Source organism: Rutidosis leptorrhynchoides, chromosome 6 (assembly GCF_046630445.1).
Source record: "Rutidosis leptorrhynchoides isolate AG116_Rl617_1_P2 chromosome 6, CSIRO_AGI_Rlap_v1, whole genome shotgun sequence".
Taxonomy (NCBI): Eukaryota; Viridiplantae; Streptophyta; class Magnoliopsida; order Asterales; family Asteraceae; genus Rutidosis; species Rutidosis leptorrhynchoides.
In genome coordinates, this window is record NC_092338.1 from 402,679,942 (window position 1) to 402,752,030 (window position 72,089).

At 33.2% G+C, this 72,089-nt stretch overlaps 1 protein-coding gene and 1 long non-coding RNA gene across 3 annotated transcripts; one reads left to right on the top strand and one right to left on the bottom strand.

Moving 5' to 3' along the window:
* The first annotated feature begins 38,578 nt into the window (after positions 1–38,578).
* On the top strand, positions 38,579–40,585 carry LOC139855670 (uncharacterized). The gene is made up of 3 exons (XR_011761509.1): positions 38,579–38,628; positions 38,983–39,985; positions 40,067–40,585. It is a non-coding gene; the product is annotated as an uncharacterized lncRNA (long non-coding RNA).
* A 3,491-nt stretch (positions 40,586–44,076) lies between these two features.
* Positions 44,077–50,278, bottom strand: LOC139855554 (peroxisomal acyl-coenzyme A oxidase 1-like). 2 transcript variants are annotated; one of them, XM_071844789.1, is made up of 14 exons: positions 50,168–50,278; positions 49,883–50,053; positions 49,251–49,359; positions 49,074–49,135; positions 48,685–48,894; positions 48,479–48,566; positions 48,205–48,367; positions 47,906–48,104; positions 47,610–47,807; positions 47,318–47,449; positions 46,841–46,958; positions 45,315–45,495; positions 44,856–45,039; positions 44,077–44,621 (listed from the first exon to the last, which is right to left on the bottom strand). In XM_071844789.1, exons 2-14 carry the CDS (start codon positions 50,024–50,026, stop codon positions 44,412–44,414), a joined length of 1,998 nt encoding a protein of 665 aa, XP_071700890.1. In that variant the 5' UTR covers positions 50,027–50,053; positions 50,168–50,278; the 3' UTR covers positions 44,077–44,411. The 2 variants fall into 2 exon arrangements, with proteins under 2 accessions (XP_071700890.1, XP_071700889.1); XM_071844788.1 differs by having other exon boundaries at positions 49,883–50,068; positions 50,168–50,250.
* Positions 50,279–72,089: the final 21,811 nt, after the last annotated feature.

Here is a 72,089-nt window from a genome sequence, read left to right on the forward strand (position 1 = left end):
ATTAATAAATCACTGTTTCTGCTATTTGTTTATATAATAATCGATTAAGGGAATAAGACAAGGCAAAGAGAAAATGATTATCATATAATAATGTTGTTGTTTCCTTTACGCTCGTGATTTAAACCAAACCCCACACCCACTTACTAAAGTGGTAGGGTTATATCACACGGATATGTATTTTTTTTTTCATCGATATATACAGCAACAATTTCGTCCAAATAGACATATATTTTGGGCTTTGATCTAAAACTGAAAGTTATCAAATGGGCTTTAAGATCTAACCGGTAATAAATTGGTTAGTGGGCTTAAGGACTGATTATCTTGTTGGGCTTCTAGTGTGCTGAAAAGGATGGCCGATACATATTTGTTTTAGGGTATAGATAGTGATTCACTATTGATAAGAAGATGATTATATCATGATGTTATATATGACAATGAGAAGCTTCTGTGAATTCTTAATGATGATGATATGATTAGGTGAGGAGGATGATAACTTTATGATTATGATAGATTGATGATTATGATGATATTGATAATGAAAATAATATGAGTGGCAATGATGATGATATATGTGATAACAATTAGGATATGATGTTGATAATAATCGATGATGTGATGATTAAGATACAGAAGAGTGAGGAAGAAAAGATTAGTGATGATGATGACCTGCGTTGTTAATGATAGAAGAAGGAAAAAGATGTTAAATGAAACAGAAACGGGTTAAGAATAATTAGAACAAGGATTAAAACAAGAATGTAATGACAGTCGAGTGGTTTGTGTGGATGTTGGGTAAGCGAGAGATGTCGGGTTCGATTCCGGGCATTGGCATATTCTTTTTAAATCTTGATTTTAAAGGTAGTCTTATTTTTTCTTATTATTAATATTACTATTATTATTATTATTATTATTATTATTATTATTATTATTATTATAATTATTATTATTATTATTGTTATTATTATTATTATTATTATTATTATTATTATTATTAATACAAGTATTATTATAAAGTTATCATTTATTATTATTATTATGATTATTATTATTATTATTATTATTATTATTATTATTATTATTATTATTACAATAAAAATTGTTATTAAAATACTTATATAAAGGTATACATATTGATATAAAAATATAAACAATTAAAATAATATATATTAAAATCTAATTTGTTCGATTACAATTATATGTATTAATATACATACCTTATATAGGTTCGTGAATCCGAGGCCAACCTTGCATTGTTCAGTATCGCCGTATGCATATTTTTACTACAAAATATCATATCGTGAGTTCATTTGCTCCCTTTTACTCTTTACATTTTTGGGACTGAGAATACATGCGCTGTTTTTACAACTCTTTTATTAAATGCTTTTGAAATATATTTTGAACTGTGAATACATGAAATACTTTTATAAATGTTTGACGAGATAGACACAAGCAAAACATTCCTTGAATGAATTATTATGCAGACAGAAGTTCGGTGGATTATTATTAAATTAGTTGGACGTTATAATTGCCACTAATTGTTGTAAATATTTCCCCTGATTATTATTGTTTGGTAACCTAAGAATTAGAATCGGGTATGACCCTAATTCACGCGAATCCTAAAGGTAGCTACCGGGTTTAACACCCCCACCCAGAATGTTCACTAGACGGAAGAGCTAGTAGGCGTGGTGTTTAGTACTTCGAGATTTATATATTATACAGACGAGATGTTCTGTTTTTGGGGATATTATTTATGCGCATTATATGTTAAGGTCGGTTACCAAGCCATGCAATGAATGAAAAGTGAATGTTATGTATCGAGAGAATGATTTTATACACAGGTTATGTGTATGACGTTTTTGTGCACGAGATATGTGTACGATTACTAAGATTTATGAAAAATGGTTTCGTACACGAGAAAGGTGTACTGTATTTAAAAGATATCGCATGTACATTACAGGTGGGTATAGGATTCGGGCCCATTTGTACCATGCAGGATTTAAATCTTGTGGTCTATCAAAATGATGAATTTTATTGTTTTATGATAAACCTATGAACTCACCAACCTTTTGGTTGACACTTGAAAGCATGTTTATTCTCAGGTATGAAAGAAATCATCCGCTGTGCATTTGCTCATTTTAAAAGACATCATTTGGAGTCGATCATCGCAATGGGACCAGATGTTGGTGACTTCATCCAGATGGATTAGGACGAGGTATGATAGTAACAGGTTACCTTTTGTTTACATCAATACACTTTTTGAAAGTATGTGACATACATTAGTATTTTTTTGAGTATATAGCTACATTGAAACAGAATATATATATATATATATATATATATATATATATATATATATATTGTAATCCGGTGAGAACGTTCTCACAAATATATAACAATGAGAACAGGGGTATATATGTAACTTTACCCTCCTAACTTTGAGGCTTTGATTTCTAATATATCAAAAAGTTCAAATTTTCTAAATTGATCCGTCTGATCCTTATTTAAAGTTAAAATCAAATAATTGAATCCAACATATTATTCTTTTAGTTTGATACTCTTATCAATCATGTTTGTATATCGTTTTTATGTTTTCATCGATTTGAATGATCCAGTTTAACGGGATGCAGTTAATTAATAATCCACAACTTAGTCTTAAACAATTAGGATACATGCCATTAATATTTATGCATATGTTTCGTTATAAACTAAAATTAATTAAGATCAAGCATCAAACATGAAAAAAGGATGAATCTTGCATCCACATTCTAGATTTCTTGCGATGGGCATGTATGCACCACTCGAGATTTCTTGTGATGAACATGATGCTCTGTATCAATCTTTTTTATATATATCATTTTTTCATTAATTTGAGTGAATTCAATTTAAGTGGATTAGACTTAAATAATGAAGATACATGACATTAATTTTAACATATAAGTTTGGTTATATACACAAATATTACAATCAAACATTAAAACATGAAATCAATGATGAACCTTGCATCTACATTCAACTCAAACTTGACGACTAACTTAATCACATATACTCATTCTTCACTAAATCAAATTAACCGATGAGCATGGATGCACTGTATATTTCATGCGATGAATGTAGATGTAGCCAGAGACTTCGAGCGATGAACGTGGATGAACCGGAAACTTCGAGCGATGAATGTGGATGCACCCGAAAGTTCAAGCGAAGAACGTGAATGCACCAGATACTTAAACGACGAACGCGGACACACATGAGAGTTTCGAATTCGATTATTCAAGAGATGATCCTGTATGCACTATAGCAATCACTTGTTTATGTAAAAATCACGAACCACTATATTTTACTGGGTGTATAAAAAATTAAATAATAACAAATTAATTGAAAATATTAAACAAAGAGGATGAGGACGTGATCAAGGTTGGATCGGAAATGACGGTTTAGATGAATAGGCGGTTATAACCACTCATCTGTAACAACTGCGTTTTGGGCCTAGTTGAAATAGACTATTTTGCCCTTAAGTGTTATTAAAAGTAATTTTAATAATTGTATGTTTTGATTATCTGATTGTTTGGTAAAGACCAGTTTGTGACAAGGATCACAGAACAGGTTTGTTTGTTTAATTTGGACTCCGTTAGGACCTTCTAACGAATTACGAAAGATATCAGATAACTGATAAATACCCGTGTGTTGTGGAGTATGGGTTTTAATAACCCATTTAGAGTGTAATCTGCTTCACTCTTTCCATTTTCTTGAAGCTTCTAAACCAAAACCGTAACTAATCTCCTTCACTCTTGAAACCCTAACTTGATCCAAGCTTGAAATTGGTTTGTGGAGCTTTAGGAACTGATTTATATCATCCTTGTGATCAATAATCCAGGTTAGCTTGCTTGAATTGTTGCTTGAATTCTTGATTAAATGGGTTTTTGTGTTCTTGAGCAAAAGTGAATTTTGATGCTTGAATCTTGATGAATTGTGTTTGTTAGTGTTAATTGTTGTTAGATATATGTTCTATAGTTGTTATATGATGTTTTTGAAGTGGTTTCATGATCAGATTGAGCAAAAATCATGTTTTGGGGTCAAAAAACGCGAAAACAGCGAGCTGTAGGTGTTCATCAGCACCCACACTTTTGACAGGTCACTCATATGAGTGACCACACTTTTAAGGGTCAACCACACATGTGAGGACTCACTCGCACGAGTGAGACCTCAGTCACACGTGTGAGCACAGGGTCAGATTTGTGGAAACTTGTTTTGGTCATAACTTTCAAACCGTAACTCCGTTTTTGATGAATCAAGTATCGTTGGAATCATAATGAAAAATCCTTTTTAATGGTAAACTCTTTAGAAGCTATATCAAAATGTATTTGGGTCAGAAATAGAGGTATTAGCGTGTGTGTCTAGTGTGCATGCGTTAATATGTTATTATGGGTTGAATTCTTAATATAGGCTTATGAATGAATGAATATATGATGAATATAGGTTGGAAAATATCTTTACATGTTACTATTGATGTTCCTTATGACTCGCATAAATGAGCCTTCACTCGCACGAGTGAGCTTTCACTCGTACGATTGAGGCGGTCAACCGCATGGTGAACCGCACAAGTGAGTGGTTACTTGAACTGTTATATTTGCTAGTTAGATCGTACAGTTGATATGTGACTCGTACGAGTCATATGTCACTCGTGTGGTCAACCGTATGGATCTACTATTGTGTAATTAGATATTTGGCCAAGGACCAAACGTACGAGTGAGGTGTCAACCGCACGGTTGAGGTCTCTCAGATGTGCGGATGAGTGTCACTCGTATGATTGACAGGTCAGATTGATTAAGTATTGGTATCGGTGTTGTTGTTTTGTTGTTGGGTTGTTATTAAGACATGATTACTGACTGTGTTATATCTATTCTCAGGTGATAAAGACGAAGAGAAGGCTCAGTAAGATTAGAATTCTGAGTTCCTTCTGTTGCTGGTAATCGGCGAGTGGTATTATCTCCGGGTGGAGTATAGAGTAGCAAGTTGTGCTACTATGTTATACTGTTATAGTTGCCATGCTTAGTAGATATGTTGTAATAATGATCACTGTAGATTTGCCATGCTAGTCATAGTGACAGTTGTCCGTAGTGGTAGTTGCTTAACAGTTGTGTGCACAAGTTGTAGTTGCCAGTTGGAACTTATAGTTGTTAGGTTCAGCTCAGAGAGGTCAACCTAGTTGTGGTCGGGTCTAGTTGGCTACTGTTTGTTGAGTATAGTGCTGAACGACGCATCACCTGCGTGTGGATGACTATACTAGGGATTCAGTAGTAAAGACTATCGGTAGACGCTAGACTGATCAGGTAGTGGTCGTGTGCCCGTATAAGCCGCCGATCCTCTAGTTGGAGCATAGTTTATAGTTGCTAGTTGTTAGTTGCCAGTTGATAGTTGCTAGTGGTTAGTTGTCAAATGATTAGTTGTTAGTTGCCGGTTGCCTGTTATTGATTTTTGTAGCTGATGTAGTTGTACAAGTTGGTACTGTATGCTAGATCTGTTAGATGATTCCATTCACTTAGCCTTGTGCTAACCCCCCTCACCTCCTCCCTTGCAGGTTTTGGATGTTAGCGGGTTTCGGGATAGAAGTGGTTGTTTGAAGATATGTTTGACAAGACGAACTCTGATGTCTTAACTTTTATAAATATGTAACTAGTCGTTTAATGTAACACCGGTGGTTTATAATGGAGTAATTAACTAAGGGTATTTATGTAAATTAAGTCTTCCGCTGTGATTTAAAAAAAAATCTAGGGTGTTACAACTTGGTATCAGAGCATAGGTTTGGCCGCATGTACATTATGTTGATGTCATGTTCCCAAACCTTGTGTTGTGTCAAACATATCTGAGGGGACGGGTTAAGTGAATGTAGGGATTACATGCGTTAGTTGAGAGGTACTAACCTGTTTTCCACTAAGCGTTTGTGTGAGATGTTGTAGTAGTGCAGATATGACAGATAATACAGGAAACGCAACTGGTCCGTCAGCCCCCAGAACATTCAGAGCCCCAGATGAAGATGGGTATGTGTCAGAAGAAAATCCGGAAGAACAAATTCTAGATTTGGAAAGTCAGTTAAAGGAAGCAAATGATCGAATAAGAGAATTAGAACAAAGTCAGGTAACAGTGAATCCAAGTGGTAGTGTACCGAATCAGATGTTTAATGGGTATCCGGTGCAGTCAAATATGTATCAGCAAACTGGAAGTGCTTTCCAGCAATAGCAATGGTTACCACCTCAGTATCAGTTTCCTCAACAGTATCAAATGCCACCTCAGTTTAATCAACAGTTCCCAAATCAGATGTGGGGTCCTTATCAGACGCCGATATTTCAACAACCGAAGAAATGTACCTTCAAACAGTTTCTGAATTGTAATCCACCAGAGTACTCAGGAAGTTCTAACCCAACGGTAACCCTTAACTGGTTAAGAGAGATAGAAAAGGTTTTTGAGGCCTGTCAGTGCGAACCAGAATTACAGGTTATTTATGCTAGTCGTATGTTGAAAAATAGGGCAATGGTTTGGTGGGATACGGTTATTTCTAGTCTACCGAAAGAGCAAGTGAACTTGATTACTTGGGAACAATTTTATAGTAAAGTTTGTGAACAGTATTGTTCGTCCTATGATCTCAATCGAATTAAGGCAGAATTTTTGGCAATGAAAATGACTCATCAGATGACGATAGATGAGGTGATTGAGCAGTATATAGATAAATTAAGGTTCTTGCAACAGTGGGTTCCAGACGAACAGGCCAGAATTCAACATTTTGTTAATATAATTTTACCAGAGTACAGAACGATGGTTAGGATGGCGACGACACTATCGTAAGCGTTTGTTATGGCCAAGATGGTAGAAGATGACGTTAAAGCAGCAAGAAATAGAAGGGTAGGTTATGTGGTAACGCAACAAGATCAGGTGATGAGTCATTCGGACTCTAGGTCAAAGAAGTCTATTAAGTTGAAATAGAAAAGTGGGTCAGAACAGAGTGGGACAACATCAAGTCAGAATTTTTGGTGTTATAGTTGTAGATCATCTCATAGTGGTCCTTGTTCATATTCAACCAAAAGATGTTTGAGATGTGGTATTGTGGGGCACGAGATTCGGATGTGTTCGTTCTAAGAGGATGTATGTTGGAAATGTCATCAAGTGAGGCATAGGTCAGCTCAGTGTCCGTATGTAAGAGGATCAAGTTCTGGGGCGGGGCCAGGAGCGCAGTCGGGATCAGTAGGTGGATCTTCTGGTTCTCCAGTAGGGCAGAAAAGAAAGAATCCACCTACGACAACAGCAAGAGCTTATCAGATGGTTGCAGATGCAGATCTTGAATATGATGTGAATACAGGTATGCTTTAAAATCCTCGTACTGTTTAGTTATATATATATATATATATATATATATATATATATATATATATATATATATATATATATATATATATATATATATATATATATATATATGATTGTGTGTGTATATATATGTGTGTGTTAGATTGGTAGATCTTGATAGTAGTGCGAGATTTATTTATTGCATTATGTTGCATATGTTTTGGTTGCGACCCTTGTGTGTTATGTGGGGTAAAGGGTGATCCTTAGGTTGAATTTTTGAGATTGAGAATCGCGACATGGAAAGAGATGCGTTGAGTATGTTTGTATAGTGGACTTTTGGATGACAGGAAGTTGTTGGATAGTGGCATGAGTATGATTGTTATGACGGTAGTGAACTATATTGACCATATATTTCCTAAGCTTGTTGGATGTATGATCTGGTTGATATATTATATTTGGGTGATTGATAGACAAGGTTTGAGTAACTATGATTGGACAGATGTTGTGATTGATTAGTTATAAGGTAGTTAAATTAATTACTGATGCTTATTGAGGAGATTGATTGGACATAAGTTAGTGAATGAGACAAGTAGAATTTTTTCATTTCGAGCAACTCAGAATAAAGGTATGATTTAGGATAATATGCTTGTGTCCGGCCAACAGAAGTATATTATGATAAATCATACGGAATTTCTGGGAAGCTGAAGGAATATTAGGTGGCCTGTGCTATATTGGATTGTGATGTAACTGGACATGAGATGAATAACCTGTGAAGTTTTGTTGACTTAATAGGTAATTTCGTGGACATATGTATAGATTTTAGCATGATAACTAATTCAATTGTCTAAGCTTTGGATAATTGGGAAAAGTGGAGAATTGGATGACAGATCGTGAAATTTATGATACAGAATAGCGTAGAAACATGAATTTGACTCTGATTATTTGACTTGATCTTGTAATTTGTGGGCTTAAGTGGATTAACGGACGTTGATCGATGGATATTGTGACAACTTATTTTGTATCGGGAGTGTATTGACGTCAAGAATCTCATTTCCCTATGCAATTGTGGTGGATATTGTCGGTATCGGGGATAAGATCGATAAAGTTGACCGTGTGTTTTGGCGGTTTGAGTAACAATTTTGGGGTTTTGTTGACCATAGTTGGCCCGATTCCGAGGACGGAATCTCTTTTAAGGAGGGTAGATTTGTAACACCCGCGTTTTGGGCCTAGTTGAAATAGACTATTTTGCCCTTAAGTGTTATTAAAAGTAATTTTAATAGTTGTATGTTTTGATTATCTGATTATTTGGTTAAGACCAGTTTGTGACAAGGATCACAGAACAGGTTCGTTTATTTAATTTGGACTCCGTTAGGACTTTCTAACGAAGTACGAAAGATATCAGATAACTGATAAATACCCGTGTGTTGTGGAGTATGGGTTTTAATAACCCATTTAGAGTGTAATCTGCTTCACTCTTTCCATTTTCTTGAAGCTTCTAAACCAAAACCGAACCTAATCTCCTTCACTCTTGAAACCCTAACTTGATCCAAGCTTGAAATTGGTTTGTGGAGCTTTAGGAACTGATTTATATCATCCTTGTGATCAATAATCCAGGTTAGCTTGCTTGAATTGTTGCTTGAATTCTTGATTAAATGAGTTTGTGTGTTCTTGAGCAAAAGTGAGTTTTGATGCTTGAATCTTAATGAATTGTGTTTGTTAGTGTTAATTGTTGTTAGATATATGTTCTATAGTTGTTATATGATGTTTTTGAAGTGGTTTCATGATCAGATTGAGCAAAAATCATGTTTTGGGGTCAAAAAACGCGAAAACAGCGAGCTGTAGGTGTTCATCAGCACCCACACTTTTGACAGGTCACTCATACGAGTGACCACACTTTTGAGAGTCAACCACACGTGTGAGGACTCACTCGCACGAGTGAGACCTCAGTCACACGTGTGAGCACAGGGCCAAATTTGTGGAAACTTGTTTTGGTCATAACTTTCAAACCGTAACTCCGTTTTTGATGAATCAAGTATCGTTGGAATCGTAATGAAAAATCATTTCCAATGGTAAACTCTTTAGAAGCTATATCAAAATGTATTTGGGTCAGAAATAGAGGTATTAGTGTGTGTGTCTAGTGTGCATGCGTTAATCTGTTATTATGGGTTGAATTCTTAATATAGGTTATGAATGAATGAATATCTGATGAATATAGGTTGGAAAATATCTTTGCATGTTGCTATTGATGTTACTTATCACTCGCACAAGTGAGCCTTCACTCGCACGAGTGAGCTTTCACTCGTACGATTGAGGCGGTCAACCGCATGGTGAACCGCACGAGTGAGTGGTTACTTGAACTGTTATATTTGCTAGTTGGATCGTACAATTGAGATGTGACTCGTACGAGTCATATGTCACTCATGTGGTCAACCGTATGGATCTACTGTTATGTAATTAGATATTTGGCCAAGGACCAAACGTACGAGTGAGGTGTCAACCGCACGGTTGAGGTTTCTCAGATGTGCAGATGAGTGTCACTCGTACGATTGACAGGTCAGATTGATTAAGTGTTGGTATCAGTGTTGTTATTTTGTTGTCGGGTTGTTATCAAGACATGATTACTGACTGTGTTATGTCTATTCTCAGGTGATAAAGACGAAGAGAAGGCTCAGTAAGATTAGAATTCTGAGTTCCTTCTGTTGCTGAGGTTTCTCAGATGTGCAGATGAGTGTCACTCGTACAATTGACAGGTCAGATTGATTAAGTGTTGGTATCGGTGTTGTTATTTTGTTGTCGGGTTGTTATCAAGACATGATTACTGACTGTGTTATGTCTATTCTCAGGTGATAAAGACAAAGAGAAGGCTCAGTAAGATTAGAATTCTGAGTTCCTTCTGTTGCTGGTAATCGGTGAGTGGGATTATCTCCGGGTATAGTATAGTGAAATGTCCCGTTCATAATAATTATAAACGTTTCATATTAATTGATTTCGTTGCGAGGTTTTGACCTCTATATGAGACGTTTTTCAAAGACTGCATTCGATTTTTGAAACAAACCATAACATTTATATTTGCGATAAAGGTTTAAAATATTACGAAGATTATCAAATAATGATAATATAAAATGTAGCGTTTTCACACGACCATTACATAATAGTTTACAATAATATTACACAACAACTTAAGTCTTCGAATGCAATTTTTAAACAATATTATACAAGCATGCAGACTCCAATCCTGTCTTTATTTAGCATGCAACAGCGGAAGCTCTTAATAATCACCTGAGAATAAACATGCTTTAAACGTCAACAAAAATGTTGGTGAGTTATAGGTTTAACCTATATATTTATCAAATTATAATAATAGATCACAAGATTTCATCTTTCAATAACATGCAATCTGCATAAAAATCATTCATATGGTGAACACCTGGTAACCGACATTAACAAGATGCATATAGAATATCCCCATCATTCTGGGACACCCATCGGACATGATAAACTCGATATACTAAAGCATTCTAAATTCCAGAATGGGGGTTGTTAGTTCCCGTAGATCTACCTTTAGGATTCGCGTCAATTAGGGGCCAGTTCCCTAATTCTTAGGCTACCAAGCTAAAAGGGGCATTGATAGTGCTCCAAATGAACATATATTTTGTAGCAATATCCTCCCAATATGTAAATTATTTAGTTGTAATTGTCTTATTTTAAGTTTTAATCGTTTATATTAAATAAGTGCGAAGACAAAAGGCAAAAACGAAGATTTGAAGATGCAAACGTCCAAAATGCTCAAATGTACAAGATATAATCCAAGTGGTTCAATTTATTGATGAGAAACGTCTAAAAATGACAAAAGTACAAGTTGCGGAACACAAAGTACAAGATATTAAATTATTCGAAAGGACGTTCGAAAATCCGGAACCGGGACCTGAGCCAACTATCAACGCCCGACGCAACGGACTAAAAATTATGAGTCAACTATGCACAAGAATATAATATAATATTTAAATAATTATATAAATTATTTATATATTATATATATTTAAATATAATGTCGACAAGCAAATGGCCAAAAAAATGTGAGCTGGATTCCTGACCTCCGCACTCGCGGAGCTTTAAAGCATAGAACCTCCGCACTCGCGGAGCAGCCAAAATCATAAATGTCCTATAAATGCAACGAGCTTCTGCCGAGTTCAATATATATAATAATAATAATACTCCTCTGTAATAATAATAAATATATATATATTATATATATAGTATAGTGTAGTTTTATATTATATTAGTTTTGGGTTATGCAAAGGTTATTTTACGGGTTTTAAAGTCGGAGCTCTGTCCGTGTAACACTACGCGATAAATAATCAATGTAAGCTATGTTCTCCTTTTTAAATTAATGTTTCGTACTTAAGTTATTATTATGCTTATTTAAGACGAAGTAATCATGATGTTGGGCTAAAATACTAAAATTGAGTAATTGGGCTTTGTACCATAATTGGGGTTTAGAAAAAAGAACGACACTTGTGGAAATTAGACTATGGGCTATTAATGGGCTTTATATTTGTTTAACTAAATGATAGTTTGTTAATTTAATATGAAGATTTACAATTAGACGTACCTATAAATAACCACATACACTCGATCGGACACGATGGGCGGGATATTTATATGTACGAATAATCGTTCATTTAACCGGACACGGGAATGAATTAATAGTCACTAGAATTTTTAAAACAGGGGTGAAATTATATACAAGGACACTTGGTGTAATTGTTAACAAAGTATTAAAACCTTGGGTTACACGCAGTCGATATCCTGGTGTAATTATTAAACAAAGTATTAAGACCTTGTTACAGTTTAAGTCCCCAATTAGTTGGAATATTTGACTTCGGGTATAAGGATAATTTGACGAGGACACTCGCATTTTATATTTATGACTGATGGACTGTTATGGACAAAAACCAGACGGACATATTAAATAATCCAGGACAAAGGACAATTAACCCATGGGAATAAACTAAAATCAACATGTCGAACATCATGATTACGGAAGTTTAAATAAGCATAATTATTTTATTTTCATATTTAATTGTACTTTTAATTATCGCACTTTTATTTATTGTCATTGTATTTAATTGCACTTCTAATTATCGTACTATTTAATTTTCTTGCACTTTTATTTATCGCAATTTCATTATCGTTATTTACTTTACGTTTTAAATTAAGTTGTATTTATTTTTAATATTTTACATTAGATTTTAACTGCGACTAAAGTTTTAAAATCGACAAACCGGTCATTAAACGGTAAACCCCCTTTTTATATATTATTATATATTATTATTATATATTATTATATATATTTTGTACAAATATAGTTATTTAAAATATAGTGTGAAATAAGCCATCTCCCTGTGGAACGAACCGGACTTACTAAAAACTATATACTACTCTACGATTAGGTACACTGCCTATAGTGTTGTAGCAAGGTTTAGGTATATCCCATCTGTAAATAAATAATTAAAACTTGCGTAATTTGTAACGTATTTCGTATAAAAAAATAATAGCATTTCGTACCCTACCTCGCAAACATCAAGTTTTTGGCGCCGCTGCCGGGGATCGAACCCGGGTCACCCGCGTGACAGGCGGGAATACTTACCACTATTATTATATATATTTGTATAAATATATTTTTAGAAAAACAATATAAAATTTAAAAACAAAACGGAACCATTTTGAGTCTGCAAACATCCGCACTCGCGAAGCCATTTTGCCATGTGGAACCGCAGTCGCGGAGCTGTCTTACACAGCAAACCTGGTACGCAGCATTTAATACGGATTAGGGTTTTATTATTTATTATTATTAATATTTAACCTAATTAGGGTTCTTATTAATTAATATATTTGTATTTAGTTTTAATAATAACTTTTAATATTTAGTTTAATTATTATTATAAATTATATATATTAATATTTTTATATACTAATAATCTAAAAATAATATTTTTATAAAAATTGTACTTTTTACAACTTTTAGTATATTTTTTATATTTTGTATCTTTTTATTCATTTTAGCGTAATTTTTTTATTTTTCGTTCATATTTAGTTTTAAATATAGTTTTTGCCATAGTTATTTTTACTTCTAGATTTTTAGGCTTTGCCGTAAAATCCCTTAAGTGCTTTTTCTTTAGACTAAGATTTAGGTGCTTTAGAATTTTGCGACACCGTTTTTAGTTTTTAGTTCCTTTTTAAGTTATTGTCATTTGGGATATAGTTTTTCTTTTATGCTTTAATATTTTTAGACGCAACTTTTAATTCTTAAATTTTAGTGCCTTTTAAGTTACGACGCACTACTTTCTTATTTTTATTTTGTGACGCCTAATTATTTTTCGCCTTTTTATTTTTCGACGTTTTTCGACGCGCACTCTTTTTCTTTCTTATATCTCGACACTATAGTTTTTAGGACATAGAATTTTTCTATTTCTTCTCTAAAATTTCTTTAAATTTCAACGAAAAATTATTTTAAGTGGTTAAATTGATAGACATCCAAATTTTCTGCTTCGTAGTAATAGTTGGATTTGTTAGTGGCTGAGTTGTGAGCTTTCGATTTAAAGGGTTCTGGCTCCCTGCTGCATCTATTGGCTATTCGAAACGTGGGCAAAAGTAGAAAAGTCTATTAATTTGATAACTTATATAATTTTTATTTTTATAACTAATAGGATAATTAAGTAAATGCACCACATTGTAGCTAAAATTTGGTAATAAGCGCATTATGGAAAATCTTGAAAATATTTTGGAAAATCTTTATGACATACGAAATCAATACTCTCAAACGGGTGTTGATGACAATTTGTTTGGTCAATCTTGGATCACGAATGATGAAACAATAACTGGTTGTGATATCTGTGGAGATTATCACTCAACATGGGAATGTTATTATTACGTTCCTATGGAAAATTATGCACCCATGGAACCTGAATGGAATGATTATGAGGAATACAATTCTAATTGGGATTATTTCCAAGAATATATCCAAACTCAACAACTAGAAGACGAGAAAAATTATGTGCCTGAAAATTCTTTAGATTATATGAAAATCAAACTCGAAGAACTTGATGCTCAAAATGAACAAATGAGAGAGTTTGTAAATAGGCAAGCTGAAACTCTATCAGATTACACACCTGTTGATCTGAGGAGTCATGTACAAGAAAATCTCGTATCATCGAATTTTGATGAATTCGAGAGCTCCGAAATCACCAACTATCCCGATGATACTTTTTATTCAGCTTTACCAATTTCATAACATATCGACACATTAGCCTCTACCGACGAAATCATCGATCCATCAATCGATGAAGAAGAAGTAATGGTGACAAATTGGTACTCTTGGGAAAATGATAACGTTGAAAATTTTACCCCCGAGACCAAAGTGGTGGGAACGATAAGTACCATTAATGAAGAAGAATCTACTTCAATCCTGAAATTCACCATTCCACAACCTTCCAACCCAATATTCTCATTAGACGAGTCATCTACCGAAGATGAACTACAAGCTGTAATAGATATTGACACCTCGAATTTCACCCAATTGGGTAATAGAGGTGAAAACTTTGATCCAGAGAATAAACGGAAGGAAATGTTAGGAATTGTCCACCCTATAGAAATATGTATATCGGTGTATATCGATCCATTTGACCAAGAACCAGAAAAGAGACATATCCATTTACTAAAAGCTACACTTAAAAAAGAATTAAGTAGTGACGATCGGGTGGTTCTAAACTTTAAACCCATTGATATATTATACACCACCCGAGATGTAAATAACTGGCTCACTATTCTAATTCATGGAACTTATTCTACCAACTTCACATGTCGTCAGCTAAGTGTGGGGAAGTCTAACCCCACTTAACGTTAAATTAGGGGTTCGGGTTAGTGCATAACTCGTTAATAAAAATGCACGATTAGGGTAAAAGACGCATTTTCAAAAATTAGCAAACAGTTCAGAAAAGCAACCGTTTTTGAAGAAAAACATGTGTGATAAAACAAGAAGGAATGAACGATGAGGCGCGCCATCTATCATTCGACGAGCTATGAAATTACAAACTGGGTATTTTTAATCACTTTTCTACACTTATCACCCTCGTGAATTTATAAATATAGTCTGATTTCATGCAAATGAGGGCATTGCATGATCTCAAGTGTGGGGAAGGGTTATAAATTCTCTCGGGTTTGCACTTGGTTTATTTGCCAAATTTTGTGAAAATTTTAAAAATTTTCAAATAAATGAATTCAAAATCATGTTTATACATATTTATGAACGATAAAACTAGGTGTTAATGCCGAAATTATTGTTACCTCGGAAAGGACATAAATTGAGAAACAACTAAAACGCTTGAATTTATTTATTAAATATAAAAAGACGCATGATAAAAGCCAAGTGTGGGGAGAATGTACCAAGTTATTCAATTAAAAACTATCTATCATATGTTTCTGTAAAGTTATTGCAGGTGCTTCTGTTTTGGACTAAATTAACTGTTTTACCCGATTAATTGTAATACTTTTGAAAGAATAGATGGATCTACACCATGAATCAATTCCATCATTATAAGGAAGTAAAGTCTTCCGAAAAAGACACGCGCTTCTTGATTTAGGTCAAGAAGTTGTCGTCCAGACCAGCTGTAGGTTGACGAAAAATCTAGAAAAGTCATCTCTAAAATCGACTGGAAATCCACGAACCTCAGCATCAAACAGGGTCGCCATGTGGTCAGACTTATCCTAACCATGAGAGGATCTATCTTGTAAAATGGGGAGGGCGCCGTGCAAATTAGCTTGATAAGACTAATGAATCAGACCTCCAGAAAGGATAATCTCCTTAAAAGATCAAAAATCAGCTTTTAAGACTGATATTACTCAATCCTTGAGATTGACCTTAAAGATTGAGAATTAGAAACTCATGGAATTCAATGATATCTAAACTCGAGCTTGAACGAGAAAATATTTTGATCAAATTACAAACCGATTTGTTTTCTGAAAACCCATTTTCAATGCGTTCATTACCATTGAACGTAAAATCCTAGGAATTCACCTGGAATTCATTAGGTCATCTGAACCAAATCGGGTGTCAACCGTAAGAACGGTGGTTGCATAGCATGGTCGAAGACAGGACCTTGTGCCAGACCGAAAAATTATAGGATGATCTTTACTATTGCTCCTACAAAGGATAGTACTAGCATCCGACACATTTTTAGACCATAATCAAAAGCATGTCACGGGACATTGCCTTAACAGTTTCTTGTTCATCGCTTTCCTTTACAACCGGACGGTAGTTTACCGAAAGGTAATATACAGGACAAGTAAACTGGACGTGTTGCTTTCCTAATACAAGGTTAGCAAGTGGGTAACACAAAACCGCAAATGTTGAGCTAAAATTTTCAAATCTGAAACCCACAAAACCCACAAAAATATTTTGCAACACCGGTGAAGGGTTATTCCGGAAAACTTATCTAGGGTAAAAACTAGATTGAATTTTTAAATGATCAAATGTTTTCATAAAGATCCAATTTTCTTAATGGATCTAAATTTTTATAGTCATGTGGGACTGTAAACCACATTGTTACTATCATTGTTTATACCACTGTATCAAAATCACTGATGTATAAAGTGTGCGAATAAAAAAAGTGATTCGAGTGAAGTGTGATTTTAATTTCAAGTTATGTATTGCTTGAGGACAAGCAACGTTCAAGTGTGGGGATATTTGATAGTGCTCCAAATGAACATATATTTTGTAGCAATATCCTCCCAATATGTAAATTATTTAGTTGTAATTGTCTTATTTTAAGTTTTAATCGTTTATATTAAATAAGTGCGAAGACAAAAGGCAAAAACGAAGATTTGAAGATGCAAACGTCCAAAATACTCAAATGTACAAGATACAATCCAAGTGGTTCAATTTATTGATGAGAAACGTCTAAAAATGACAAAAGTACAAGTTGCGGAACACAAAGTACAAGATATTAAATTATACGAAAGGACGTTCGAAAATCCGGAACCGGGACCTGAGCCAACTATCAACGCTCGACGCAACGGACTAAAAATTATGAGTCAACTATGCACAAGAATATAATATAATATTTAAATAATTATATAAATTATTTATATATTATATATATTTAAATATAATGTCAACAAGCAAATGGCCAAAAAAATGTGAGCTGGATTCCTGACCTCCGCACTCGCGGAGCTTTAAATCATAGAACCTCCGCACTCGCAGAGCAGCCAAAATCAGAAATGTCCTATAAATGTAACGAGCTTCTGCCGAGTTCAATATATATAATAATAATAATACTCCTGTGTAATAATAATAAATATATATATATATATATATATATATATATATATTATATATAGTATAGTGTAGTTTTATATTAGATTAGTTTTGGGTTATGCAAAGGTTATTTTACGGGTTTTAAAGCCGGAGCTCTGTCCGTGTAACACTACGCGATAAATAATCAATGTAAGCTATGTTCTCCTTTTTAAATTAATGTTTCGTACTTAAGTTATTATTATGCTTATTTAAGACGAAGTAATCATGATGTTGGGCTAAAATACTAAAATTGGGTAATTGGGCTTTGTACCATAATTGGGGTTTAGACAAAAGAACGACACTTGTGAAAATTAGACTATGGGCTATTAATGGGCTTTATATTTGTTTAACTAAATGATAGTTTGTTAATTTAATATGAAGATTTACAATTGGACGTACCTATAAATAACCACATACACTCGATCGGACACGATGGGCAGGATATTTATATGTACGAATAATCGTTCATTTAACCGGACACGGGAATGAATTAATACTCACTAGAATTATTAAAACAGGGGTGAAATTATATACAAGGACACTTGGTGTAATTGTTAACAAAGTATTAAAATCTTGGGTTATACGCAGTCGATATCCTGGTGTAATTATTAAACAAAGTATTAAGACCTTGTTACAGTTTAAGTCCCCAATTAGTTGGAATATTTGAATTCGGGTATAAGGATAATTTGACGAGGACACTCGCATTTTATATTTATGACTGATGGACTGTTATGGACAAAAACCAGACGGACATATTAAATAATCCAGGACAAAGGACAATTAACCCATGTGAATAAACTAAAATCAACACGTCGAACATCATGATTACGGAAGTTTAAATAAGTATAATTCTTTTATTTTCATATTTAATTGCACTTTTAATTATCGCACTTTTATTTATTGTCATTGTATTTAATTGCACTTTTAATTATCGTACTTTTTAATTTTCTCGCACTTTTATTTATCGCAATTTCATTATCGTTATTTACTTTACGTTTTAAATTAAGTTGTATTTATTTTTAATATTTTACATTAGGTTTTAACTGCGACTAAAGTTTTAAAATCGACAAACCGGTCATTAAACGATAAACCCCTTTTTATATATTATTATATATTATTATATATTATTATATATATTTTGTACAAATATAGTTATTTAAAATATAGTGTGAAATAAACCATCTCCCTATGGAACGAACCGGACTTACTAAAGACTATACTACTCTACGATTAGGTACACTGCCTATAGTGTTGTAGCAAGGTTTAGGTATATCCCATCTGTAAATAAATAATTAAAACTTGTGTAATTTGTAACGTATTTCGTATAAAAAAATAATAGCATTTCGTACCCTACCTCGCAAACATCAGGCATATTCGATTTCGATCATTCAACCATAAAATGTAGTTTCACGTACTTGTGTCTATTTTGTAAAACATTTATAAAACTGCATGTATTCTCATCCCAAAAATATTAGATTTTAAAAGTGGGACTATAACTCACTTTCACGGATTTTTACTTCGTCGAAATTTAAGACTTGGCCACGGATCGATTCACGAACCTATAACAAATATATACATATATATCAAAGTATGATCGAAATATATTCACAACATTTTTTATTACGTTTTAATGATTTAAGTTTATTAAATTAGCGGTCCAACGTTAGTAATTGACAACTAGTTGTCCATAGTTAGATGTACAAAAATAAATCAATATATATTATCTCCAATCAATCCACGACCCAGTGTCTACAAATCACAGACTTGATCACAACTTAACATATATATATTATTTTGGAATTAACCTCAACCCTGTATAGCTAACTCAAACATTACTGCATATAGAGTGTCTATGGTTGTTCCAAATAATATATATAGATGGGTCGATATGATATGTCAAAACATTGTATACGTGTCTATGGTCTATCAAAGTTACATAATATGTTAGAGTACATGTATAATACAATATAAGTTAGTTAAGTTATGGTTAGAATAGATTTGTTACAAATTTCACGTAGCTACAACAAGCAAAAATATCCAATTTTGTTTTACCCATAACTTCTTCGTTTTAAATCCGTTTTGAGTGATTCAAGTTGCTATGGTTTCATAATGAATTGAAATTTATGAAACTAAACAGAAAAAGTATAAGTTTTGTGACGACCCAGAAATTTCTGACCAAATTTAAACTTAATCTTTATATGTTTCCGACACGATAAGCAGAGTCTGTAATGTTGAAATCTTAAAAACTTTGAACTGTGTTTAATATATTCATTTGACCTTCGACTGCTCTCGACGATTCACAAACAATTAATTGTAAATATATATGTGTGTATGTATATATAAATAATAATTCGAAATATAATTTGAAGTATTATATGTTGTTGTTATTAAAAATTAATAAAATAAAAATAGGATATTATAATAATTATTATTTAAAATATATATATATATATATATATATATAAAGTATATTAAAAATAAATATTAAATGATTATAACACTCGTTTGATGTTTTGATTGATATTAAGCAAGTTAAATTCAAACTTATGTAATTTTAAAATAAACGGTGATCCGAAAATGAGCTATATAAATTTTAGGTTTATTAAAAATATATTTAGAAGCTAATTAATAAATTTCAACACTTTTTATATTTCACCCATAAATGAAAGGGATAGTTGATGTAATTTTTATTTAATAAATTAATGATCGAATTTTATACCATAATGACCAAAATAAATAAATACATTTAATTTAAAATTTTGAGATTTTTCGGAAGACGTTTAGATATTAACTGTTTAGCAATGAATAACGATATAACACCGCCCGTGAATTCTGTCGGTAGATAGAACCAAAATGTAAGGCTGCTCTACTGTGTTTATGATTGAAATTAAAATTCGTTTACTGTTTCATAAAGTTTAATATCACATGTTGTTTGTTATTACTATATTATAATATTTGTTAGATTATTCGTTTACTGCATTCTATATTATATCCTTCTCTCTATATATGCATATACTTGACACCTACAATTAAACCTTCATGAGCTTCAACCAAAAATCCATCACCCCTCAAATCTCCATTTAACTCTCTTGTTAAACTTCACCACTCTCATGATAATCAATCATCATATTCACTAAAATTGAAAACCATTTATTGCTCGATTTCAATCACCACCGGAACACTTTCATCATTTTGTAATCAAGAACCCACATAACCACCTTGTTTCTTTTTGTTTTCCTCTGATCAAACACTAGGATTAACCAAATCATCATATCCCCAAAACCCACTTAAACAATTGCTCACTTACACCCTTCAACGATCGACCACCTTCACGAACTCTTTCTTTATATAGATACATACACACGTACACCCACATCAACCCATCCATCGACACCTTCACCATCCGAAGTCACCCCACCACCTTCGTTCCTATTTTTTTTTCCAGTCAAAACCCAACACGAACAGCTGCTATTGTAAATGTATATGCCTGATCAACATAGCCACCATAATTCGTTCATTTCTGCAGCCTAAACAGTCGACGGCCCTTTTGCTCAATAACCTATTAAATGTTGCTATGGAATTCAGGTATCCATTTCCTGCTTTCATTTCAGTCTGTCGCTGCCACTGAACGAACTGCAGCTCCTGCTGCAGCATATATATATATATATATATATATATATATATATATATATATATATATATATATATATTCCTGTTCTGAACAAGTAACAATTATGATAATGATGCTACAACCACGATGAAGACGCCAGTGACACATACCATTAGTGAATCCAATTGGGCAGCTTCATATTACTCGTGTGCTCTTGATCTTTTGTGGCTTGGGCTTCATTTTTTTTTCTTTTCTTATTAAAGCAACATGAAATCGAGTTTAATAAGAGGTGTATGTATACTTTATGGATATATATTTTATATGTTGAAGAAGATGAAAGTAGTAGGGTCAGTTCACATTTCCATCTTTCATTAAAAGTTATCCGGATTGAGACTAGAGTCTTAAAAAAAAGTGGTGAGGTCCACGTTAAAAGGCTAGAATAATTTGGAATAGTTATAAAGAAAATTTATTAAAAATATATTACATATATTTAGAGAGTTCATGTGATCATTAAGATGACTGTGATGATTCGAATGATGTTAATGAAGATGATGATAATGATAGTTAGTTGATGTATGATGATGATAACGAAGGTGATGAAGAAATACGACGATGATGATTACTCTTATGAAATTATGATAGATTGATGTTAAGGGTAGATTAGATGTTGATAAAAAGGATAAGTGGGTTTTGATTTTAAAAGGTGATAAAAGGAATCCAAGATTTACGATGTGGGGAAAAGGATTACACAGCGAGTTATATGTTACATATATTTTAGTACGAATTAAATCGGAAATGTAAGGACAGATGGATGGTTGAGAGTGTTTCGGTTTAACTAGAGGTCATGGGTTCGAATCTAGGAGACTGCAAATATTTTTATCAAAAATTTAACAACCGAATTGGGCTACTGAATAATTGGGCTTCTAATTTACTGTTGGGCCAAGTTTGATTGGTCTGTTCAAGCTTGAAACAGAAAATAGGTTAAAACAATTAGTTTGGGGTATTAAATCAGGAATGTAACAAATGGAGCATTGGTCTAAGTGTTATTAGGTTAGCGGGAGGTCGCGGGTTTAAACCTGGACTTGGGCATTTTTTTTAGACTACTTCGTTGAGGTAGTTTATTTATTACTTATTATTATTATTATTATTATTATTATTATTATTATTATTATTATTATTATTATTATTATTATTATTATTATTATTATTATTATCTTTAACATTAAAATTAATATTTTAATTGAAATTATAACTATCATTATTACTATTATTATTATTATTTTCATTAACATAATTTTTTTTATATAATTTTATTTACATTATTTCATTATCACTATTATTATTATTATTATTACAGTATTATTATTTTTACTACAAACACAATAACATTATTATTAGTATTATCATCATTATTACTTTTAACATTAAAATTATTATTTTTAACATTATTATTATTATTATTATTATTATTATTATTATTATTATTATTATCATTTTTATCAAAATCTATATTGTTATTAGAATTATCATTTAGATTATTATTAGTATCAATATTATTATTATTATTATCATTATTACTTTCATATTAATAATATTATTATAACAAATAAATATTTTCTATATAAGAGTATATTATTTACAACTACCTCAATACATCTAATTATATATATTAAGATTATTTATATAAATATTTACATATAACAAATTGTTGATTTTTGATATAATATTAATCATATGTATATATAAAACTATATAAACATTAACTATATTAAATATATACAAATTAAAAATATAAGATATATAATTTAGGATATAATATATAAATTTATTCGATTACGATTATATGTATTAATATACATATGAATGATATAGGTTCGTGAATCCAAGGCCAACCCTACACTTGTTCAATGTCGTCATATGTATTTTTACTACAAAATACAGAATAGTGAGTTTCATTACTCCCTTTTTAAATGCTTTTGCAATATATATTTTTGGGACTGAGAATACATGCGCTTTTATAAATGTTTGACGAAATAGACATAAGTAATTGAAACTACATTATATGGTTGAATGATCGAAGCCGAATATACCCCTTTTAGCCTGGTAATCTAAGAATTAGGGAACATCACTAATTTTGAGAATTAGTGCACCCCTAATTGACACGAATCCTAAAGATAGATCTATTGGGCCCAACAAACCCCATCCGTTGTAGCGGATGCTTTAGTACTTCGAGTTTTTATATCATGTCCGATGGGTCTCCCGGAATGATGGGGATATTCTTATATGCATCTTGTTAATATCGATTATCAGGTGTTCAATCCATATGAATGATTTTTGTCTCTATGCATGGGACGTATATTTATGAGAAATGAAAATGAAAATCTTGTGGTCTATTAAAATGATGAAAATGATCGTTTATTGATAAACTAATGAACTCACCAACCTTTTGGTTGACACTTTAAAGCATGTTTATTCTCAGGTATTAAAGAAATCTTCCGCTGCGCATTAGCTCATTTTAAGGATATTACTTGGAGTCATTCATGGCATATTTCTAAAGACGTTGCATTCGAGTCGTTGAGTTCAGTAAAGATTATGATTAAGTAAATGACAGATTAGATCATTTATAGATGGATATTATGAAATGGTATGCATGCCTGTCAATTTTCGATGTAATGAAAGTTTGTCTTTTAAAACGAATGCACTGTTTGTAAAATGTATCATATAGAGGTCAAATACCTCGCGATGTAATCAAATGTAATGTATTCGTCCAGGTGGATTAGGACGGGGCACTACAGTTGGTATCAGAGCGGTGGTCTTAGCGAACCAGGTCTGCATTAGTGTGTCTAACTGATAAGTCGTTAGGATGCATTAGTGAGTCTGGACTTCGACCGTGTCTGCATGTTAAAAGTTTTGCTTATCATTTCGTGTAAAAATTCTTGTTTATCATTCTTAGGGAATCACTTGCTTATCATTCTTAATCTAGACATATCTTACTGCCTGGATTGCATGAATAGTGTACAGACAAAATTCATATCTTAGCGTATCTGCTAATTCATATCTTAGCATATCTGTTACTGTAAACTTTGCCTAACATATTCTTTAGATTCCTCCGTACCTTATGGGATTTTAGTATTATATATGCATATGTAAATTATGTATTGCAGGTTACTAATCTACATTCTATAATCTATTTCTTATCGAAAATCCTTCATCTGATCGTATGAGATGAATCCCTCAACCAGTTCGAATTCCTCGGATTCCGACAACTATTCCGATATGGAGTTTCACCTAAGCTCCGAAAGCAGTGTCACCAGAATGAATTAACCAATCATCCATCCCCAATTCATCTGATGAGTTCGTAGTCGACTTAATCAATGGAGACGCGAAAAAGGCGATCCTTTTCACCAACCGAATTTACCTGTTGGCGATGAACCTGAAGCACTTATCAGCGACCCAGTCCGAAACACCATTTTCACCCTCATTTCCCAAATACCTCGCCACGATTATATTCAATCTAAAATTCTAAACCTTATTCATTCACTTATTCTGACCGACAATCATCCCGGAATAATAGAAGAAGTCAACGAACTTCACGCTTGAGTAATCAATTTAGAGAATATGGTGCAAAATTTACCAGCCTCAGCAACATCACTGACACCAACATTACCATCAGTAACAGCACCAGTACCATCAACAATCCATGCCTCAACATCTCATTCTGTACCTCAAGTATAATCATCGTTCTACGTATCGTTCTACGTATCGTTCTACATAGATTATCTTCGTTCTACATGATGATTATGTAAACTCTAATGTTTTAGAGATTATGTATCATAGTTCTAATCGTAAATCTGATGAGTTTAATATCATATTGACCCATTAAATCCATGATTACGTCTGAAGAAAATATATATGTATATATGTTTTCATAAAGATTGTAATTAAAATTCTTTTGTACAAACTGTTAATGGTGAAAATATTTTAACGGGTAGGTAATACTCGAGGGATATTTAGATTTCACATTAATAAGTTACATTGTACATTCTTCGAATCTGATTCAACAGTCACTTACTATCCTACATACATCCACGGATAAATGTATCCGTTCACCGCAGAATAACCATTTTCATTCAATTTCATATTTGGATTTAGACCTATCAGAATCCAACAAGTGGCATAATGAAGAAAACATTTGACAAAAATAAAATTTGTTAGAAACAAACAAATTAACTATGAGGAATTTTGTTAAGAATCCACGCTAACTGTTCCTAGCTAACTGTTCCTAGCTAACTGGTTACATTTTATTTATCGCAATTTATTTATCGCCAATTATATTCTCGCAATTTTATTTATTGTCAATTAATTTCTGTTTTTTATTTTACGCACTTTAAATATCGGGACACGTATACAAGGTTTTGACATATCATATCGACACATCTATATATATTATTTGAAATAACCATAGACACTTTATATGCAGTAATGACTGAGTTAACTATACAGGGTTGAGGTTGATTTTACAATAATATATATACTTTGAGTTGTGATCAAGTCTGAGACATGTACACGGGTCACGATACGTATTAATTAATTCGAATATTATATATTAAACTATATATAAATTATTAGACTGTTAACTATGGACTATCGACTGTGGACTAATAACATTGGACAATTAAAATGAATTAAAATATTGATTATAACATATGAAACTACACATTTCTTCAAGTTTGCCACTTGATTTCATCTTAAACCTCATTTGTATCTTGACGATTACAATCTGCATTCAAACCTTTCATGATTCTTGAAAGCACCTCAATCGAGAGGATGAGTCAACCGCACTTCATCTACGGAAGAAAAGATTGATGCATATAGTTATGCACCTAAAAACCCTTGGAACCTGAGTAAACGTCTAACACGTATCTGTGCTAGCTCCTTTGGCGTTGTTGTTACCGAAAATAATTTTGCAATCCCTTTCCAAAGTAGCTAATTTTGTCACAGCTCCAGCAAGTCAACTTCGACTTTTTATTCAGATTAGTCTTATTATAACCTTGATATATAAGTTTGCCTTTCGTCATCGTTATCAGAGAACGTTTTATATTCCACCATATTACCATCAGCGTTTAATCGTCTAAAAACACAATTCTCTTGAAACCACCTCAGATTGATAACCGATGATTCAGATATTGTAACATTAAATGCAGAGGAAACAACAAAATCGTAGATGGTCTAAACGGCCCAAAAGTTTGATAATAAAGAATGGGATGTTGGGAACACTCGTGAGAAAATGTGGTACTGAAAAACAGATTGAGCTAACCAGGAAGGAGGCTGTGGACAAATCACAAGGACTAAACCTACCTTCAAGGAATCCAAATGATTCAATGTCTGCTGAAATTATTATCTAATACCTTGCTCCTAACTCTAAACCTTTACGGGCAAATCTTATTCATCATTCATCGATATTAGAAATTCTAAGATATCATCGTATCTTTCATTATAAATATCCTCGATATTTCTGGAGATATTTTCATAACTATTCTGAAATCATTAATCTTCTCGCAATGTCAGTAGTACATCAGAAAGGAAACTGTTTTAGTTTCTAAATTCTGAAAGATTCAAATGTAAAATATGAATGTTATTGAAGTAGTGTTGGAAATTGATGCACGAGTTAGTATAATATAATGACACTTGATCAAGTGATTATATTATAGTAAGTCATGCTGAGTTTCTAATGGAACGTGATGATTCACAGATCATGCCGTCATCATTTGCCATGTTACACGACTCTTGTATTCTATTTAACCTCAAAAATATCAAGAAAATATTTTTGATGATTCGGTCTTTTCCGGATATTCTGGTAATTTGACAAATCAAATCGTGCTACTACCTTTCCTTTCTACCTTGTATATTATGATAATTCGAAACTCCATACTTACGAATTCTGGACCATTACTTGCGAAAAGAAAACAAAAGCATGAAGCTCCAAAATAGAAAGGGGATATAAATCGCAGCAAATAGGAGAGAGTATTAACTATAAATGACAATGATTATAGAAGCCGGAAGCAGGGACTCCGAAATATAAGGGAGAATATAAAGCCCGATAACAACACGTAAATTACAAACCGTGTATGTCAATGTTTATCGCAACATAAAGATACGGGAGAATTAAAAACACTATAACCCCAAGGGCGAAGTAGAAGTAAACAGAATCCTCCGATGGAAGTTGGAAAAGGAGAATGATTGTTGCGATAGTTAGGATAAGGACAAGGATCAGAACTAGATTAAGCATTTTTACAAGCTTTAGAAGTATGGATTAAGGAAGAAAGTATAGGGATGGTGAGAATAATAAAATGAAAAAGGTAGATTTATAATGAAAATATCCGACAGAGCAATCGAGGCAGATGATCGCATTTAATTAAAGAGATCTTAATTTTCTTAATCACTGATGAATCAAATCTTATATAGATAACGAAGATTTTCTTTGAAATCCCTTGAATTCCGGAATTCAACCATGGCTAGTCAAAAGTTATGATGAAACATGTCTTTCTCATTTCACTATTTAGTTATAGCTTCATTCGTACTATTCGAGTAATCGAGTTATTTTATCCGTATTACTCAGTGATGATAAAACCCTATTTATCAACTCATATTCGTCATGAAAACAAATATATACTTAGTGATCAAATCCGTATTACTCGATTCACGAACTAATAACAAATATATACATGTATATCAAAGTATGATCAAAATATATTCAAAACATTTTTTATTACGTTTTAATGATTTAAGTTTATTAAATTAGCGGTCCAACGTTAGTAATTTATAACTAGTTGTCCATAGTTGGATGTACAGAAATAAATCGATATATATTATCTCGAATCAATCCACGACCCAATGTCTACAAGTCTCAGACTCGATCACAACTCAAAGTATATATATTATTTTGGAATCAACCTCAACCCTGTATAGCTAACTCAAGCATGACTGCATATAGAGTGTCTATGGTTGTTCCAAATAATATATATAGATGGGTCGATATGATATGTCAAAACATTGTATACGTGTCTATGGTCTATCAAGGTTACATAATATGTTAGAGTACATGTATAATACAATATAAGTTAGTTAATTTATGGTTAGAATAGATTTGTTACAAATTTCACGTAGCTACAACAAGCAAAAATATCCAATTTTGTTTTACCCATAACTTCTTTGTTTTAAATCTGTTTTGAGTGATTCAAGTTGCTATGGTTTCATAATGAACTGAAATTTATGAAACTAAACAGAAAAAGTATAAGTTTTGTGACGACCCAGAAATTTCTGACCAAATTTAAACTTAATCTTTATATGTTTCTGACACGATAAGCAGAGTCTGTAATGTTGAAATCTTAAAAACTTTGAACTGTGTTTAATATATTCATTTGACCTTCGACTGCTCTCGACGATTCACGAACAATTAATTGTAAAAAGATATATGTGTATATATATATATATAAATAATAATTCGAAATATAATTTGAAGTATTATATGTTGTTGTTATTAAAAATTAATAAAATAAAAATAGGATATTATAATAATTATTATTTAAAATATATCTATATATATATATATATATATATATATATAAAGTATATTAAAAATAAATATTAAATGATTATAATACTCGTTTGATGTTTCGATTGATATTAAGCAAGTTAAATTCAAACTTATGTAATTTTAAAATAAACGGTGATCCGAAAATGAGCTATATAAATTTTAGGTTTATTAAAAATATATTTAGAAGCTAATTAATAAATTTCAACACTTTTTATATTTCACCCATAAATGAAAGGGATAGTTGATGTAATTTTTATTTAATAAATTAATGATCGAATTTTATACCATAATGACCAAAATAAATAAATATATTTAATTTAAAAATTTGAGATTTTTTCGGAAGACATTTAGATATTAACTGTTTAGCAATGAATCACGATATAACACCGCCCGTGAATTCTGTCGGTAGATAGAACCAAAATGTAAGGCTGCTCTACTGTGTTTATTATTGAAATTAAAATTCGTTTACTGTTTCATAAAGTTTAATATCACATGTTGTTTGTTATTACTATATTATAATATTTGTTAGATTATTCGTTTACTGCATTCTATATTATATCCTTCTCTCTATATATGCATATACTTGACACCTACAATTAAACCTTCATGAGCTTCAACCAAAAATCCATCACCCCTCAAATCTCCATTTAACTCTCTTGTTAAACTTCACCACTCTCATGATAATCAATCATCATATTCACTAAAATTGAAAACCATTTATTGCTCGATTTCGATCACCGCCGGAACACTTTCATCATTTTGTAATCAAGAACCAACATAACCACCTTGTTTCTTTTTGTTTTCCTCTGATCAAATACTAGGATTAACCAAACCATCATATGCCCAAAACCCACTTAAACAATTGCTCACTTACACCCTTCAACGATCGACCACCTTCACGAACTCTTTCTTTATATAGATACATACACACGTACACCCACATCAACCCATCCATCGACACCTTCACCATCCGAAGTCACCCCACCACCTTCGTTCCTATTTTTTTTTCAGTCAAAACCCAACACGAACATCTGCTATTGTAAATGTATATGCCTGATCAACACAACCACCATAATTCGTTCGTTTCTGCAGCCTAAACAGTCGACGGCCCTTTTGCTCAATAACCTATTAAATGTTGCTATGGAATTCAGGTATCCGTTTCCTGCTTTCATTTCAGTCTGTCACTGCCACTGAACGAACTGCAGCTCCTGCAGCAGCATATATATATATATATGTATATATATATATATATATATATATATATATATATATATATATATATATATATATATATATATATATATATATTTTTTTTTTCCTGTTCCGAACAAGTAACAATTATGATAATGATGCTACAACCACGATGAAGACGCCAGTGACACATACCATTAGTGAATCCAATCGGGCAGCTTCATATTACTCGTGTGCTCTTGATCTTTTGTGGCTTGGGCTTCGTTTTTTTTCTTTCTTATTAAAGCAACATGAAATCGAGTTTAATAAGAGGTGTATGTATACTTTATGGATATGTATTTTATATGTTGAAGAAGATGAAAGTAGTAGGGTCAGTTCACATTTCCATCGTTCATTAAAAGTTATCCGGATTGAGACTAGAGTCTTAAAAAAAAAGGTGGTGAGGTCCACGTTAAAAGGCTAGAATAATTTGGAATTGTTATAAAGAAAATTTATTAAAAATATATTACATATATTTGGAGAGTTCATGTGATCATTAAGATGACTGTGATGATTCGAATGATGTTAATGAAGATGATGATAATGATAGTTAGTTGATGTATGATGATGATAACGAAGGTGATGAAGAAATACGACGATGATGATTACTCTTATGAAATTATGATAGATTGATGTTAAGGGTAGATTAGATGTTGATAAAAAGGATAAGTGGGTTTTGATTTTAAAAGGTGATAAAAGGAATCCAAGATTTACGATGTGGGGAAAAGGATTACACAGTGAGTTATATGTTACATATATTTTAGTACGAATTAAATCAGAAATGTAAGGACAGACAGATGGTTGAGAGTGTTTCGGTTTACTAGAGGTCATGGGTTCGAATCTAGGCGACTGCAAATATTTTTATCAAAAATTTAACAACCGAATTGGGCTACTGAATAATTGGGCTTCTAATTTACTGTTGGGCCAAGTTTGATTTGTCTGTTCAGGCTTGGAACAGAAAACAGGTTAAAACAATTAGTTTGGGGTATTAAATCATGAATGTAACAAATGGAGCATTGGTCTAAGTGTTATTGGGTTAGCGGGAGGTCGGGGTTCAAATCTGGACTTGGGCATTTTTTTTAGACTACTTCGTTGAGGTAGTTTATTTATTACTTATTATTATTATTATTATTATTATTATTATTATTATTATTATTATTATTATTATTATTATTATTATTATTATTATTATTATTATTATTATTATTATTATTATTAACATTAAAATTAATATTTTAATTGAAATTATAACTATCATTATTACTATTATTATTATTATTTTCATTAACATGATTTTTTTTATATAACTTTATTTACATTATTTCATTATCACTATTATTATTATTATTATTATTACAGTATTATTATTTTTACTACAAACATAATAACATTATTATTAGTATTATCATCATTATTACTTTTAACATTAAAATTATTATTTTTAACATTATTATTATTATTATTATTATTATTATTATCATTTTTATCAAAATTTATATTATTATTAGAATTATCATTTAGATTATTATCAGTATCAATATTATTATTATTATTATTATTATTATTATCATTATTACTTTCATATTAACAATATTATTATAACAAATAAATATTTTCTATATAAGAGTATATTATTTACAACTACCTCAATACATCTAATTATATATATTAAGATTATTTATATAAATATTTACATATAACAAATTGTTGATTTTTGATATAATATTAATCATATGTATATATAAAACTATATAAACATTAACTATATTAAATATATATAAATTAAAAATATAAGATATATAATTTAGGATATAATATATAAATTTATTCGATTACGATTATATGTATTAATATACATATGAATGATATAGGTTCGTGAATCCAAGGCCAACCCTACACTTGTTCAATGTCGTCATATGTATTTTTACTACAAAATACAGAATAGTGAGTTTCATTACTCCCTTTTTAAATGCTTTTGCAATATATATTTTTGGGACTGAGAATACATGCGCTTTTATAAATGTTTGACGAAATAGACACAAGTAATTGAAACTACATTATATGGTTGAATGATCGAAGCCGAATATGCCCCTTTTAGCCTGGTTATATAAGAATTAGGGAACATCACTAATTTTGAGAATTAGTGCACCCCTAATTGACGCGAATCCTAAAGATAGATCTATTGGGCCCAACAAACCCCATCCGTTGTAGCGGATGCTTTAGTACTTCGAGTTTTTATATCATGTCCGATGGGTGTCCCGAAATGATGGGGATATTCTTATATGCATCTTGTTAATGTCGATTATCAGGTGTTCAATCCATATGAATGATTTTTGTCTCTATGCATGTGACGTATATTTATGAGAAATGGAAATGAAAATCTTGTGGTCTATTAAAATGATGAAAATGATCGTTTATTAATAAACTAATGAACTCACCAACCTTTTGGTTGACACTTTAAAGCATGTTTATTCTCAGGTATTAAAGAAATCTTCCGCTGTGCATTAGCTCATTTTAAGGACATTACTTGGAGTCATTCATGACATATTTCGAAAGACGTTGCATTCGATTCGTTGAGTTCAGTAAAGATTATGATTAAGTAAATGACAGATTAGATCATTTATAGATGGATATTATGAAATGGTATGCATGTCTGTCAACTTTCGATGTAATGAAAGTTTGTCTTTTAAAACGAATGCAATGTTTGTAAAATGTATCATATAGAGGTCAAATACCTCGCGATGTAATCAAATGTAATGTATTCGTCCAGATGGATTAGGACGGGGCACTACAAGTTTATAGTCAGAAATACAGGTTACAAGTCATTTTTGTAAGAGGTAGTCATTTCAGTCGAAAGAACGACGTCTTGATGACCATTTTGAAAAGCATACTTTCACTTTGAGTTTAACCATGATTTTTGGATATAGTTTCATGTTCATAAGAAAAATCATTTTTCCAGAAGGACAACTTTTAAATCAAAGTTTATCATAGTTTTTAATTATCTAACCCAAAACAGCCCTCGGTGTTACTACGACGGCGTATGTCCGGTTTTATGGTGTTCTTCGTGTTTCCAGGCTTTAAATCATTAAGTTAGCATATCATATAGATATAGAACATGTGTTTAGTTTATTTTAAAAGTTAAGTTAGAAGGATTAACTTTGTTTGCGAACAAGTTTAGAGTTAACTAAACTATGTTCTAGTGATTACATGTTATAATCTTTGAATAAAATAGTTTTATATATATGAATCGAATGATGTTATGAACATCATTACTACCTCAAGTTTAGTAGGTAAACCTACTGGAAGTGACAAAAAATTGATCTAGCTTCAAAGGATTCTTGGATGGCTTGAAAGTTCTTGAAGTAGAATCATGACACGAAAATAAGTTCAAGTAAGATTATCACTCAAATTAAGATAGTTTATAGTTATAGAAATCGAATCAAAGTTTGGATATGAATATTACCTTGAATAAGAAAGATAACCTACTGTAATTTACAAAGGTTTCTTGATCTTAGATGATTACTTGGAATTGATTTGCAAGATTGAAAGTAAACTAGCAAACTTGAAAGGATTTTCGAAGTGTTCTTGAAGTGTTCTTCCTATGATGATTATAGCTTGATTCTTGAAGTAATTTTTGATGAAGATGATGATTAGTTTACTGGAAATTTCGTTCCTAAGAGTGTGTGTGTGTGTGTGTTTAGAGAGAATTAGAAAGAGAATTGGAAGTGAAATGGATTGATTGGTGAGTGGTGAATGGTGAGTGGTGAGTGGGGTTAAAAGGAGTTCTAGTTAGTTGACTAGTTCATGGTAGAAGTTAAATTTGATTAGTCATGCATGACATAATCAAGAGTGGAATCCCATGCTAGTTCCTATTGGTATATACCCATAGTAAGTATGTCTAGAAGCTGTGTATAATACGGGTACGAATACTGAATGACTACGAGTAGAATTGTTGATGAAAATGAATGAAAATGTAATTGTAAGCATTTTTGCTAAGTAGAAGTACTTTGATATGTGTCTTGAAGTCTTTCAAAAGTGTACTAATACATCTTAATACACTACATGTATATTCATTTTAACTGAGTCGTTAAGTCATCGTTAGTCGTTACATGTAAGTGTTGTTTTTTTTTTTGAAAGCTTTAAGTTAACGATCTCATTTAATGTTGTTGAAAGCTTTAAATCAAATTTTAACACATTTTTAATAAAGCGATATTAACGACTAATTACGAAAGCGTTGAAGTCTTTCATTTAATGTCTTGAAGTCTTTCAAAAGTGTTGTTTTTTTTGCCACCCCTTAGACCCCGCCAGGGGTTGCCACCCCTTGGACCCCGCTATCGGGGGCGCTGTCCCCGAACCCCCGTTATAATTACGATAAGTTCAAACAAGTGTGCACTCCACACTTTCTCAAACTTGTTCGATATTTATCAAGGTTATTTTGGTTAACAAATTAATCCCATTACACTTAAATAATATTGGTGACACAAATCACCAACAATGAATATATCTTAATATGATATATATATATATATATATATATATATATATATATATATATATATATATATATATATATATATATATATATATACATTAAAATGTCGTTACAATGATAATCGTTACATATATGTCTCGTTTCGAAATTCTTAAGTTAGTAATCTTGTTTTTACATATGTAGTTCATTGTTAACACACTTAATGATATATATAATTATCATGTCATATACAAGTTATAATGTTCGTGAATCATCGGACAAACTGGGTGGTCAAATGTTAACACAAAATCCGTTTCAATTAATCAAGTCTTAACAAGTTTGATTGCTTAACATGTTGGAAACATTTAATCATGTAAATATAGTTTTCATTTAATATATAATCATGGAAAAGTTCGGGTCACTACATATAGAGTATCAAGTTATGCTACTATGTTATACTGTTATAGTTGCCATGCTTAGTAGATATGTTGTAATAATGATCACTGTAGAGTTGCCATGCTAGTCATAGTGACAGTTGTCCGTAGTGGTAGTTGCTTAACAGTTGTGTGCACAATGTAGGTGTTCATCAGCACCCACACTTTTGACAGGTCACTCATATGAGTGACCACACTTTTGAGGGTCAACCACACGTTTGAGGGCTCACTCGCACGAGTGAGACCTCAGTCACACGTGTGAGCACAGGGTCAGATTTGTGGAAACTTGTTTTGGTCATAACTTTCAAATCGTAACTCCGTTTTTGACGAATCAAGTATCGTTGGAATAGTAATGAAAAATCCTTTCCAATGGTAAACTCTTTAGAAGCTATATCAAAATATATTTGGGTCAGAAATAGAGGTATTAGCGTATGTGTCTAGTGTGCATGCATTAATCTGTTATTATGGGTTGAATTCTTAATATAGGCTTATGAATGAATGAATATATGATGAATATAGGTTGGAAAATATCTTTACATATTGCTATTGATGTTCCTTTTCACTCGCACAAGTGAGCCTTCACTCACACGAGTGAACTTTCACTCGTACGATTGAGGCGGTCAACTGCATGGTGAACCGCACGAGTGAGTGGTTACTTGAACTGTTATATTTGCTAGTTGGATCGTACGGTTGAGATGTGACTCGTACGAGTCATATGTCACTCGTGTGGTCAACCGTATGGATCTACTGTTGTGTAATTAGATATTTGGCCAAGGACCAAACGTACGAGTGAGGTGTCAACCGCACGGTTGAGGTTTCTCAGACGTGCGGATGAGTGTCACTCGTACGGTTGACATGTCAGATTGATTAAGTGCTGGTAGCGGTGTTGTTGTTTGTTGTCGGGTTGTTATCAAGACATGATTACTGACTGTGTTATGTCTATTCTCAGGTGATAAAGACGAAGAGAAGGCTCAGTAAGATTAGAATTCTGAGTTCCTTCTGTTGCTGGTAATCGGTGAGTGGGATTATCTCCGGGTGTAGTATAGAGTAGCAAGTTGTGCTACTATGTTATACTGTTATAGTTGCCATGCTTAGTAGATATGTTGTAATAATGATCACTGTAGAGTTGCCATGCTAGTCATAGTGACAGTTGTCCGTAGTGGTAGTTGCTTAACAGTTGTGTGCACAAGTTGTAGTTGCCAGTTGGAACCTATAGTTGTTAAGTTCAGCTCAGAGAGGTCAACCTAGTTGTGGTTGAGTCTAGTTGGCTACTGTTTGTTGAGTATAGTGCTGAACGACGCATCACCTGCGTGTGGATGACTATACTGGGGATTCAATAGTAAAGACTATCGGTAGACGCTAGACTGATCAGCTAGTGGTCGTGTGCCCGTACAAGCCGCCGATCCTCTAGTTGGAGCATTGTTGATAGTTGCTAGTTGCCAGTTGATAGTTGCTAGTTGTTAGTTGTCAGATGATTAGTTGTTAGTTGCCGGTTGCCTGTTATTGATTGTTGTAGCTGCTGTAGTTGTACAAGTTGGTACTGTATGCTAGATCTGTTAGATGATTCCATTCACTTAGCCTTGTGCTAACCACCCCCCCCCCCCCTCACCTCCTCCCTTGCAGGTTTTGGATGTTAGCGGGTTTCGGGATAGAAGTGGTTGTTTGAAGATATGTTTGACAAGACGAACTCTGATGTCTTAACTTTTATAAATATGTAACTAGCCGTTTAATGTAACACCGGTGGTTTGTAATGGAGTAATTAACTAAGGGTATTTATGTAAATTAAGTCTTCCGCTATATATATATATATATATATATATATATATATATATATATATATATATATATATATATATATATATATATATATATATTGAGCAGCCTAAACCCTTTATTATTTTTGCATTTCTTTCTCTCTGAACTTTCTAATTATAATTGTTTCATCCTTTTTTTCTATGTTTGTCATTCCATTCATTTCCAATTGATAATTCTAGTTACCGCCATTCTCTATCAAGTATTTAAAATTAAATTACTGTTGGCATATCAATTAAGACATGAATACATGATCTCTCGAGTCTCGACCTTAACATGTTCTTCAAGAATAGTAACATATACTCAACGTTGCAGTACTTAGATGCAACTAGACACGAAACTTATAAACCACGACATAGGGTCGGTTCAACCCATTCAACACACACTTTGAGAAAGTTGTATAAGACTATAAGGCTTAGAAGCTCAATAAGTCAATGTTACTCTTCATATTTATACTGAAGTCTCAGGTGATAACTAAACATTAATCGTTGTAGAACACTTGCTGTAATAATTCAAGCTGAGCCCAAGTAGAGTGGCACATCATATAAGTTTTAAACATTTACAAAATAACACATAAGTTTGAAACATCCTTAAAGTTTTAATGTTTTCAACATTTAAAAATCAACGAATAAGTTATCTTCATTTACAAATCAACACATACTTTTAAACATCCTATCCTTAAAGATGTGACATTTAATCATTTATCTTTTTTGTTATTATTATTATACTTACAACCTCCGTCCCAATTAGATAGTCCTGTTTTTCCATTTTGAGATGTCCCAAATTAATAGTCCACTTCCATAAATAGAAAGGAAAGAGGATATTTGATTGGTGGATCTGGAGAGAGAAAATATTTTATTGGTGAATAAATGAAGTTAGTGGGATTTCCTAAAACTGTGTGTCATTTTGTCTGTGGACTATTAAATTGGGACGAATGGAGTATCACTTTTATCGAATGGTTTATACAAATCGTAGATGTACGTTTTAAAAGTGTTAGAGCGAAATTATTTTTCACGGCAATGCGCAGACATGTGCGGATTTCAATTATAAAAACACAAAGCGAAATATTTCTCGGGGCAACGCCTAGGCTACCCCACTCTTTAACCCCAATTCTTAATATTAACGGTTACATATAACAGATTTCGTACTTTATTTATGTTTAGGATGGGATTAGTCTTACGACAATCTTTATGAACATCGTTAGTATGCTTAAAATAATTGTAAATTTATAATAATTGCTATCTGAAAGTCAACTTAAACGATACGTACAATTATTTAAAGCATTTTAACGACAACTTCTAAGGACCATCATTTAAAAATTTCAAATTTATTTTTGAAATAGTAGTTTTTTGGGAGCAACTTCCAAAAATAGAAATTTGAAAGAAAAAAAAAGTTTACAAATCTAGTATAACCGGACTTTGAAAGTCCGGTTTGGGGCAAACCGGCTTTTCAAACGCCGGTTTGTGCCCTTTTTGTCCAGATGACAGAGTGACAATGCAAACCGGACTTTGAAAATCCGGTTTGACACGTGACATCTATCTATAACTTCTATTAAAATCCTAAAATGATGACATCATAAATAAGTTTTTTTCTTTATTAAAAAAAATTAAAAATAAAAAAGAAAAAAATCTAAACAACTTACGTGACATCATTAATTATTTAATTTACAATTAAAATATAATCTTAATATTTACAATTATATTAGTATCATAACATACGCTCATTTTTTCCAAATTAAAATCAATAACCCTAGAAAAGACGCTTCCACCAGCTTCTTCTTCGTTGCAGGTTAGGGTTTCTTTTTCAGATTTACATATTTCCTAACGAATCATCAGCAGTTTCTCTTATTCTTCCTTTCAGTTTAGGGTTTTTTTCTCCAAATAATTTAGGGTTCATGTGTTGTTACTCGATTATTACTTCTAATCTCCAATTTCTGTGATTTTACTGTCTAAGATTGCATATGATCTTCTTCTTTTCACGTTTTCAATCTCATATGCTTTTACTGTCTAATAAAGTAACCATTTTCATGTGTTTAGGTTTAATATGTTACACTCTTTAATTAAATATCTATGTAATACTCAATTTCATCAATTGTTACATGTTAACACGTTAAATGACTTACAGCAGGTGATAAATTTTCAGGTTTCAGCTGATATATACATTCATTGTTTTCAATGAAGAAGAAGCAGAAAATGGGTGCTGTTTCTGTCACTTCTAATGTGGTTGCTACACCTGTTGTTGATCTCAAAACATTAAGAAGTTAAAAGACCTCTTCCGTGGATATTATACAGGTACCAAAAGTTAGGGGTTAAATGGTGATTAGTGAGTGCATGAAAGGTGTTCGATGAAATGTCTGAGACAAAAAGAGAACGTGGTATGAATTATAAATTGCCTCTGTATCTTTCTAGCGAAATTGTTCACGTTGTTCGTGTTGAATTCATAATTTTGATTTAAGGAAGACTATTGATGAGATTGTTGACTCAATAATAGTATTAAATTATGAATACATCAGTGTTATTATTACATGTAGCACTTCTAAAAACTGTGTAACTAATTAATACATACCATTGGTTGGATGCAGCAAGTGTATGTTGTCGTGTTATCAACAATAAACTCTTTTGAAGTGGAATATGGGTGGGTTTATATTGGTTGCAGGAAATGCAAAAAGATGGTTGTTAAGAGGAGATATGGTGACTCTTGAAGATATTGATAATGATAGTCAAGAAACAGCGATTAATAGTTTTTTTTAATTAAATGTTTCATGATAGAGTTTTCTGGATTGTTACCCGGAGGCTTCGTGTCCAAGAATCCAAGGATACACCCTTTGAGATTCATTCTGTACATATATACATAAATTAGTTGGTCAAGTGAATTAGAAAAAAAAAAAATTCCATTATAGTATTCGATTTATTTGAGTACATGGTATTTTCCAATGATGTTCATGAGACGTGTATGTTTGATCACCTACAAGCTAAGGTGTTTATATATTTCTGCATATGTTTTTATAAGGTTTGTTATTTCATTTGCTTTATTTTTTATTTGTATTATTTCATGTGTATCTTTTTACTTAGTATATACGTTTATGCTTTTTGCCTTTTGACATGATGATGAATCCTTGCTGAATCGGGTTTGAAGATCTAACAAGGTATGAGTTATGTTATATATTTATGTTATGATATGTTCTTATGGTAAGAATTGATGGATCGGTGATGGCCAAATGATGTAGATAAACTCATGTGAAAAGCAAAGATCTATGGGGTGGATGTAAACATTTGAGGATCAATTTTGATGGTGTTTGTGAGCCTCAATTCAATCAAGTCCTAAACATTGAGCTGGATCAGATCATTGAGTTATTTTATTTTATTTTGATTTCCTTGAATTGTTTTCACTTACCTTAAATTTTGATATGTATATCTTCATTAACCGGTGCAGGCTTGCAATTTTCTCGATGAAAAATGGTGCTCGAAGTTTCTTGTGATCATCGCACAAAAGAGCGAGGTACCACACCAAATTCTTCTTGCCAGGATCTCCTGATAACGTTTAACCCGATAATTCATTTTAAGTATACGAATGCATTTTAATGAAAGTGAGAGGGTGTTTATGTAGACTTTGGAAACATGCTACATCACTTTCTGAATCTAATTATGGGTGTAAATGTATCTTCGTTGTAACAGGAATCGTGGTTGACAATAAAGTGTCACCCACGGAACAATGACTTTTACATGTGTTCGCATACTTGAATGATGGTGAGTATCCTTAAAAATTTCTATGACTTATTTGGGTATATTAAGTAACTATTTTTGTAAAGCCTCGCTTGATGGAACCATTGAAACAGGGAACCATGAGACCTACTCACTACCATGCTTTCTGCTATTGACCGCAAATTTGCATCTTGATCTTTGAATTGTTAAAGGAAAGTTGTTAGGTTAACCTATTTGGAAATATGGCTCCTGGTAATAAAGCGTTTACTTTGTTTTGTTCTCTTTTATCAGTAGTATAGGGTAGCTAAATGGGTAATGGGCAGTTTTGATAATAAGTTAAAATCTGTAGCTTTTAGAATGTGATAAACCATTGGTCAATGAGTTATTGTGATACATGTGGCTGAGTATATGTTAGTTCAGGCTAGCGTACTGTTTATTAAAGCAATGTAGTTTTACACATCTATTTCTTAAAAGTCTCTAATTAAGTATAATGATGTAGAGTCTTTCTTCAAACTTGATCCTCAAATGTAAATTTGCTACTTGATAAGTGTTTCTTTTTATGAAATTATTATTTTTATTCTTTCTATGTGTGATGTGCAAATGAAATTTGATTGTGCTTCAGGTGATAAAGAGTTAGACATCATGGAGTACACAATCAAGTATGATTAGGAGAAACAGTGGTTTATCGAAAGATGTATCAAAATACAGAGGGGTTGCAAGGTAAGTTTGTTGTTATTAGCGTTAATATTATACTTTGTATTAATTTTTGTTTGAGTGTGTGTCGTTTAAAATTTCTTAATTAGAACTTTGATCACTGATGTTTAAAAGGGACTATGTATTTGTGAAATTTGGCTATGTTAAAGTTCCTTAATGAGATTAAATTGTTGTCAAACAGATAGATTTAATTTGCATATTAATTTTGATGCCATGTTATAGTTACTATCGATAAAATGACAAGTAAATTGTTTCTTTCACTTAATGCCATGTTTTAGATTTTGATTTTGTATTATCGAGTGGCCAAATGGAGGTGACGTTTTGCGGGTTGAAAATGATGCTTTTTGGGTTCGGGTTGTAAAAAGCATTTGTGGGAGGGATGCGGAGTTGTGTTCATATTTTCTTAACCCCATGTATGGACTTGGTCTAATATTATTAACATAAGGACTGATTTGGTGAAAACTGGCATTGATTGCAACATCAATATTAGTAGTGGAAATAGGTGAGTCAAGTAATGTTCAGTTTTGGTAGACTAAACCTGAATGTTCGAGTGGTGCTGGTCAAGGCGCTTGTCAGGAAGATTTCATAGTGAGCTTGAAGTTTCAGAGGGAATCCTGTGAGACATTGTGATAATGATTTTGCCAAATGGATTTGAATACTTGGTAAAGATGGATGTTTTACTACCTGTGAACTATCAAATATGTATTGATGACTCTTTCGACTGAGCTAAATTTGGTTGCTGGGTGATGGCTTGTGATGTATCATTAAACTGTTTCTTTAAACAAACCCGTGATTTCACGGGTCATTTCACTAATTTTTTTAATATAAAAGCTAACATCGACGGAGACAAGACGATTGAATTCATATGCATTTGTAGATTTGTAGATGTATTTGATGAAGGAAGTGTAAGATTGAGAAAGAGTTGGAGGTTGGAAAATATTAAAAATAGTGAGAAGAGTGAGGATGTAAAAAAAAAAAAAAAATTGGGAAATGTAGTTTCAGTGGGTGGTCTAATCAAAGATCAGATGAGCACATTGGTTTGGTAGGTGCATTTTAATTCTTTTCAAAATTCTCACATAAAAAGGCATCGAGTAGAACATTCAGAGTAAAAAAAGCTAACATGATCATTGATTGTCACTTTTTATATAACACAACTTAAATTGGGACAAAAAAAAGCCACGTGGCAAATCGGATTTTCAAAGTCCGGTTTGCCTTGTCACTCTACCATATGAACAAAAAGGGTAAAAACCGGCGTTTGAAAAGTCGGTTTACCTCAAATCGGACTTTGAAAGACCGGTTTTACTAGATTCGTAAACTTTTTTTTTTCCAGATTCCTATTTTTGTAAGTTTCTCTCCAAAAATTACTATTTATAAAAAAAAAAAAGAATTCTCTTTAATATTACTCAATATTTTGGGCGGGAGTGTGGTAATTGGCGAATGTATGAAACTGCATTTGGGTTTCAAATAAAAGTTTTGAAGTTTAATTATATTTGAAAGATATTTTAGTGTTTATTTAACTTAAGAAATTATAAATCTTAAAATATATGAGATTGTGTAGCTAAATTTAATGGTATCTTATACAATTTGAAGATTAGATGATAAAAAAAAAATCATCTTTTAAGATCATTTGTAGTGGTTAGGGGCGTGGGTTAGGGGCGTGAGTTGCTTTTTGATGACTAGGACGTGTGGGTTGTTTGTGTGGAGTAGTGGTGGTGTGGGTTTTTAGTGTGAGTTAGGAGTATTGTGATGATGTGTTAAAATATAATTGGGTTAAATATTAAAAGGGGATAAAAATAATAATTTTAAAATAATAAAAAACAAAAAAAAAAACACCCACACCGTTGCCCAAACCGTTGCCAGGCCACGCACACCCTTCCCTCTCTCCTCACCCACGTACCGATACCCCATGTTTGGAGGCGTGGCCGGCTGCCACCTCAGCTCCGACGCCGTGGAGCAGGCACCGCTGCAAGGGGTCTAAGCGTGGTACTTGAGGGTGTGAGACCATTTGTATCGGCACCAAGTGACGCCGTCACTTGGTGAGGTGGCAAGGAAGAAACGCCTCCCTCCTCCTGTATCCGTGTATCACTTTAGGCGTTTGTTAGACGTTAGTCAGAAAGTGACACCAAAAGAAACGTGTGTCACTTGTTTATTTTATTTTTTTATTAATTTAAAATATTATTTTTATTCTCTTTTAATACTTAACCCAATTATATTTTAACACGTAATCACAATATTCTTCACTAACACCAAAAAAAAACACCACCACTACTCCACTAAAAAAAAACACGTCATAATCATCAAAAAAGCGCAAAAAGATAAGTGACACGACAAATAAACGCCTCTACCGTTACAAATGGTATGAGATTGGGGCAAATGAAGTTACCACAGAAGTCACGCGGGTGTGAAATGGGGCAAATGAAGTTACCGCAAAAGTTACTAAACTACGGAGTACATTTTTAACCTCATAGTTTATTATTTTTTGCATTTTTTGTCTCAACTTTTTAATAGAATTGTTTCATCTTATGGTTGTTATCGTTTCCATGTTTGTCATTCCGTTCATTTCCATTTAATTATGTTTAGTTACGTCGTAGTCTATCAAGTATTTCAATTACTATGCCTTTGCAAACTCGAAAGTAGAGAATATTTGGAGAAGTAAATTCAGGTAAGTCGTAAGTTATGTAAACAATCATTCCTCATATTCCTAATACCCTAGAGTAGAAAGAAGTCATTTATACACCCACAAGAAAACATTACTCCAATCATCCCAACTATTTGTGACGATGTAACTCTTTCAAATGACTTGTCATTTATCCAACATATATAAATATAAATATAAATACTTCTATAATTTTGAAGAAAATAACAACCCTAACAGGTTCTTCAAGAATAGTAACACATACTCAACGTTGCAGTACTTAGATGCAACTAGACACGGAACTTATAAACCACAACACACGGTCTGTTCAACCCATTCAACACACACTTTGAGAAAGATGTATAAGATTATAAGGCTTAGAAGCTCAATAAGTCAATATTACTCTTCAGATTAATACTGAACTCTCAGGTGATAACTAAACATTAATCGTTGTAGAACACTTGCTGTAATGATTCAAGCTGAGCCCAAGTAGAGTGGCACTTTGTGCGCTCATTGGCGTACTATAGCTTAGCAGAGTGCAACTTTTGCTTCAAAATCGGTTGAATATATTGCTGGAAGCCGTCAATAACATGCGTATCGTTAAGCGGATCCTTCCAAGCAGCCTCGTACAGCTTTGGATACACGTTCCCATCATAGCGTCCAAGAATTGAACCAAGGTAGTGATCAGTGTAGCTGAATGAATCAACCAGCGCTATTGCATTTGGACGGACCTAACACATTGTAGTTTTCAGTCAGTAAACATCATAACAAATCAATGACAATAACATTTATTTGTAATGACGATAATATATGCATCTCACCTCCCCATACACCACCTATGTGGTATTGGGTTTTGTTGTTGTTGTTGTTGTGACGATAATATATGCAAGTTTCATTAGACAAAGTCTAAAATGATTTGATAAGGAAAATGTGTATAGGAAGAGAATATATGATTGATGACTAACCTTAGAGTACAAAGTTCTGAGTTGGTCATTAGCAAGTGAGGCCTGTTTAGGCGTAACGTACCCGGTGGCCAAGAAATCACCTTGATATTTGTGAAGAAGAAACAAAGCATACACATAGCACAAAACCTCTAACGATTGTTTAACACCCTTCCCAGGGATGTCTTGTTGCAATTTTTCAACAAACCTGCATAATATAAGTGCATTTTCACATTAATCAAATGCAAGAAAAGTTCAAGTAATACTAAATTTGAGTGATACATGTCATAACCATTAGATGGTAAAGGTGGCAAATTCTACCCGTTCATATAGTTCCAGTTATCTGTAACCATACTTGACACACTAATTGTATATAAAAAGTTTGTATTTTTTGGACAAAGTGTTTCAGGTCAACTTGACCTGGTCAAAACCCAACCCACCCATATTGTCACGTCTATTATCAATATAACTGGAAGACCTTACTTGGACACAACAATTAGTTGGCAGTGAGCAACTGCAGCCTCAACTAAATCAGCTGATAGTTCTGCAAAACCTTCTTCTGGATTATCAAACTTAGCTAACTGTTTACCACATCGTACAGCCATTCTAGCAGCCCTTGCCTCAAATGCTTCAATTATTGCACCAGGGTTTAGCCACTCCTCAGCTGCATCCCATTATAGTTAATAAAGCAATTTGTAATTTTATTATAATAACGAGTCACTGAGAACAGTTCATAAGAGAAGAGATATTAACCCTTCAATAAATTGATCAATGGTTCAAAAATAAGATTATATAATTGTAGATATTAGTTACTTTTAAATTATTTTTGTAAGTAGCCAACTTTAAATTCATTCAAAGGTTTGCCTAAAACTGTAAATCTATCTAAAGTTAAACGGAGTATATTTAAAGTCCATTTGTTTTGCTAAAAGTAGGATCATTCCCAGAAGCATATGAAGAGAATTAGTACCATTTTATTACGGAGTATTTTTTTGGTCAGATGAATCACTAAGGATTGAAATCAAGAATATCAAAATATTTCTAATCCCCACTTGTTCTGGTAAATACTAAATATATATGAATGAAGGTAATCTATTAGTTCTCACTAGTTCTCAAATTTTACGTGCTTCGCATTAGTTCTCATAGTATATATGCACCTGTATCTATTTATATGTATTTAGGCTATATACATGTACCGTTGCATATGTGTGTATCTATATATGTATCTATGTATCTAAGTAACATGTATTGGTGTATGTATGATTGTCTGTCTTGTTTATATCTACGAATTTATCTATATGCATATATGTTTAAGCATGGGTTTTTATCCATGCTTAGGTGTGGTGTGTGTGTGTGTATATATATATATATATATATATATATATATATATATATATATATATATATATATATATATATATATATATGTATATATATATGTATATATGTATATGTATATATGTATATATATATATATATATATATATATATATATATGTATTTATTTTGTTTGTCTGTATGTCTACTTGAATTTAAATGGTTTTGTGCTCTATATGATTCATGCTATTTGCCCTACTGTTGTGCAATACTGCTATATGTGTTCCCTTTTTGGTTACTGTGTTTGGTTGCATCTTGCTAGGCGCACATAACTCTTACAGGTACGTATCTTTTGCCCTATCTATTTCGTTTTTATGAGCACTTCTGGCCGGAGGTCCTTTTTAGAAGCAATCTCTTTTGCTCTAGAGTAGAGGGAGGGACAACCTTATCTAGGCGCGGGTTCTATACTCGCGGGTGGAGTAGCGACTTCCTTCTAATCTAGGGTACGAGGAATGATTGTCTACACCCACCTCTCCCATACCCACTTTTGTGGGATTGGGTATTGTTGTTGTTGTTGTTGTTGTTGCATTTGAACATCCAACTGTGTGTGTGTGTGTGTGTGTGTGTATTTATGTTTATTATGTTAAGTGCATGTCATGAGCAAATTTCAATAGGTCCTTAAGAAGCTGACTTACCAGTTTGAACAGTACAATTCTTCTCCATCAGAGCTGCCACTCGCCCCATATAAGCTGTTGTCCCAAGTGGCTTTTTGTATCCCAGTTCCGAAACTGTCTTTACAAGAAACCGTGCAACCTAGAAATTTTTGTAAAATCAAGGCACCATAAAAATTCAAATTGTTCTATTTTCTCAAGATTCATGACAAGACTGATCAAAATAATAATGAGCGCGCTGTCTAGAAGTAGCAATATGGGTAGGCATAGTAATGGGTCAAACAAGATTAGAATGAAAAAGGTTATTCTAGAGTTAGGTTAACCTACACCACTTTTCATCCATTTAAAAAGAGCTCACAAACAATTGAAAAATCAAATCTTTAATCTTCAATTATGATTATGGTAAGAACATAGCATAATATCAAAATTAATATAATTCATAAAAAGATTCAAGGAAAAAAAGAAGGTTTGTATGACCCGAGTAGCAGCACCATCACATACCTGTAGCATAAGTACCACATTGTCCCCTTCATAAGTACAAGCAGGAATGTAAACTGCAAACAGTTCAGGAAGCCCACTACTAACAAGGTATCCGTGACCACCACATAATTTTCGACATTCCTCAATTCCATCCTAAAAGAACATGTAGCAACAGGTTAAGATAAAAAGCGAGTCATAATTCCAAAAAAAAAAAAAAAATTCAAACTTTATCAAGATCCATGTCAATGATTGATCTTAACAGAGGCACAGATACAACATACACTTGCATCATAATAATGACTTAAAAACTTACAGCTGTTGCAGTAGTAGTTAAGGACTTTAACCCTGCAGTACATGCATGAGCCTCGGGTAACGTTGAGAAATCATTAGCGGCTAATCGTTGCTTCACATCAAGATATAACCATTTTAACCATTCGCCTGCAAATCTGAATGCATAAGCAGAAGCCAGCAATGGGAAGAGCCTACTTTGCTGAGTTTTATAATCGATCACCTAAACCGAAAGCACAAATATAAAGATCTTCTACAGTTTTATACAGAGATAAACACATAAAATGGAAAGGAAATAAAACAATCTCATTTTGGAATAACCTGGGTCTCAAGCCCACCATTACGTGACCCAAACTGTCTACGAACAGCACTATATCTTGTAGCAATGCAAACTGCACGAGATAATGCTTTGGAAGCATCAGCCACAATTGTTTGCCTAACATACACCATTGTCCCGTAAATGAGTTGTCGGGGAACATCAGATTGCATGATTTTTCCCTCCTTTGTAACTTGAGATACCCTGAGTAATTTTTTAAGTAAACCCAAATAGACCCATTAATCATACAACTAATTGCAAAAAGCAAATCCAAAACACCCCATTAACATAAATCTAACATTACCTCATTAACATTTGGTTCCTTGGGATGCGAACATGTTCAAACCTTAATACACCGTTGTCCATGGTGTTATATGCCCCATTTCCAAACTTCAGCCCAATATCACCAACAGTAATGCCAGGAAGAGGTGAGTGATCCTCCAAACTCCTTAGTTGGACAATAAAGCCTTCAAGAAAATAACATGATTAATCACTGATAACTTTTTTTCACGTATAATGAAACCTAGAATTATATAAAAAAAACAGTACTAGCATATAAAATGGCATTCTCAACTAACCATGAACTCCATGGAATTGACCACCTACTATGAGTCGAGCATAGACTACAGCATGTGTCGACAGTTTCCCCAATCCACCGGGCCACCACTGTTAAAAGTGACCAGAAAAAAGTTCAGTCAAGTGTCAAGCATAGCTGGAAAAATCACCAGTTCATCATATAAAAACAAACTTGTTTGTTAATAGAAATCAAATTCATGTTACTCACTTTGCTCGAAGTTAATGTTGGACTGTGCATAACAAACTCATCCGTTTGAGGGTCAAATGTTGCAGTTGTTTCGAGACCTTGAACATTGGAGCCATGGCCGAGTTCTGTTTGTGCATAACAGCCAATTATTTGCATCTTTTTGGCCAATGGCAACCATTTCTTTTGTTGTTCATCAGTGCCTTGTCCTTCAATAGCCGGAATGAACATTCCCTACAGAATAAAATAAAAATAAAAAATTAATAACAGTAGGTCAACTACACCAATACACACACAGCACAAACATTTTCTGCTAAAACCAGTTATCTAGCTACACAATATAGTTCCATTTTGTAATATATATTATAGCTTATATGTCCATAAACAATTTGACAGCTATCTAACAATATTACCCAATGAAGATCAGTGTATGCAGGTTCATCAACATACAGTCGCAACCATTTAGCCTCTTCTTCTGTGATTAGCAACAAAATGCAGTCAAGCGAAAACAATCAGAATATAAACCCTAAAACAAAGTCAAGAGGTCAAATAAAAATTTCACATCTTGGATGCTAAAACTAAAAGATTACCAGATAGGCGAAGATCGACGATCAACTTCCATGCATAAGCCGATTTCCTAAGAGTATTCTTCAACAACTCTTTCCTTGTTAACATAGGCCTTGTGAATTTCTCAAATGCCTACAGATAACAATATACAACATTATTAAATATAAATTAAATTACAATACTCCGTATTAAAATAAAATTAAAATAACTATTCAATTAAGTTACACTAAGTCAAAGATACTCTTACTTCTAATTACTTTTTGTTTTTTATTCTTTTCTTTCTAGAACTAGCATCAATTCACTTGCACACAATTTAAAATCACGTATTATCCAAACAACAAGATTCATGGTAAATATTGTACACATATAGAGATGTATCATGTATGTATGTTGCAATTTGCATCAGATTCATAGCCATAAAAGTTGTATCGTACACTGTAGTTGAGATATATATCCAGGTAATTAAGTTTATGAACTTGTTAACCGATATAACAAAGATGATCATTTTGCAATAAGATAAAATCAATTTTAATAGTTTACTTGAAAGGTGCAAAAAATCAGAAGTCATATAACCCTAATTCATCAACAAATGAAGTGCAGTAACCTGAACATAAATTAGATTAAAGTGAAATATAATTATAGTAAGATTCATTACAGGATCATTAGCAACAAGTTTAGCCATACGATCTGAGAGTTGAAAAGCTTCAGGAGAACCAGCCCAAGCAATTTTCATTGCTTCAACATCAAACTCTGCTTTCTTCCTTTCATCACTCAAGTAATCAACTCCTTCCATTTCCATTTCTTCTTCAAATTAAACCTTAAGATCCTAAAAACAACAAAACTAAACAATTCGAGTAAAAAACACAAGTGAATTGAATCGTCAATTTCGTTATAAGTTACGTTTATTGTTGATTAAGGATAAGGATTAATAAATTATTACCTTAAGACAAAAAGGTGGATATACGGATTTCAGAGAAATCTGCTTTGTATATATCGTGAATGTGATGTGATTCCCAAGATAGCAATAATCGATAATGCAATCTTATACGTAGTAGTACTATTTTATTACAGTATCTATTATTTATTAGTACTTTATTAAAATAATAATTTTTTATTTAAAAGAAAAAATTACGCCGTTGGTACATGTGGTTTGTTAAGATTATCATGAGAGCACCTAAACTTTTTTTTTTGCGTAGTTAGTACCTAGATTTTGTGTAACTTTCGTGGTTGGTACCCCTGGTTAACTAGAGTCAAATATTAATGGTTAACTCCTCACATATGCCACCCATGTGAGGGTATATTCGTCTGTTTATACTAATCTTTTCAAAAATGTAAATCGTCCATTTGGATTTGGATCCTATTAAGATTCCTTTATCAGTTTCCCTAAGCATTTGGATTAACCATTTTTATTTCGTGAAAAATTTGTGCCGAGATTTGTTAAGGCACGTCTATGTTGGTGTACATCTTATATTACGTATATTACGTACTGTACATATGTTAATATGCATGGTGTATAGTTTACACGTGAAATACTTGCAAGCTTATACTACGTAGTGTACATGTCAAGAAAATGTTGCCTCCAAATGTACGTGTCGCAAGAGATACTCAAGATTTATTAATTGAGTGTTGTGTCGGTGAGACTAATTCCTTTTTACCTATTATATTTTATGCTGGTATATATTACACCATTTCAATATGTTTTGAGCCTACACTGCTAGAAAAAACAATTGCGCCACAGCATGTACTCAAGGCATTTGAGGTTGGTTAACTACAAAAAAAAAAAAAAAAAAAAAAAAAAAAAAAACTTTACATGAGTCATGACCCACTTTTTATACACATAATACTTGTTAGTATTTTCATTTATATACTCCCTCCGTCCTAAATCTATTGTCCCCAGACAAAAACACGTAGTTTTAGGAAATCCCACTAACTTCATTCTCCACCAATAATATATCTTCTCTCTCCAGGATAACCTCCTTTGAGTGGTTTAAAAAGAATCTGGACAATTACTTTGGGACATCCCAAAATGGAATAATAGACAATAGATTTGGGACGGAGGGAGTACATAACATGTGGCCAAACTGTCAACTTATATTTGACCATTTTATTAGACGATGTCTATTGTTTGTCACCTATTTGTATATAAATGGGTCACATGGGGACTCACTTTTATATACGGAGTATATGTTAAATGGATCCAGATGGACAATTTACATTTTTGGGAAGGTTAGTATAAACGGACAAATATACCCTCACATGTGTGGCACATGTGAGGGGTTAACCATTAATATTTGACTCTAGTTAACTAGAGGTACCAACCACGCAAGTTACACAAACCTTAGGTACTAACTACGCAAAAAAAAATGTTTAGGTGTTCTCATGATAATCTTAACAAACCACAGGTACTAACGGCGTAATTTTTTCTATTTAAAAATTATACTTTATACAAGTATACCGACAGTACGATATACAATGTATAGAAAATATTACTCGTTTATATATAGTAGATTATTAATTATTACTTTATACATTGCAAAACTGATGACGATTTAATGCCGGAATTCATCAATCATCAATTTAGCATGTTTTTTTGGTGTTGATGGTGTCGTCGTGGAGATTGGTATGTTCACACGCGCAAATGGAAACAATTTAAAGATTAGGTTGCAAAAGTCTATTAGGTAACGTTCGGTATTTATATGTTTATTTATTCATATGTAAACGTATTTATATATGTGCATGTATATGAAAACTGACTTAGACTATTTGTAGTGGTTGAGAGCGTGGAATGATGGCGTGAGTTGCTTTTTGTACTTTTTTGATGACTAAGACGTTTGAGTTGTTTTTTTGGAGTAGTGGTGGTATGGGGTTTTGGTGTGAGTTAGGAGTATTGTGATAATGTGTTAAAATATAATTGAATTAAATATTAAAAGAGGATAAAAATATGATTTTTAAAATAATAAAAAAAAAAAAATGGGAAACCAAGGGCAAGGAATGCCCCCACAAACACTCCATCCCACGCATTGATACACCACAAATTGATGTTGGTTGATTGTCACCTAGGCTGGCCACGCCCCCAGAGTAAACCGCTAGAAGCGGTCTTATTAGACCATTCCTAGCGGAGCTCACAAAGTGGCGTTGGATCCCATGTGACACTAAAGCCACGCCTACCAGATGGCCTTGGTTGCTGCGTGTTGGAATCCAACCAAAAACAACACATGTTGGTTCCATTTTATTAATTTAAAAATATAATTTTTATCTTTTTAATACTTATTCAATTATTTTAACATATTATCACAAAATACTCTTAACCCACACCAAAAACCCACACCACCACTACTTCACAAAAAAAAACTACACCTCCTACTCATCAAAAAAGTGCAAAAAGCAACTCACACCACCAACTCACACCACTCTCCATTACAAATGGTCTTAGAAATATATTTATGTGAGGACAAAAATATGTTAAAAATTTTATATGCATAAGGGAGTATTATATTTATATGTAACGTGATCGTACTAAATCGGGATTACGGATAAAATACAAGTGCAAGTCACAATCACGGTGAGCGGTTTAAGCCTTTGAACACTCTTCGAATAACAATGATTCCGGACAAGGTCAAACTTGGTCAACCACTTTAGAGAGAGAAAGTCTTTATGTAGAGAGAGAAAGTTCTGCTCTGGCCAAGTAATGTAATCTGCCTATTAATGAAGTCCATGTGGCCTATTTATAAGCAAAAAAGTCAAAGGTTCTTCTTCTGGGATGGACATGCGTCACATTCTGATTGGTGAGTCAACCCTTATTCTTCGGAATTTTGACCAGTCAACCCTTATTTTTCGGAATATGAATTTCATCCCTCTTCGCTATCCACTATCTCTATCCGCTGCCTGCTAGTATTTTTATACCTGATTGTTTTTTAATGCTTTTGTTCATGTTTATGGTGTTCGGTGTCATACCCCGTCCAAATCCTCTTGGACGAATACAAAAACATCTGGTACCATTGCGATGAACGGACCTCTATATGCCATGAACGACTCCATGTAATATCTTTAAAATGAGCAAATGCACAGCGGAAGGTTTCTTTCATACATGAGAATAAACATGCTTTAAAGTGTCAACCAAAAGGTTGGTGAGTTCATAGGTTTATCATAAACAGTAAAATTCATCATTTTGATAGACCACAAGATTTAAAAACAGTACACCTATCTCGTGTACAAAACCATTTTTCATAATGCTTAGCAGAGTAGGTTCGTATCCTTTTCTCCCCCGTAGGTTGCCTCGCGATTTTTAAATAACCGTACACATATCTCGTGCACAAAAATAATACACATAACCTGTGTATAAAAATCATTCTCTCGATACATAACATTCACTTTGCTTTCATAGCTTGGCTTGGTAACCGACCTTAACATATAATGCGCATCAATAATATCCCCAAAAACAGAACATCTCGTCTGTATAATAGTATATAAACTTCGAAGTACTAAACACCACGCCCACTAGCTCTTCCGTCTAGTGAACATTCTGGGTGGGGGTGTTAAACCAGGTAGCAACCTTTAGGATTCGCCTGAATTAGGGCCATACCTGATTCTAATTCTTAGGTTACCAAGCAATAATAATCAGGGGGAAAATATTCACATCAATTGGTGGCAATTATCATGTCCACATAATTCAATAATAATCCACAGAACTTCTGTCTGCATAATAATTCATTCGAGGAATGTTTTACTTGTGTCTATCTCGTCAAACATTTATAAAAGCATTTCATGTATTCGCAGTTCAAAAATATATTTCAAAAGCATTTAATAAAGCAGTTGTAAAAACAGTGCATGTATTCTCAATCCCAAAAATGTAAAGAGTAAAAGGGAGCAAATGAACTCACGATACGATATTTTGTAGTAAAAATATGCATTCGACTGAACTGAACAATGCAAGATTGGCCTCGGATTCACGAACCTATATCATTCATATATATATATTAAAACATATACTTGTAATTGAACAAATATATATATTACTATTAATGATATAACTTTTATATTATGTATTTCTTTATTTAATTGAATATATTCATTTCATATATTTAGAATAAATATTAATATAGTTAAGTTAAATAAATTTATATGAAGATCATTTGTTTGTGAAATTAATAATTGTGATAATTGTAACACCGGCCATTTTTTTTTTTTTAATACACAGCGGAAGACTTTATTAACAAACACAATATAAGTCACGTCATTACGTTTAAGTTTACACAACGGTGTTACGTTATCACAAAACATTATTTATACAAAAGTCCACATCAGAGTTGGGTTGTCAAACATGTCTTCTGCAATAACACCCTTCCCGACTAGCAGTACCTAAACCTGCAAGGGGAGAATATGTGGGGGATTAGCGCACCGCTAAGTGAATGAAATCTATCTAACAGATATAGCTTAAGCCACACACAAGCTATATACTAACAACAATACTTGCTAACTACCAACTAGCATACAATAAGACAATACGAGGATCGGCGGCTTGTACGAGCACACGACTCCTAGCTGATCGGACTTGAGTCTACCGATAGTCCCTGCTACTCAATTCACAGTATAGTTATCCAGATGCAGGGGATGCATCGTTCACACTATACTCTACAATCAGTAGCCTATGGACCCAACCTCCCCTAGGCACGGTTGACCTCATACGGACTCTAACCTCTCCTAGGCACGGTCTCGAGTCCCCAGTCTCCCTAGGCCCGACTGGTGCCATTCACACAGTGTACACATAATTCACATACAACATCAGGCATACTATATTATTCTAACATGGCAATTTCTACACTATGCATGGTAAAAGAGTCAACCACAGTAGCATGATATGCTACTTAAACTCTATCCGGAGATAGACCGACTCACCAATTACCAGCAACTGCCCAGTTATTATTTCTGAGCTTCCTCCTTGTCCTTATAACCTGAGAACAACACAAACCAAGTTAATATACATATCCAATAAATAATATAATTATTTCATACGATTAACTAGGTCATAACACCATATATTCATAATTTTATGAGTCTACATCATGACTCCACTCAATAATGGCATACAGGTGCGTGCAAAACACGACATACACACTAAAACTCCTTTTCCGGCCCAAAAACAGTTTGATCTAGTTTCTTAAAAGTTCACCATTGAAAAGTATTCTTTATTACAATTCTAACGATAGTTTATTCATCAAAAACGGAGTTACGTTTTGAAAGTTACGCCCGTTTCAATTTTCATAAAAGTACTGTTGCAAATAGTGACACTGTAGCAACTCGGTACTGTAGCAACCCGGCACTGTAGCAAATCGGTACTGTAGCAAATAGTGACACTGTAGCAAATAGTGACACTGTAGCAAATAGTGACACTGTAGCAGTTCGGGTACTGTAGAAAATACTGTAGCAAAATACTGTAGCAAAATACTGTAGCAACTGAGTTTCGAAGCAGCTCGCTGTTTTTACGATTTTTTCCCCAAAAAACTCGATTTTTGAGCAATTTGATCAAATTTTAAGCACATGGAAGCTACTAAACATAGATACAACCTATTTCTAACATCTATTGATGTTTTTAAACATCAAACAACAAGATTTGAGCTAATTTCTTCAAAAACTCATAAGAACACTAAAACCCAATTTTCAACAAGATTAATACATAAATCTTTGTAATACTTACCTTAAGATGATCACAAGAACACAAGGAATCGATTGCTAACTTCAATTAATCCAAAAGCTCACAAATCAAGTTAGGGTTTATGATCATGGGTGTGTTTGGTATGCGTTTGTATGTGTGTGTTTATTTTGAGAAAATGGTAGAAGAATCCAGGACATACACTTAATATTGGGTTATAAACCCATACCCCATATCACACGGGTATTTACCAATTATCTAATTTCTTTCGTACTTAATTTGGCAACCCTAACGGAGTCCAAATTAAATAAACCAACATGTTCTGGGACCCTTGTCACAAACTGGTCACAACACAATTATAATAAAATACTAATAAAATAATTAAAATAAACGCACTTAAGACTAAGCACAAACCCTAAGGGCAAAATAGGCAACTTACAACTAGCCCGGGTTTCAGTCTGTTACAAATCCACCCCCCTTAAGAAGATTCCGTCCTCGGAATCTGGTCTTGGTCAAACAAATGAGGGTAACGTTTTCTCATCAACTCTTCCGTTTCCCACGTAAGATTAGAACCCAAACTGTGTTTCCACTCAATCAACACCATCGGAATCTCTTTCTTTCTCAGCTTAGTCACCTTTTGGTCAACCACACGGACCGGCTCTTCCACCAATTTCTTATTCAAATCGACCCTTAAATCTTCTAAAGGAAGAAGTTGTGTTTCATCGTCGACTTTACACTTACGAAGATAACACATGTTGAATGTATTATGAATACCGGCTAACTCTGACGGAAGATCTAACACCACAGTCTGATCATTCAACACTTCACTGATCGGAAATGGACCAATAAATCTCGGTGCTAACTTACCACGTTTACCGAATCTGATAAGCCCTTTCCACGGCGAAACTTTCAGATACACTCGTTCACCCACATTAAAGGTTACCGGACGTCTACGCGGATCCGCATACATTTTCTGCCTATCTCTAGCGGCTTTCAATTTTTCTCTCGCAGTTGCAACTTTTTCGGCTGTCATTTGAACAATTTCGGGACCTGCAAACTGTTTCTCCCCGGCTTCTAACCAACAAGTCGGAGTTCTGCAACGACGACCGTATAACATTTCATAGGGCGGCATCCCTATACTCGAATGATATGAATTATTATACGTGAATTCGACCAACGGCAAATGTGTATCCCACGAACCACCGTATTCTAACACACAAGCCCTTAACATATCCTCCAAAGTCTGTATCGTTCTTTCACTCTGACCGTCTGTCTGAGGATGATAAGCTGTACTTAAATTCACACGTGTACCCAGATTCTGTTGAAGACTATTCCAAAAATTTGACACAAATCTGGAATCTCTGTCTGAAACGATCGATAACGGCACACCATGGCGACTAACTATTTCTTTCACATACAATTCGGCTAACTCACTTAACGAAGCTGTCTCACGAGTAGCAAGAAAATGAGCACCTTTAGTTAGACGATCCACTATTACCCAAATCATATCATGTCTTTTCTGAGTTCGAGGTAATTTAGTCATAAAATCCATCGTTATATGTTCGCATTTCCACTCTGGAATCTGTAACTGGCGTAACGAACCATAAGGTTTCTGATGTTCTGCCTTCACTTGAGCACATATATGACACTTTTCGACATAACGGGCGATATCTGATTTCATTGTTGGCCACCAATACACTGTTTTCAAATCATGATACATCTTATTACTACCCGGATGTACTGTCAATCTGGATTTGTGAGCTTCCGTCATGATTAAATCCCTCAAATCCCCAAGCTTAGGCACCCAAACACGATTGTTTAAGGTCTTTAGTCCACGTGAGTCATCAATTAAGTCCACTTTTCGTTTGGTCATTTGTTCAGATTTAATATGTTTGTCCTCTAAAGCACAGGCCTGAATGGTTCTTAAGCGGTTAATCAAATCTGAAGTTATATTCAAACAAAGAAATTTCATATTTTCACTTGACTTTTTACGACTTAGCGCATCTGCAACCACATTTGCCTTACCCGGATGGTATTTAATTTCACAATCGTAATCTTTGATCAACTCTTGCCATCGTCTCTGACGCATATTCAATTCTTTCTGTGAGAAGATATACTGCAAACTCTTGTGATCTGTACATATAACACAATGGGTTCCATACAAATAGTGTCTCCACAGTTTCAAAGCAAACACTACTGCAGCCATTTCAAGATCATGCACTGGATAATTCTTCTCATGAACTTTCAACTGTCGCGAGGCGTAAGCGATTACTTTATCTCTTTGCATTAATACACAACCCAACCCAGCAAATGACGCATCACAGTATACCACGAAGTCGTCTGAACCTTCTGGTAAAGCTAATACTGGTGCCTGACATAGTAGCTGTTTCAAAATCTGAAAAGCCTTTTCCTGTTCATCAGTCCATCGAAAGGCTACATCTTTACGAGTCAACTTAGTCAACGGACCCGCTATTTTTGAGAAATCCTTGATAAATATGCGATAATAACCGACTAATCCCAGAAAACTCTTAATCTCAGTCGGAGTCTTCAGAGAATTCCAATTCATTACCGCTTCTATCTTTGTCGGATCAACTTTTATACCCTCGGCACAAATCACATGACCCAAAAACTGCACTTCACGTAACCAAAATTCACACTTTGAAAATTTTGCAAATAGTTGTTCACGTTTCAAGATGTTCAAAACCTGTCTCAGATGTTCAGCATGTTCACTTTCGGTCTTTGAATACACTAGTATATCATCTATAAACGCAATCACAAACTTATTTAAGAACGGGCGACACGCTCTATTCATTAGATCCATGAAGATTGCTGGCGCATTCGTCAACCCAAATGGCATGACAAGAAATTCATAATGACCATACCTTGTTCTGAACGCTGTTTTCGGTATATCTGATTCAGCAACACGAACCTGATGATATCCGGATCGTAAGTCTATCTTAGAAAAGAATGAAGCACCCTGTAACTGATCGAACAAATCATCTATTCGAGGTAATGGATACTTATTCTTCACTGTTCTTTTGTTCAATTCGCGATAATCAATACACATACGCATTGACCCATCTTTCTTTTTAACAAACAATACCGGAGCACCCCACGGTGAAGAACTCAGTCGAATAAAACCACGATCTAATAACTCTTGAATATGTGACATCATTTCACGGATTTCAGACGACGCTAATCGGTATGGAGTTTTAGCAACTGGAGTTGTTCCAGGAACCAACTCAATCTTATATTCGACTTCCCTTACCAGCGGCAGACCTGGTAACTCATCTGGGAACACTTCGGAAAATTCTGATACTACCGGAATATCAACCACTGTTTTCTTTTCTTTCTTCGCATCAATTACATATGCAAGAAATGATTCACAACCCTTTCCTATCGACTTTTTCGCTTTCATCATGGTTATCAACGGAAAATTATACCCGCTCCGCTCCCCTCGGGCCACAACACGGGTTCCATCGGTCGGACGAAAGGTAATCATTTTCCTATTGCACTTAATATTAGCCCTAAGTGAGCTCAACCAATCCATTCCTAGTACTACATCAAAGCTAGGAATAGGTAACACTAAACAGGTCACCGGGAAAGACTTCCCTTCGATCTCTATACAAACCCCAGTCACATAGGTTGTGACGGGTGTGGTCTTACCATCAGCTACTTCTACACTAACCGTCTTGGGTAACACAGTAGCTGGTAAATTCAGCTTAGCACAGAAATCTAGGGACATAAAACACCTATTGGCACCACAATCAAACAATACGCGAGCAGGTATTGAGTTGATTAGAAACATACCGGTGATCACTTCGTCGGTTGTCGCAGCATTCTCAACCGACATCTGAAAAGCTCTAGCCTCTGCTGTTGAAGGGTTCTTCCTATTTTAGCTTGCTTTCTAACTGAAGGATGTAACTAATCTGATCATCATCTGACTCAACACCTTCTTCTGGTGCTCTGAATGTTCCGGGGTTAGATGGGCCAGTTGCGTTTCTATCAGCCATACCTGTGCTACAAAACAGCTCACACAAAAGCTTAGTGGATAACAGTTAGTTCAATCACAACTAACACACGTATATCCTATTTTTACTTAGCCCCCACTCCCACAGACATGTTTGACTTGCCTCAGGGTTTGGGAACAAAATACGAGCACGTATTTGCTGCCAAACCATGCTCTGATACCAACTTGTAACACCGGCCATTTTTTTTTTTAATACACAGCGGAAGACTTTATTAACAAACACAATATAAGTCACGTCATTACGTTTAAGTTTACACAACGGTGTTACGTTATCACAAAACATTATTTATACAAAAGTCCACATCAGAGTTGGGTTGTCAAACATGTCTTCTGCAATAACACCCTTCCCGACTAGCAGTACCTAAACCTGCAAGGGGAGAATATGTGGGGGATTAGCGCACCGCTAAGTGAATGGAATCTATCTAACAGATATAGCTTAAGCCACACACAAGCTATATACTAACAACAGTACTTGCTAACTACCAACTAGCATACAATAAGACAATACGAGGATCGGCGGCTTGTACGAGCACACGACTCCTAGCTGATCGGACTTGAGTCTACCGATAGTCCCTGCTACTCAATTCACAGTATAGTTATCCAGATGCAGGGGATGCATCGTTCACACTATACTCTACAATCAGTAGCCTATGGACCCAACCTCCCCTAGGCACAGTTGACCTCATACGGACTCTAACCTCTCCTAGGCACGGTCTCGAGTCCCCAGTCTCCCTAGGCCCGACTGGTGCCATTCACACAGTGTACACATAATTCACATACAACATCAGGCATACTATATTATTCTAACATGGCAATTTCTACACTATGCATGGTAAAAGAGTCAACCACAGTAGCATGATATGCTACTTAAACTCTATCCGGAGATAGACCGACTCACCAATTACCAGCAACTGCCCAGTTATTATTTCTGAGCTTCCTCCTTGTCCTTATAACCTGAGAACAACACAAACCAAGTTAATATACATATCCAATAAATAATATAATTATTTCATACGATTAACTAGGTCATAACACCATATATTCATAATTTTATGAGTCTACATCATGACTCCACTCAATAATGGCATACAGGTGCGTGCAAAACACGACATACACACTAAAACTCCTTTTCCGGCCCAAAAACAGTTTGATCTAGTTTCTTAAAAGTTCACCATTGAAAAGTATTCTTTATTACAATTCTAACGATAGTTTATTCATCAAAAACGGAGTTACGTTTTGAAAGTTACGCCCGTTTCAATTTTCATAAAAGTACTGTAGCAAATAGTGAAACTGTAGCAACTCGGCACTGTAGCAAATCGGGTACTGTAGCAAATAGTGACACTGTAGCAAATAGTGACACTGTAGCAGTTCGGGTACTGTAGCAAAATACTGTAGCAAAATATTGTAGCAACTGAGTTTCGAAGCAGCTCGCTATTTTTACGATTTTTTCCCCAAAAAACTCGATTTTTGAGCAATTTGATCAAATTTTAAGCACATGGAAGCTACTAAACATAGATACAACCTATTTCTAACATCTATTGATGTTTTTAAACATCAAACAACAAGATTTGAGCTAATTTCTTCAAAAACTCATAAGAACACTAAAACCCAATTTTCAACAAGATTAATACATAAATCTTTGTAATACTTACCTTAAGATGATCACAAGAACACAAGGAATCGATTGCTAACTTCAATTAATCCAAAAGCTCACAAATCAAGTTAGGGTTTATGATCATGGGTGTGTTTGGTATGCGTTTGTATGTGTGTGTTTATTTTGAGAAAATGGTAGAAGAATCCAGGACATACACTTAATATTGGGTTATAAACCCATACCCCATATCACACGGGTATTTACCAATTATCTAATTTCTTTCGTACTTAATTTGGCAACCCTAACGGAGTCCAAATTAAATAAACCAACATGTTCTGGGACCCTTGTCACAAACTGGTCACAACACAATTATAATAAAACACTAATAAAATAATTAAAATAAATGCACTTAAGACTAAGCACAAACCTTAAGGGCAAAATAGGCAACTTACAACTAGCCCGGGTTTCAGTCTGTTACAATAATACTAGTATTAGTAATAATATTGATACTGTACAATAGTAATGATAAAAGTGATGATAATAACGTTAATAAAAATTATGATATTAATAATGATAATAATACTAAGTTGTATTAAATATATTTTTATATATGTATATATATTATTTCTTTGTTAAAATTATTAATTATAATAATACTTAAATAATATTAGTAATGATAAAAATAATCATATTCATAAAAATAATAATAAAGATAGTAATGATCGAAATAATGATAATTCTAATAATAACACTAATGGTAGTTTTAAAAATAATAATTTTAATATTCATGCTTATACTCATAATGATAATAATGTTAATGGTAATAATAATATTATCTTTAATAATAATAATGATGTGATAATAATAATATCAATAATAATAATAATAATATTAATAATATTAATAATAATAATAATAATAATAATAATAATAATAATAATAATAATAATAATAATAATAAAAATAATAATAATAATAAAACTACCTTAAAAGGGAAAGCTTCCAAAAAGAAAACAAACTAACTCAGTCCGGACTCGAACCCGCGACCTCTTGTTCCACACAAGCACCCTTAAATCCTCTGATCTATCTTGTTTTTCTGATTTAAACACAATTTAGTTACTTATAACCCTTTTTATGTTTCAAATCCGATTAGTCCATTCATACTAAGCCCAACAACACATATACGGCCCAACACTTAGCCCAACTTGATACAGTTATTCGATTAAAAATAAAAATAACTGTAGCAGCAAGGATTCGAACTCAAGACCATTCTTAACCCAATCAACACTTCAAACCATTCCGCTGCTACATGCTTTTCTGTTTTATTACGATTTCTAATTTGTATCTAACCCATTATCAGTTCTTCTCCTTTTATCCTCACTGTAAACGACTTTCATTATCATTAATATTTTCTTCATTAATGTTATACGTATCATCTTTATTGTACGTTTTATCATCAACCTGAACATTCATTGTAACTCATCACCATCCTCGTTCATCATCAATCATCATCTTTGTGACGACCCGAAAATTTCTGACCAAATTTAAAGTTAATCTTTATATGATTTCGACACGATAAGCAAAGGTTGTTGATCTGCGTAGAGGTGTATACGAAATAGTTATATTTTTACTATAAAATATTATTAAATACGATACAATTTTACACAAGTTATTTATTTATTTATAGAGTGGATATACCTAAACCTTGCTACAACACTTATAGGCAGTGTACCTAATCGTACAGTATTGTAGTTTTTAGTAAGTCCGGTTCGTTCCACAGGGAGCTAGCCAAGTTTAACGCTATATTTTTAAAAACTATATTTGTATATAAATATATATATAAATAAGTAGTTTTATTATTATAAAAGGGGTTTTTTACCGTTTAATGACCGGTTTATCGATTATAAAACTTAAGTCGCAGTTAAAACCTAATGTAAAATATTAAAAATAAATATAACTTAATTTAAGCGTAAAGTAAATAACGATAATGAAATTGCGATAAATAAAAGTGCGATAAATAAAATGACGATAAATAAAATTCCGATAATTAAAAAGTACGATAATTAAAATGACAATAAATTAAAGTGCGATAATTAAAAGTGCAATTAAATATGAAATAAAGGAATTATGCTTATTTAAACTTCCGTAATCATGATGTTTGACGTGTTGATTTTAGTTTATTACCATGGGTTAATTGTCCTTTGTCCTGGATTATTCAATATGTCCATCTGGTTTTTGTCCATAACAGTCCATCAGTCTTAAATATAAAGTGCGAGTGTCCTCGTCAAATTTTCATTATATTCGAAGTTAAATATTCCAACTAATTTGGGACTTAAACTATAATTACACCAATTTTCCTTGTATATAATTCACCCCTATTTTAATAAGTCCATAGACTATTAATCCATTCCCGTGTTCGGTTAAATGAACGATTATTAGTACTTATAAATATCCCGCCCATCGTGTCCGATCGAGTGTATGTGGTTATTTATAGGTACGTCCAATTGTAAATCTTTATATTAAATTAACGAACTATCATTCAATTAAACAAATATAAAACCCATTAATAGCCCATAGTCTAATTTCCACAAGTGTCGTTCTTTTGTCCAAACCCCAATTATGGTACAAAGCCCAATTACCCCGTCTTAATATTTTAGCCCAACATCATGATTACTTCGGCTTAAATAAGCATAATAATAACTTAGCTATGAGACATTAAATTAAAAAGGTTGAACATAACTTACAATGATTAATAATAGCGTAGCGTTACACGGACAGAATTTCGACTTACACCCTTACAACATTCGCTAACATACCCTTATTATTATTAAAATTAAAATTAAAATTATAATATATATATATATATATATATATATATATATATATATATATATATATATATATATTACGTTGAGATAGAGAGATGAATGGTATATTAAACTCGAGCACCAGACTGCCTTTTATAGGGATGTGGCCAAAAAAAGTGGCCCATGCGATCGCATGGAAATTAGGCCTCCAGGCCATGCGATCGCATGGAGGTAGGATCCAGCTCACACTTCTTTGTTTCCTAGTTTGTCGACGGTTTAAATAATATAATATATATATAATTTTAAGAATTAATTATATATTATATTATATTCATGTGCATAGTTGACTTGTAATTTTTAATCCGTTGCGTCGAGCGTTGAGAGTTGACTCTGGTCCCGGTTCCGGATTTTCGAACGTCCTTGCGTACTATTTAATATCTTGTACTTTGCTTTTTGCGTCTTGTACTCTTGTAATCTTGAGACGTTTCTCATCAATAAATTGAACCACTTTGATTGTACTTTGTACTTTTGAGCTTTTTGGTCGTTTGCGTCTTCAATTCGTCGAATCTGTCTTTTGTCTTCACCTTTTATTATTTAAACGAATATCACTTGTAAATAGAACAATTGCAACTAAAAGCTTGTCTTTCTTGAGGGATAATGCTATGAAATATATGTTCGTTTTTAGCATTATCAAATATTCTCACACTTGAGCGTTGCTTGTCCTCAAGCAATATAGTCTTAAAATAAAAATATACTTGAATCACTTCTTTATTCTTCACACTTTGTACATCAGTGATTTAATACGGCGGTATGAACAATGATAGTAACGTTGTGGTTTACAGTCCCACATGACTATAAAAATTTAGATCCTTTAGGAAATTGGATCTTTATGAAAACATTTGATCTTTTGAAAATTCAATCTAGCTTTTACCCTAGATAAGTTTTTCGGAATAACCCTTCACCGGTGTTTGTAAAATGTTTGTGGGTTTTGTGGGTTTGAGATTTGAAAATTTTAGCTTAAAACTTGCGGTTTTGTGTCACCCACTTGCTAACCTTGTATTGAGAAAGCAACATATCCAGTTTACTTGCTCCGTATATTACCTTTTGGTAAACTACCGTCCGGTTGTAAAGGAAAGCGTTGAACAAGCAACTGTTGAGGCAATGTCCAGTGACATGCTTTTGATTATGGTCTATATCGTGTCGGATATAATTACTATCCTTTATAGGAGCAATAGTAAAGATCACCCTATAGTTTTTCGGTCTGGCACAAGGTCCTGTCTTCGACCTTGCTATGCAACCACCGTTCTTACGGTTGACACCCGATTTGGTTCAGGTGACCTAATGAATTCCATGTGAATTTCTAGGATTTTACGTTCAATGGTAATGAACGCATTAAAAATGGGTTTTCAGAAAACAAATCGGTTTGTAATTTGATCAAAATATTTTCTCGTTCAAGCTCGAGTTTAGATATCATCGAATTCCATGAGTTTGTAATTCTCAATATTTAAGGTCAATATCAAGGATTGAGTAATATCAGTCTTAAAAGTTGATTTTTGATCTTTAAGGAGATTATCCTTTCTGGGGATCTGATTCATTAGTCTTATAGCTAATTTGCACGGCACCCTCCCCATTTTACGAGACAGATCCTCTCATGGTTAGGATAAGTCTGACCACTTGGCGACCCTGTTTGATGCTGAGGTCCGTGGATTTCCTGCTGATTTTCGAGAAAACTTTTTAAGATTTTTCGTAGACTCTACAACTGGTCTGGACGACAACTTCCTGACCTAAATCAAGAAGCGCGTGTCTTTTTCGGAAGACTTTACTTCCTTTTAATGATGGAATTGATTCATCGTGTTGATCCATCTTTTCTTTCAAATGTATTACAATAAACTGGGTAAAACTGTTAATTTAGTCCAAAGCAAAAGTATCTTCAGTTATTTGTACAAAAATATGTGATATATGTTTTAAATAACTTGGTAAATTTTCCCACACTTGGCTTTTATTTTCGTTTCTTTGCCTTTTTATTGTCCTCTATTCCATTTTAAATGAATTCTAACATTTTGGGTTGTTTCTCAATTTATGTCCTTTCCGAGGTAACAATAATTTCGGTGTTAACACCTAGTTTTATCGTTCATAAATATGTATAAACATGATTTTGAATTCATTTATTTGAAAATTTTGAAAAATTTTACTAGAATTGGGTAGTCAGTATATAAGACTAGGGCTGTTCTTTATTATCAGAGAGCACTAGATTCTAATACAACTACTGCGTTACTAGTATTTTTAATGGTAACCAAGTGTTTAAGTCAAAAATTTTAAAAATCCGAACGAATTTAACCCCTTCCCACACTTAAGATCTTGCAATGTCCTCATTTGCAAGAAATCGGTAACAATTTAAATTATTGAGGGTGATTAGCGTAGAAAAATGATTAAATTTTACCAAAGTTTCCAAACATATTGGCGTTTGTTTGTTGAATGATAAATGGTGCACATCATTTGTTCATTCCGTTTTGTTGTTACATCACATTTGTTTTTCGTTTTGTCGTCAAAATTAGTAGCTTTTGCTGAACTTAATGCCAGTCTTTGAAAGTGCGTTGTTTTACCATGTTTTGTACATAAGATAAACTACAAACATACATAATATTTTTATTATTTTTTTAATTTTTATTTATTAAAACAATTTAAATGAATAATTTTTTAAAATTTTGTTTCCTTTTACTTTAGGTAGTTTCGGTATGTTTACCTAGTCCGTCCCTCGACAAAATTTAAAATTTATCGTTTTAAAGCGTTTTTTTTAAAAGCAAAGATTTTTTGGTTTTTTAAATGTTTTTGGCATACTTTAAATCAATAAGATTAAAAATAATGATAACAAAATTTCTCGTCCCGCCCTCGGGTAAAGCAATTTCGGTTCAACGACCTAGTCTTCAACTCACGACGAATTTTAAATATCAAATTTTTAACTTAATGAAATAAAGTAATTTTTTTTTTAAATTCACACCAAACTTAAATTTAAAATGCATAAAATTAAAAATTCATATTAATATTATTAATATTTTTATACATTAATTTTACAAAATTTATATTGAAAATATTAAAAAAAAATTAAAATACTTAAAACTTAAATATATTGATTTTAAAATTTATATTAATAATTTAATATTTATATATTAATTTTAAAAACAAGGTAAAAATTAAAATTAAAAATCTTTTTGGTCTTTTATCCCACTTTAATTAATCAAATATTATCAAAAATATACGCCCCTCTTTTCGGTAAAGTAATTTCGGTTCCATAACCTAGTTTTACTCCTGACGAATTTTTGAAATATTTTGGGTTGATTGATTAAAGATATTTATACCTTAAGAATAAACGGTAAATTTCGCAGTGATGTAATAAATTTTTGTATGATATCAATAATTTCGGTTACGCATACCTAATTTTATTGAATACCAATTTAATACTTTATAGCGAACGATTCAGCGTTTATTATCAAAAGTTTAAAAGCAATAAAAATAAAAATAAAAACTGTACATACTTACATATGAGAAAGAATTCTCAGAGACCTGCTTTAGCCGACTCATAGGAGAGTCGTGTGATTTGGTTCTCCATAGCTACATAAGCGTAACCTCGATTCTTCAATATCTTTTCTTCTAAACATATGAACGATCCTTCTCTGCATAGAGTAACAAATTCGGTATTTGAATATTTTCATTGTTCGAACATTTACCTTCGTGTGACCATTTTCCGCATTTATAACATCTTTCAAGGTGTCGTGCTCTTCTTTTTGTTGCGGATTTTGATTTTCCTTTTCCAAAATGTATCTTATGATGATCTTTCCTGAGTTCTTTTCTTACTCCGTCCATTTTGCCACTTATGAATGATACCAGTTCACTCGAAAGTGTGTCATTATTACGTTTAGTAATCATAGCGTGTAGCATTAGACCATGGTTCAGATCAAAGGAATTCTTCATCTCGTAAAACCTAAAAAAATAAAAATTCAGAATGGGGGGAGAAGACTAGTTCGTTAGGGTCTGCTAGGGAAAGACCATTCGGATTCCATTCTCGAGAACTACACGAAAACAGAATATCTAACTCTAACAGAAATATATATTACCCTAAAAAGATTCGAACCTTCCCACACTTAGTTAGCTGTGGTATCGAAATTGTGATTAACTTCATCTTCAACTTCTATTAGATTATCTATGTAATGTTTAACTCTGTGACCATTAACCTTAAATTCAATCCCATTCGAAATAGTTATTAATTCTACTATTCCGTATGGGAAAACTATTTTGACTATGAATGGTCCAGACCATCTTGATTTCAATTTTCCAAGAAATAGCTTGAATCGTGAATTGAAAAGAAGAACTCTGTCTCCTTCTTTAAATTCTTTTGAACTTCTGATTCTTTTATCATGCCATTTCTTCATTCTTTCTTTATAGATTAACGAATTTTCATATGCTTCATGTCTTAATTCTTCTAATTCGTTTAGTTGACTTAACCGTAGACGTCCAGCTTCATGTAAATCAAGATTACATGTCTTCAAAGCCCAAAATACTTTATGTTCAATTTCTACTAGAAGGTGACATGATTTTCCGTAAACGAGTCTAAAAGGTGTGGTTCCAATTGGAGTTTTGTAGGCTGTTCTAAAAGCCCAGAGTGCATCCTCCAATTTCATGGACTATTCCTTCGAATTTGATCCTACGGTTTTCTCTAGAATACGTTTTAAAGCTCGGTTGGTATTTTCAACTTGTCCACTTGTTTGTGGATGATAAGCAGTAGATATTTTATGAGTTACTCCATATCTTTTGAGAACTTTCTCAAGTTGATTATTACAAAAATGAGTACCCCGATCTCTTATTAAAGCTTTCGGTGTTCCGAACCTTGCAAAAAGACGTTTTAAGAAGTTGACTACAACTCGTGCATCATTAGTTGGGAGAGCTTGTGCTTCCGCCCATTTAGATACATAATCAATGGCAACGAGAATGTAGAGATTATTATGAGATTTTGGAAATGGACTCATAAAGTCAATACCCCAAATGTCAAATACTTCACATACTTGAATGACATTTTGTGGCATTTCATCACGTTGACTTATTTTTCCGGCCCTTTGACAAGCATCACAGGATTTGCAAAGAAGGTGTGCGTCTTTGAAAATTGTAGGCCAATAGAACCCAGCATCATAAACTTTTCTTGCTGTAAGTTGAGGCCCATAATGCCCTCCTGTTGGTCATGTGTGACAATGGTTTAAGATTTGACTAGCTTCATCTCCGAATACGCATCGGCATATTATTCCATCGGGACAACTTTTAAACAAATGTGGATCTTCCCAGAAATAGTGCTTTATATCACTAAAGAATTTCTTTCATTTTTGGTACGACAACCCTTTTTTAAGGAATTCACATACTAAGTAGTTTGCATGGCCGATTCATTCAGAACTTCTAATTCAGGATTTTCAAGACGAGAAAAATGATCAGCGGCGAGATTTTCTGCTCCCTTTTTATCTCGAATTTCAATATCGAACTCTTGTAAGAGTAAGATCTAACGGATTAATCGTGGTTTGGCATCTTATTTCGAAAATAGGTATCTAAGAGCAGAATGGTCGGTATAGACCACCGTTTTAGCTAGAACGAGATATGAACGAAATTTGTCAAAAGCAAAGACAATAGCAAGGAGTTCTTTTTCAGTAGTTGTGTAATTCGTTTGTGCTCCTTGTAACGTCTTACTAGCATAATAAATAGGTTGAAATCGTTTTTCAATCCTTTGTCCTAAAATGGCTCCCATTGCAAAATCACTTGCATCGCACATAACTTCAAACGGTAGATTCCAATTTGGAGTTATCATGATCGACGCATTAGTGAGTTTTTCTTTAAGAATATTAAAAGATTTGATGCATTCATCTGAAAAGATGAATGGAGCATCCTTTTCTAGGAGTTTATTCATAGGTGTGGCAATTTTAGAAAAATCTTTTATGAAACGTCGGTAAAAATCGGCACGCCCTAGAAAACTCCTAACTCCTCTAATATTGGTGGGATGTGGAAGTTTAGCAATTACATCTACTTTAGCTCTATCCACTTCAATTCCTTCATTTGAAATTTTATGACCAAGAACGATGCCTTCTTTAACCATGAAATGACATTTCTCCCAATTAAGTACTAGATTTGATTGTTCGCATCTAATTAGCATTCGTTCAAGATTAACTAGACATATTTCAAATGTATCACCGAAGACTGAAAAGTCATCCATGAATACTTCCATGCATTCTTCTATCATGTCGTAAAAAATTGCCATCATGCACCTTTGAAAGGTTGTAGGGGCGTTGCAAAGTCCAAATGACATGCGATTGTAAGCAAAAGTACCATAAGGGCACGTGAACGTGATTTTATCTTGGTCCTCGGGTGCTATTGGAATTTGAAAATATCCGAAGAAACCGTCAAGAAAACAATAGTAACTATTCCCGGTTAATCTTTCCAACATTTGATCAATGAAAGGTAAGGGAAAGTGATCTTTTCTGGTGGTGTCATTTAATTTTCTATAATCAATACAAACACGCCATCCTGTTACAGTCCTAGTAGGAATAAGCTCATTTTTCTCATTTGTGATGACAGTCATGCCACCCTTCTTAGGTACACATTGAACTGGGCTTACCCATGGATTATCAGAGATTGGATAAATTAAACCTGCATCAAGCAGTTTAATAATTTTTTTCTTAACAACATCTTGCATATTAGGATTTAGTCTTCGTTGGCGTTGCACATACGTTTTATGACCTTCTTCCATAAGTATTTTATGTATGCAATACGAAGGACTTATTCCTTTAATATCATGAATCTTCCATGCAATAGCTGGTTTATGAGCTTTTAGCACAGAAATGAGTTGAGATTTTTCATTTTCCGTAAGAGAAGACGATATTATTACAGGTAATTCAGATTCACCATGTAAATAAGCATATTCCAAATGGTTTGGAAGTGGTTTTAACTCTAATGTCGGTGGTTCTTCTATCAATGATTTATATCGATATCTGTCTTCCTCTTTTAGCATTTGAATTTCTTCTGTTGTTGGTTCATATCCATTAGCCATGAGTGTAGCTAACATTTCAGCTTCATCAATTGGTTCAGTTCCTTCTCCTAAAGAACATTCTCCTGTTCCTTGTAATTCTGGAAATTCTTCTAACAATTCTGCATGCGAATCTATAGTTTGAATATAATAACATGTATCATCTGCAGATTGCGGTTGTTGCATGGCTCTATCAACGGAAAAGGTAAAACTCTCGTCCTCTATACTTAGGGTCAGTTTCTTACCGAACACGTCTATTATTACTTTAGCCGTGTTTAAGAATGGTCTTCCTAATATGAGAGGAACTCGAGAATCTTCTTCCATGTCCAGAATAACAAAATCTACTGGAAATACTAAAGTACCAACTTTAACTAGCATGTTCTCCATTATCCCTCTAGGATATTTTACTGATCGATCGGCTAGTTGTATGCTTATTCATGTTGGTTTCAATTCTCCAAGGTCTAGTTTAGCGTATAGTGAATATGGCATTAAATTTATACTAGCACCTAAGTCTGCCAATGCTTCTATTGAACTAAGACTTCCCAGAAAACATGGAATTGTGAAACTTCCTGGATCAGATAATTTTTTTGGTATCTTATTCAACAGCACTGCAGAACAATTAGCATTCATTGTAACAGCCGAGAGTTCTTCCATTTTTTTCTATTTGTGATTAGATCTTTCAAGAATTTGACATATCTTGGCATTCTTGAAATCACATCAATGAAAGG

Excerpts from the sequence above, each read along its gene's own strand:
- LOC139855554 (XM_071844789.1), bottom strand. The coding sequence starts at position 50,026 with ATGGAAATGGAAGGAGTTGATTACTTGAGTGATGAAAGGAAGAAAGCA. Across the intron at positions 49,136-49,250 it reads CGTCGATCTTCGCCTATCTG|AAGAAGAGGCTAAATGGTTG; the intron begins GTAATCTTTTAG and ends TGCTAATCACAG. Across the intron at positions 48,895-49,073 it reads CATACACTGATCTTCATTGG|GGAATGTTCATTCCGGCTAT; the intron begins GTAATATTGTTA and ends TTTATTCTGTAG.